The sequence below is a fragment of the Lepisosteus platostomus genome, chromosome 14, assembly GCF_059453375.1.
Source record: "Lepisosteus platostomus isolate fLepPlt1 chromosome 14, fLepPlt1.hap1, whole genome shotgun sequence".
NCBI classification, from domain to species: domain Eukaryota; kingdom Metazoa; phylum Chordata; class Actinopteri; order Semionotiformes; family Lepisosteidae; genus Lepisosteus; species Lepisosteus platostomus.
In genome coordinates, this window is record NC_142624.1 from 22,553,893 (window position 1) to 22,614,840 (window position 60,948).

The 60,948-nt window shown below is 35.4% G+C and overlaps 1 protein-coding gene across 1 annotated transcript; it reads right to left on the minus strand.

Moving 5' to 3' along the window:
• Positions 1 to 22,810: 22,810 nt before the first annotated feature.
• calcrla (calcitonin receptor-like a) lies at positions 22,811 to 58,264 on the minus strand. The gene is made up of 13 exons (XM_088605068.1): positions 58,054 to 58,264; positions 39,419 to 39,509; positions 37,266 to 37,419; positions 36,040 to 36,150; positions 35,315 to 35,427; positions 34,869 to 34,960; positions 34,324 to 34,450; positions 32,843 to 32,996; positions 31,787 to 31,847; positions 28,969 to 29,035; positions 28,333 to 28,551; positions 27,865 to 27,906; positions 22,811 to 26,094 (listed from the first exon to the last, which is right to left on the minus strand). The coding sequence occupies exons 2-13, from the start codon at positions 39,467 to 39,469 to the stop codon at positions 25,876 to 25,878; spliced, it is 1,410 nt and encodes a 469-aa protein (XP_088461194.1). The 5' UTR covers positions 39,470 to 39,509; positions 58,054 to 58,264; the 3' UTR covers positions 22,811 to 25,875.
• Positions 58,265 to 60,948: the final 2,684 nt, after the last annotated feature.

The following is a 60,948-nucleotide window of genomic DNA, read 5'->3' on the forward strand; positions in this document are numbered from 1 at the left end:
AAAACGTCTTTATGTTAGTCTCACAAGCACATTGTTTTTATTTTGAGATGAGAATAAGAATGATAATATGTAAAAATACAAATGAATGACTGGCAAATTTGTAAGTAGGTGTAGATGAGTATTATAGATTGATTACTGATTAGTACTGTTCTTGGAATTCTTTTTCTCCAGCATACTCAGATTTAAAGTGTAGTGTGGGATCTATGTACTTAGGCTAGCAATAACATAAATGGAGTCATGTACAAGATTGTACAGAGGATATCTGTGTTAAAATAGATTGGAACTGTTTCCCACACTCTTAAGAAGCTTGTAACATGGGTTGACAATTTTTCTTCTGTCAAGAAGGAATTTGAAATAAAGGAAAAAAGTTTACTTTACCAAATGTGAAGAAAAATTATTCTGAAAAATTACATCCTAATAACATTTTATGATGTGTCTTTGCATGAGCAGTAGTTTAAAGGTATATAAAATAAACAAAATTGTTGTGGAAAGTATGGCCCAGATTTAGTTTTTCTTTAAAAACGCGTAGTTTAATATTTTACAGCCAACTTGATCTGGCCTGGGGTGGTCAAGTGGTACAGTAGTAATACTCTTGTGCAGAAGAATATAATTGTAATGTGTGTTAACAGGGAGATGACATCTTGGTCATGGGAAATAATTTGCAATACTGTACCTTGAGTTCTGGGAAAGCTGCAGAGTAGTTTGAAAATTTATTAGGACAGTCCACTGCTACAGTAGTTCTTATTCGTTGTAATAACCTTAAATAATACACTATTGTGTAAAACTGCCTTTCGTTAGTATTATTTTTTTATATATGAAATTATTGTATGTTGAAATGTCCCTTCCCATTTTCTCTGTCAAATTCATGCTATACTGTTATACAGTGAATGCAGTATACTGCTGTACTTAATAAATTAATTAAATTAAATTAATGAGAATTTCAGTGCACAAGAACCATGGAACCAGAACTGAGCTGTAGTTTTCTGCTCTCTTACTCTGCATCTATTTACACCTCAAACATGCAGTATACACTAAAGCAGACATTTGTCTAAACTAATAAACCAATGCCTGGACCAAAAAATGGTGACTGTTCCATTGGAGTCAGTTTTTAATAATTTATTTCAATTCATAACATATTTTCTCTTATACAGTAGACTGTAAATAAAACACAGATGCATGCAGTTTAAATATGCTTTTAAACATGGTTCACATGAAACACAGAAAATAAAGTCTAAAAAATGTCTCTAATGTTTCAGTCAAATGTCTTGAGGCAAAAGGATATAATCACACACATTTTTCTATTGAAAGCTGTCAATAAAAATATCTTTTCAGATTGTCTGCTTAAATTTTGCACAAAAAAAAACCAAAACAAAACCATACATTGGGATACAGCCATTGTGAATTCTAAAGTAAATGTGCTATAAATGTAAATATAATTTGAGAGTATTAAGTTTTTTTGAAAGGAGGAGTTATTTACTATGTTACCAAAGACTGGTACAATTTAAAACCACAATTCTCTAATGAAATATTGATAAAGATCACAATCCCACCATCATAGTAAATATCATATCTTCTTCTTCTTAGTACCCTAAGCACTTGGGCATTCAGTGTTTTGTCAGTCTATCTCTGGACCTACACATTTTGTCCTTTGCTGAGCCGTAAATCATATACAGAAGTTAAGTGAAATCTACAAACCTTGCAGTGAAGGTAACTGCAATTCATGAAACAGAGGAAGAGGAAAATAAAATAGATAGAATACTAGATTAAAACTCCTGGGACATCATTACAACAGAAAAAAAGAATATTACAGGATATGTACTATATATCTGACTAACCCTGAGAGGGTAAGGCAGGATAGCCAATAATAGAGTAAATCTTATGTCTGACAGATATATTGGGTGCTGTTAGCACAGGCCCTCACGTGGCAAGTAGGATTAGTGAAAATTGTTACTAGCATTTAGAGCCAAAGTTCAGCAAGGTATTATTAGCAACAGGAAATGATACTGCACCCAGTACATGGGAATACAATTTTGATTAGCACATAAACTTGAGTTGCCATGGAAAAGAAGAGGACATCTTTTCTTAATGCAAAGGAATAAGATACTGAACGGACATTATTTTAGCATTCTCCACCTTGCAAATCAAATAGAAAACATTCCACTTAAGATGCAAATAATATTTTTGGGGAATATCTGAGGACCCATTATTATTGGTGAAAACTTTTGGGAGAGCTCCTTTCAATGATACTACACTTTATGGGTTTTGTATCTAAATGTCTATTAAAAATAATGATCGGGTCCTTTTTTTCAACTCAAAATCTCTTAAAGAGATTTAATTTAATTTTTACCAGTAATAAATATGGAGTATTTACTGTCATCTAGGATGTGGCTTGTAATCTCTAGATTGAAATCCCTTCCCTAATACATCAAAGGCTTCAGATCATTAAATTTGATCAAACAAAACTTGATGGGTACAGACCTCAATAACACACAATGATCTTGCAAAGAAAAAAAAATTGCTTACGTTATGTGTCGCAATGAGGAAATATCTCATCCGTTCTACAGCTTGAGCTAAAAACGTCCTATTGTTTATGGATAGACCCACAATCATGTTTTTATATAGTGAAAGAAAAAAATGGGGCACCAGGTTGTATTTTCTTATTATTTTTTGCATGTGATACTTACATTGTGTATTAATTTGAGGATGGTTGTTACATGTATGTACTGTATGTAATTCCACTGCTTCTAACTCAGGCATCTATTTTCACTCTCAGTTTTCACTCATTAAATAACTTAATCAGATTATTTTTTATTTTTTAAGATTTGCATTTATTTGAATAAGAAATGATTCTGTTAAGGAAAAAATGTGTGTGATAAGACATCCATTTCATTATATGGAAAGCCTGCTGTAATTAACTGAAGGATATTGGTTTTTGAAAATATGCCCTGGACAGCAAGAGGTTTTTTTTTTCTTTGTTTGAGTAAAATTCTCTGTAAGCCTAGAGGATTAATAAAAAAAAGTTTTGCAGACTAAATAAAGCCTTATTTGAATATTTATGAAAGACTCCCTTAGCAGTTAATACAAACGCTTCTAGATTATTTTTAAGTGTAAATCCTACCCACTGTAATGCTATGTTGCTGCTAAAATGTTATGCAGATGAACAGAATTAATGGATGTTTCAGGAACATTATGTGTTATTATAATTATTAAGTGCTGCATTCACTATTATTTCAGTAGCTAGGTCAAATTCTAAAAACAAACAATCCAAATAATGAGAAGAAAAAGCATATTTAATATTCTGACTTTAAAATTGTCTGGCTGAGGTAACAGCTGTACTGGTCAGAGCTCAGTACTATCACATCCTCCCAAATAATCCCTAAAACACTGATGCAGATTTCAAACACGTAGCTAAGAGCAAGATAATTGGCTTCAGTTTGTTTGAGCAGATTTGGATGTGCAGTGAATGAGAGGTATGTTTTTGTGTGATTCAAGCTTGACCTTGAGAAGAATGTACAGTATGGTGCGGGTGAGATGAAGATGAGTCATTAAACAGGTGGCAGCACTAGTGGGATTGGCTAGGTTGAGATTGGAACTCTGTTGTGGGCAACAGAAAATGCAGTGACCTGGAAGAGTAACCTAACTTTAAAACAAGAAGTGAACAGGAAAGTTTGAGGGCCACTACCACACCTGTTGGACGCCAATCGAGAACAGTGTTTAATGGCAGAGAGGGAACTCATCACTGTAGCAGTCTGATTAGGCCAAAGCACTAAGAATAGCATGAACTGTGAATGAGTAGGAATCCGAATCCAGTGCAGTCCAGCATTGTGCACTTGCACCAGCAGGGTGGAATGGCAGTCAGCAAATGGGCAGAGTGTGGGCGGTAAAGAAGGATTGAGAAATGTGGAGAGATTAAATAACTTATATAGGCCAGGGCCGTAGGCACAGTGTGTTGGATGTTTGAATATAAATGACGAGAAAGGGGGACGAAGGATAACAAGAAGAAAAAGAGGGGAAGGGAGTTTCTGGAAGACTTTACAACATAAAAATTGGAAAAATAAACACAGTGTGGTAGTACCACAGTCACTTGTTTTTGGTGGAGGGTTGAAATGCTATGAGGAAACATCTGAGTGCAAAACAAGTCTCTCCGCATGCTAGCATGCTAGAAAAGATGTACGCATCACGATGTTCATACAGGAAGCTTTCTTCTTATGCATAGGGAGTGCAAGATTAGAACTTGACCTCCTCCCAAATTTCTGCTTAGCTTAGCACCAACTAAAATTAATATTTTTGTTAGGTTAAGAAAAATGCTATATCATAAACATCAGTGATGTGTCTGAAGGCTGTCAGGATACCCTAAAGAGGAGATATGGATCCTGTGCAGCCGCAGGAGTAGGTGGGAGGCACGACAACAAACAGTCTGAAACAAGGAGCGAGTTCGTGGTCAGAGGGAGAAAGGAAGGTCGAAAACCAGGTCAAACACAGGTGGCAAACAATTAAAATCGAGAGGCGAGTTCGTGGTCGAACAGAATAAGGTAGGTAGAAATCCCGCAAAGACACAGGTGGCAAACTATCCGAGTAGAAAGGCGAGATCGTGGTCAAAGAGAGAAAGGGAGGTCAAAATCCAGGTCTTACACAGGTGGCAAACAATTTGAGACGAGAGGCGAGATCCGAAGTCCGATGGCAAAAGGATTAGTCAAAAATCCAGCAAGACACGGGTTGGAGAGGCTTAAACACTGCAGCCTGTCGCACAGTAGGGTGTCTGATGTTGAGTTAACATGTGAGGCAGCGCTTGTAATTATCGCCCTGCCGCTGGTACTGATTAGTTCTCTTGGGGCCTGGTCTGGGCCGGTTGGTGGTCGTGACAAAGGCAAATTATATTTTGACAAGAACACTTTGATAAAATAACATTTTTTGCACATACAGTTCACACGCTCTTTTCAGAACACAGGGTGTGCAAATACACAAACAAATGTGAACATTTACTCATTTGCATTACCTTCTTTCTGGTTTTTCAATACTAGTCTCTGCTTGGTTGTTTACTGATGATAAGAATTATGTTCATGTTTTGCATTATTCATCTACTACAGTATCAAAGCTTTATATGTATTATGTATATAAACAGTGGTAGTCTTTAATCAGAACATGGATGAAACCACTGGACATTCCTCCGCAATTACTGACTTAATTTGTACAGAGCATTTTTCAGACTTCCTCCCACTACTGGCTTGCAGATAACCATTTTCTCTTGCATGTGTAATTGTCATCAGAGCTGAAAATCTTGAATTTGGCCTCAGTGACACAAACACCCATTATGTTTATGCATGTGAAAAATATGTTGATAAACAGGGATGTGGGCAGGTGTCTTTCAAACTTGTGAAGACTGGGATTTGTTTGTCAGTTCTAACCATTAAGTATGCTACTGTGCTTATGAAAACTTTATTTTACCTGAAACAGTTATTATTTGTCAACAATACACATTGTTTGCAGCGTTGTATACTGTTGTTGTTTTTCTTTTTAATAATATTTTACTGTGAATGTTAATGATTTAGAGCAATGAAATTGATATCAAAAGACAGTGAAAAACACGTTAATCTCTAACCCTTAACAGAAACATGCATTGTTATAATTATGAAAGCAAAGTCCAGTATACATCCAGAAAAATAATAACTCCAATATTAATATAGTAATAGGACCTGCACTCAAATGCAAATTTTAAAGTAAAAGCGTCTGAATATGCTGCAAACAATCAACAATTGCTCTGCTTCCTCTTCCCCATTCTCTTCTGTGTGTATTTGCAGGGTCTGTAACCATACACAAGCTTTGATAAACACACAACTGATTATATCAAATTGAACAAGTTTGTAACAAAATAATTGATCAATTCCAACAGTGCAACTGACTGAAATATCCAGTTGTTTTCAAACCTAACTTTCAGTACATAAAATAAAGAAAATAAATATTATATATCTTGAATCATAGCACATGTTTTTTTTCATGAGTTTTTTTTTTCACAATGAAATGGAACATTACAATCTTAATGCAAAATTTCTTCCAGGATGTTTGCTTTGGAAACACAATTTGAATCTTTTTTGTGGCTTAAAGAATTGTTACATAAAAACAAAAGAACGGCTACTAACAGAGAAAGGCATTGAGCACACTTAGTTCTTTTGGTTGTTATATCTAATTGATCCGAGGAACCCATACACAACCTTTTTTAAAAAAATGTGTATACACTTTGTCATAGTTTGCTATGTTTCTGAAGAAGGCATGACCAAAAATGGATGGCACTGAACATTCAGTTCTTTTAACCTTTCAGAGTAGTTAGGTCCAAGAAAGTATCTGTTTACTTTTGGCTGGACTGCTTCCAGAGCAGCAATCTTTTTATAGCTTCCCAATATTGCCTAGAACATGAAAATGATGTGTCAATATGAACCTTTTGCACAGATAGCTTAATCAGATTCAGTTTCCCATCTCATATTTTTAGTTTATTTTTCCATTGACTGCATATAATATTAAGGTATTGTCCACATATATTAGATCAGTATTGAATTTTGTCAAAATCTTTTTGAATTTTGTATCATCCTCAAACTTAATTAATTCACTGCCCATCCCCAGAAATACTGCAGATTATTGGTGTACAGAGCCTAAAAGTAAACCACTTATAATTACAACAGATTCACAAAGTTCTTATATGGAAAATTGTTTGAACTGACAATTTATTGAATAGATGTGACATAGGTAAATTTGGAAATTCATTCTGCTGACGAGCTTGTCTTCAGCTGGGACACTGATGTGAAAGTCACAGGGTTAAAGTGTGTGTGGCCACCCTTGGAAACTACTGTATATATTTGAGATATATCTGCATGCTTTGCACCATGTTGTAGTTTCTGTCTTGTGGGATTTCTGTCCCTTTCCGCTTTTAGATAGACATGTATAATTAGATATGTTTAGTTTAGATAGACATGTATGCCAAATCTCATTTTTGCTCATCCCACAAATGGGTCTTTAGTCTGCTGAGTAGGGCATTAATGATCTTTGTGTTCTGGAGAAGGTCAAATACTGATGTTGCACTTTCACTCCCCTACATATAAATGCCCTCCTGCTGCACACAGTGCTGTGCTCATGTTTTCTAGCACTCTGCATTTAGTTGCAGACTGATGTGTTTTACATTTGGCATTGTTGGGACTTTACCTTAATCTCATTTGACTCCTACAAGCCAGGACTGGAGTCACTTTCTCACCTATTCAAACCTTAGACTATTGAAAACAAGTGGCTCTGCTGCTGCTATGCCACCTGCGTTTTTGTTTCAGTTCCCCTAATGTCATCAACCCTTCCAGGAACTCCGAACAACTGCAGTCATTTTATTTCCCCTTTCCCCTATTTTCCTTATCCTGCTCACTCATCTCACTTCTTCCCCTTTGTATCTGTTTCTAGTCAAGTGTCCAACCCTTCATGTCAATGGTCCAAGCCCATATTTGCTTACTGTTCTCATCTCTTTCTCCAGTCTTTCTTTAAGCTGTTCTCACACTTACATCACAGTCTACCTTGGATCTGATACTCCTTGCCCTCACTTTCCCTATTGCCCACAGTCCAGGCTGGTATGGCGATGAATATCCCTCCACACCTTTACCCCTTCCCTGGTTGTCGTCCTACTGGTGCAGTGTTGGTTGTTGACTTTTCCCCTTCCTAGAGTTTCCATCTGTTCATGTAGATTATATTTCTTTTTTGAGGCGGGGGGGTGTCTGTCTTGGAATATATTCATTCCATCTAGCAAATTCCAGCAAGCTGTGTCCTACATAGTGTCTTCTGCTGCCCACCACAGAGTTCTAATCTGAAGATTGCCGTTCCTGCTATTGCTGACACCTATTCTATATATATTGCCCAATACTGCTGTTGATACAGTAGGTTGATTTTTCAATGTTATATATAACTATAAGATACAGAATCAGAACGCAGTATTATGCCATAGAATCCTATTACCATACAGATAATCCAGTAGTTTAAGGCTGATTACTGTTTACATAACCTTTAATGTAAAGGAAGATAAGACTTTTTGTCCTATAATCTTTTTTTTTTTTAGTTTTGGTGGTTGGGTGTTAATTAGAAGCTTTCTAATTAATAGGTCTTGCCACTATTCTGGGTGATTTCTCAAAGTTCATTGTTAGTATCCCATGAATAATGTTTCTTGTTTCCTCAGAGTTTTATCATATGTGCTTCCATTAAAAAAGAAAAAAAAAACATCTGCTTTCTGTATGCTAAAACTATCCCCTACCTATTCATATAGACCACATTATAGCTGTTTTTGCTCAGCCTGAGGCATGTTTTTAGTTTCGTTCTTGGCAATCTTATTCTACTTCTCTCAAGCCATTTAATTTTTTTTAAATCATGACTGATAACCGTACAAGGATTTTGTTATAGAACATTAACAATATCCATTTTTAGATGGTTCTAATCTGATTTTTAATGTACAGTATTTGAGTTATACAATAAAGACAACACTCCTATCTGTTACCTTCCCTTTGTGACTGAAGAGGATTCACCCTTCTGGGCTTTCAATTATCTTTTCAGGGGGATGGTAAGTAAACAATTGCGACATTATATATTTACATTAAAATACTTTGCCTTGTCACAGAGATGTGTTTTTAAAATAAGCTACAGTTATAGGTATGTCAAACTGTATATTGCATTACTAAAACTTTAACAGCTTGCCTTATGCTTCTGAATGTGAACTGAATCCCTAAGCACATCATCATCTCTTTATTTTCAATTAAGTCAAAGTGTGTACCATGCATAGTTGAATAAGTATAAAGGATACATGATTTATCACAGGAGATAATGATACAGGAGAGACCCACCTAAGATCATTCATTGTGCCACAGTGCATTGCTGTTCATCACAAATAGCGGGGTGAAAGAAATAACAATTCAAACTATGCTTTCTAGCCATTTATGGAACAAAAGTACTCAGGTGGGTGATGCACTTCAGTGGTGGATTCAAGTCAGTCCCCTTCTATACTGTTTGTAAAGTGCTTTGGTATCTATTGGTATGAAAATGTGATCAAATACTTATGGTTGAATTACACTTTTTAAAATGTTTGCATTTGTTATAAAAGTAATAACTTTGTAATCTGTGCAAAAGAGAATAAAACAAAACATGCTTTTAAAATGCAAAAGGATTGCAGATATATGGTTTGGGAATTTACAGAAATTAATATTTACTCAAAATGTCACTGACAAGCTTTGGAAATCAGACCCCTGGGATCCAATTAACTTTGAGCAGACAAATGTGACTTGAAAATACAAATTTATGCAGTAAACACAGTAGTGTGACAAGAATTTGATTTCAGTTTCACAGGCAGTGATTAAAGCACCATTAATGATGAATTAAAATGATTCACATCTGCCCTGAAAAAAAATTAACACCTTCTTTTCTAGTTTGAAGTCCATTGATCAGGAGAAGAGCATATTCATACTAAAACATAGGGCACAAACGAATCTGGGAAGGCCAGGAAGGGAGCCCCCACCAGTGCTACTCACAGGCCCTGGAAGTCCACCTCACACTCCACGTCCCACACGAAACCCCGCCTGTTCTCCTGAGGTGGTGCAGTGGGGAGGCGAGGCCGGCGAAGTCCCAGACGAACCTGCGGTAGTAAGACGCCAACCCCAAGAAACTGTGGAGCTCAGCCATGGTGTGGGGCGTCGGCCAGTCGCACACCGCGGCGATGTTCCCCGGGTCTGTGGCTACCCCTTGTGGGCTGACCACATGCCCCAGGAAAGTCACCTCCTGCCTCAGGAGCTTGCATTTCCCGGGGTTAAGCTTCAACTCGGCCCACTGGATAACAGGTCAACACTAGCCGGAGGTTCGCCAAAGCCTACTTGAAATCCCGGGGATGCACAAGTAAATCGTCTAAATATACCACACACTTGCTCCGGTGGACCGATGCCAGCACTTGCTCCATCAACCGCTTAACGTTGCCAGAGCATTACACAGCCTGACTGTGAATTGCCAGAGCCCCTGCCTGATGAAGAAGGCTGTCTTTGGGCGAGCCTCGGGAGAGAGCTGGAACCTGCCAGTAACAGAGGTCGAGCGAGCTGAACCAGGTTGACCTAGAAACATAGTCCAAGGCATCGTCTCTCCGTGGCAGCAGATAGGAGTCCTTCTGGGTGACCTCGGTCAGCTTTTTGTAGTCAATACAAAACCTCCATGAGCTGTCCTTTTTCTGGACCAAAACAACTGGAGCGGACCATGACCATGGAGGACTCAATCACTCCTGCTGAGGCCATCTCCCAAACCTTCTACTCCACGGCTGCCCGCTTCTCGTAGGCCATCCGCCAGGGTGCACTGTTCCATCACCATCCTCAGGCACAGGCTGGTAGTCTCCCATCCTGGGTGATGGGCTGTCTCGATGCCAGCAAGGTGATGGGCTAGACAGTGTCAACCAGGGCCTGGCAGTGCCGGCCCTCAATGAGGCAGGGGAAATAAAACCCCCGGTCATGGTCATCTTTCCCACAGTAGCAGGCGGGGTGTAGCATTCCTCCGGGCTCTCCAGAGTGGGAGTAGCATCGTTCAAGGCCCCGATGTCTTTTGTGGGCTCCGGCTCCTGGCACTCCCGGGCGAAGTGCCCCCTCTCTCCATATCGGTAGCAGGTGACCAGTCATCGCCGCTCCGCCAGTGTCATGTGCTGGTCATCTCCTCCTCCCCGCCCAATTCTTCCAATGTGGCCTCCACCACCCAGCAGGGAGTGCCCTTCCTGCTGTGCCCACTGGTCTCCTCAAACACAGCATCGGCCTGCTCGGCCAGAGCCAAAGCACGGTCCCAGGAGCCCGGCACAGCCAGCATCACGTGGCGCTGCAGCTCCGTTGGTACCATGGCCTTGAGGTATGCCTAGAGCGCTATCTCCTGGTAGGCCACCTCTGGTAGGGTGGTGTAGCCCTGGGGGGTAGGCCACATGTGCAGCGTCTGGCCCCAGAGGCTGTCCCAGTAGGCATCGGTGTTGGGCCAGCTTCGCCCAAAGCAATCCAGGCGCCTCCCCACCTCTACCAAAATGCTTCCGGAGGGCCGAGGCCAACACAGCGTAACTGTAGTATTGGTCTCCATGGACATCCAGGAGAGCCTGGCAGGCTTTCCCTTCCAGAGCTGCAGCGAGGTGGCCTGCAATCTTCATCGGGAACCAGTCGTTCACCCAGGCCGCCATCTGGACCCAGGCCTCTGTTCTGTTGCCATGGTACCTCTCTGTTGTAGTGGCTTGGCCACACTGGTGCCGGCTGGTGCATGAACAGCCAGTTGATCCCCACTGGTCCGACGTCCCCTTCCCGCCACTTCAGTTCAAGTGACGTCGGAGACAGTCCCTCCTCCGCCGGGTAGCCCTGCAAAGGGCTGCGGCCACTGGTGACGCTGAGGAGCCGTTCCGGCTCTTGGCGGCTCTTGCTTGCTCCCAGGAGGCACTTAAAGGGGTCACTAATCTGCTGGGGAAACCGGCGCTTCTTTGCATCTAAGAGGTACTGTAGGTCTGTCCATCTTTCCCGCTCCTGACACCAATTGTAGAGCAACGGGTTCGGCAAGGATGGAGACAAGAATTCAGGCTCTTTTAGTACAAACAGTCGGCGCTTTATTTGTCGGATGGGTGTCCGGCTCAGCAGCAACCACACAAGAAATTAGACCAAACAAAACATGGTACAACACACAAGGGTCATTTTGGGTACAGATACGTAGGTATAGGATGGTAAGTGGGCACAGGTATAAAAGGGGTGCAATACTGGGGGATGGGTATCTTACAGTATGTGAGCAACCTCACACCATATACAACCGTTCTGGATGGTCAGCCGAATGGCTCCCAGCGCACTCTAGCCGGGCACTTCGACCGCAACACCAGGTGAGGGTGCCATGATACTATGTTCATTCTTGGTTGGTGATTTTTTTATTACTTTATAATTTTGGTGTATATAGGATGTTATTTATTTTATTAAAGTTTAATAAAAATGAAAGTCTGTTTCTGGAAGAATCTCATGACTATCAGACTAGTTTAACTGTTGTTTTCCTGGGGCTGCATGGTGGAGTAGTGGTTACTTCTCTCACTGCCCTGGGGCCTTGGATTCGATTTCTGAGGTGCAATCTGTGTGGCGTTTTTATCTTCTCCCTGTGTTTTTGTGGTTTTGCCTCAGGTGATTTGGTTTCTTTCCACTGCCCAAAGACATAATATGTCTGTGTGTGTCCTGTGATGGAATGGTATCCTGTCCATTGTACATGATACTTCCTTATGCCTGTTGCTTACTGGAACAGATTCCAGCTCCCCGTCTGCCCCAAACTGGATAAAGTTAATAGAAAATGGATGGATGGTGTTCTTCTATAGTGATCTTGAAATAGTGTGTTTATTTTATTTTATACCAACCCAGTTTTAAATGACAAAATGGTTCTGCATGCCTCAGTTCACAACAATAACACCTGTAGCACAAGAGAAGAATGAGGAAGAGCAGACATGCATTAAGGGGGTTTACAGTGATAGTTGGAGCAGTTTATTCTTCATTGATGTCACTGGAATTTACCCAGATGTTGCAGCAATATCTGTTTTACTGAGAGCACCAAGTTGACCAATCTCAACCCTACCCTTGGTCTTAATAATTCAACTGCTGTTTGGGGAATCCTGGTCAAAGTTTACTAGTGACAGCTGCTGACATAGTGCCATTGCTGGAAAGTTTAATCTGGATGTCAGAGCTCAGCTTGTGCTCAGAGAGTTTTTACTGGTGTAACCACTTTTGAGCTTCCAAATAGTGTACTATTTTTAATGCATGAACTAATATATGTTAATGCTATTTTGCAACTCAATATAATCTATAATAATGTTGGTAAATGTAGTTTATTTTCTAAATTTTCAGCAAATACAAATATTTTACATTAGGTACTACATATTCATTTATTCTGATGTCAAACATATATTGAAATATAAATAACAGTGCTGAACATTTAATATTTAGATAACAGATGTCAAAGCCTGTACTGGATGATGGGTTTTTAATGATTGCAAGCAAAAAGCAAGAAAAGTTTATCATTAAGGAATCAAGTATTTTTTTAGGTAAGCAAGTCGAGTTTTCTATTCATACTTGGCTAAGGACATAAAATGTAATGTTTACATGATGTGCAGAGTAAATATAGTAAATAGTACATAATCTCATTCACTTGGCAATATTGCCAGTAATTTGATTATTGTGTTACACTAGGCAATAGGCATTATTGCAAACTGTAACTGTCAAGTCATCCCTAAGGACCTGTGTTCTATTTCTCTTCCACAATGATTGTTTTTCATAGTTTCCCGGCAAAGGGTTGTTTAACAGTTGCACTCAATTAAACCTCACAGACACTGTCCCTCCATCCAATAAAAAATGGCCTCAGGACATACATATGGAGCGACAGTGCTCCTGTCCATATCACTTAGGAAAAACCAGATATCTCTGACAGCAGCAGAGTGTTTATTTCCGTTACTTCTACGACCAGCAGTTCCTTTTTCCGGTATGGAGCTAATAATGTTCGGTACACTGAAAGTAATGTAGAAGGAAATGAGGTGTCATGCCATTTAAAATTTACTATTAGGATTGAGGACTTTAATAATTTTGAGTTATATTAGTAATATATTATTTGTCAACCCATATAAAAATGTAATGCTAGTTCAAAGCCTTTGGAGTCCAGAATGCCTATAACAAATCCAGCAGTAATAATTGTTGATGGTAACAATCATTTCAGTATGATAGTTCACTTTGCTTTGCATGTGTGAAGTTATGATGAAAGATAATGATACTTTAATAACAACAACAACAAGAATAATACCATGATATTTTAATAACTCTGGCATACAGTACAACACCGGCTCAGGTAGTCAGACTGGAATTTCTTGCGGCAGTGCTGCATACTGCATACTATGTGCATCTCAGTTGTCTTCTGCTTTAGAGAGAGTTGAATGACTTTGTTATATTTATGAGACAGAAAACTGCACTTCATATGGCCTTTAAGTTTGCCATTGTGTATTTGTCAATGCCAGTGATGGTCTTGTGTCAAGAAAATTAAGGTCATATTTTAACTCGAAATTAGACATTATAAATCATTCAGGAAAGAAGATATACAGTAGGTACCTGTATACTGTATGTTTGATTTAAATCTGTGTCATGACAATTATCAAAGACAAAGCAATAATTTTAGAGCCTGTGAAGGATTCTATACCAACACCATTATCCAATAATATAAAAAAAGAAGGAGGGATTTTTGACAAGAAAAAATGATTATGTTATGGCGTAACAAACATTAGTGTGTTTCATTAGTGGATGTTCAGTAACTTTATGGCTTACATACAGTATATAGTACTTTTGTGGGTAAGCCTGAGAACCACAACACCATTTTTTAAATTCTAATCAGTGATGTCACAAGCCTAGTGTTACCAGTATGCACCTAGCGGGTGTTTGCTGAGAGTAGGCTTAGTTGATGATTAATTTAATGCATTTTGATTTCTAATTCAAAATCATATAATAAAACAATAGTATTACAGGCTACCAGCTCATAGCACATAATTGTGTATCTTTCTTGTTTACGTTTTATATAAACAAAACTGTTTATTATTTATGTAGTTTCCAACCTGTACAAAATCTTATACTTAAATTTAAAGGATTTTGCAACCCTCTCTAGGTAAATAGTTAAAAAGTCATAACTAATTTTACCCATAACATGTCCTCTGATTTCTTCAACAGATTTTTTTTTAAAAAGTAACCACAGTCACATTCCAAAACACAGTGGGTGGTCATACATAAACCTAAATGTGTTTTTGAAATCGTGCTATTTTTAAACACTGTGGATTTTTTTTTTGTCTCGATCATAAAACCATCATCAGTTTAAATATACAGTAGTTAAAATTCTTTTTTACATACAGGTTTCTGGTGATGGAAAATTACGGCAAGCAAAAGCCAATGATTATTTATAACTTTGAATGAACTTGTCCTTTTTAAATGTCAACAGAATTGATTGTGGAGTATATTCTGTGGCACTGTGGTTTTTGGAAATCAAACAGTTTGACAGAAAAGTAGTGTTGTCCTAGCCTTAAAGTTAAGTATATTGCATTGTCAGAAGAGATGGCAGGATTACAGACATGGTTTAAAGAAGCAGCAAATCTGCTGGCAATTGCTGTTGAGTTAGTGTTAAAATAGAGACGGCTTTACTTTTCTACAGTTCTGTCTGAAAAGCTTACTGGATTAGGAGGACATGACACATCTGCCAAATCCATGTAACAACATGGTACATCCAAGGAAACATCTGGAACAGCTGTTTCCTTGGATGTACGATTCTCCTTATTTTTTCACTCCCACAAATCTTTGAAATGATCCAGCTGCAAAAAAATTCAGGATACTGGTAATTTTTATGAGAAGTGATGCTGCATAAGAAAACAAAGCGCAGTTCTTTAATTCTCCCACCTGGACATGCTGAAGATTTAAAAAACCATTATCTCTTCAGACAGAATTTTCTGGTATCTTACACCCTAATACCTTTCAGTAATAATAATCTGTCTAATACATTACCCCTGTGAACTTGCAATGTGAAAGTACTGAATATAAACTCCACTCCTAATTTTCAAATAGGTGGTACTTTCAATTAAGAGAAGCAATTTATGAGAAAGATCTAGGAGTTTGTTAAGTTATCCCTTTGCTCATCTAGACAGTGTGGGTAAGTGATAAAAATGCCATAATGTTTTAAATACAGTTAGACAAGAAAGTATATATTATTATAAAATATTGTGGCTATTAGTTGGATCCTACAGTACTTGGAATATAGTTCTACTTTGTTCAATGTGTATGCTTTAAGATGGATTCTGGCAAGATGATAGCAATCAGTTTGATTTCTAGTCTGAAGAGATGTCATGTTCAAGAGATTGAGGTAACCAAATCTTATAAACCTGGGAAGAGAAGTTAGCATGGAGGCTTGATTTAGATGTTCTTAATCCTGAGAAGTATTGACCATAACAACCCAGGAAATTCCTTCAATATCAACAATAAAAGATTTTACAATATAGGTGGATGAAGAGCAGAAAAAAGACATACTTCTTTACACAGATGGTTGTGGGAGTTTACAACCATTTCCCTAATCATGCAGTAGAAAAGGACGCTTAGGGAAATATTAAGACACAACTTGTTTGAATTCTTGAATGATTAATGTACTAAATGAAACAACAAAAATGGACTGAATCCCTAGTCATTCCTCTCAATCATAGGTTTTCTAATGTTGTATTTAGCATGCTTCATACAGTTGTAACCTGAATTTGAATACAGTACCTCCAAATACCTGATCCACACAGTTCAAACAAGCACATAATCTAGTATACCAAAAGGCCACTGAATTGGCATGAGCTATTTTACCATAACAAACCAGGGGAATTTATTCACTGTAACAAGCTTACAGTATTACCCTGTCACCATCCTATTCATTGCAACTATCCCTAATTTCTAAATACAAAAGAGATAACAGTCTCTTCTACCACATTAAATATGCATAACCTTGTAATGGTATGTAAACTGTACTTGTTGAATTGGAAATTCTCACATGGGTTTATTATATACCATATTATTATCAAACAATACATTTATGTATCCCAATGTACAGTATATTATAACAGATGCAACATTTCTAAATTAAGACTCCATTCCTTTTCCTTTTCTTAACAATGATTTACAGTATGATTTCACTGATTTATGTTTTTTTAGACATTTTATAGTGTTGCTTCTGCTGATCACACAACTGTGTTCTTTAACAGCAGTTTTCAGAAAGCTTCATGCTTTTATAAAACAGCAATTTTATTGGACACATTTTTTTTTAAATTTGATGGTACAAGACAAAATACTTTAAAAGCACACGCTTTTTATGTTTTTCAATAATCACAGCCACATTTAAATAATTTATTGATCAGATTCTTTGTTTCCAGTTGCACTACTGTCAAATGGGTTATCTGTTAGTGGGGCCCTTAAGTTTTTCTACCAGTACATACAGTATACAAAGAAATGTGCAGTTCTGTATTCTTCTGTTTTGAAATAGTATTTTTGCAGACAAACGGGGTGTCAGAGTCACCACGCAACCATGCACTCGCTACCACATTCCAATGTGCACTGCTCTCCGTAATTAATCTATTATCCAACCACTTTCCTCTTTCCTCCCTACTTAAGCCTTTCAAACGCACCTCTCCATGCTCACAATTGAAGTTTACTCGCAGAGCTCTACTCTTCTCGTTGCTAGTTTTCTCAGCATTTCTCAACCTCTAGGATAATGAACCTTTGCCCTCCTTCTGACTATGGACCTGCCTTACAATTCGGATTTTGGTTACGGGATACTCCCTCTCTTCGACCCCTTACTCCAACTCTGCAAAGAGTCCTAATTTCTATCTACTTGTGCCATGACAGAGGCTCAGTATTCTGGGCAAAGATCCATTATCCTAGAGGTTGAAAAATGCTGAGAAAACTAGCGACGAGAAGAGTACAGCTCAATAGTGAGCATGGAGAGATGCGGTTGAAAGGCTTAAGTAGGGAGGAAAGTGGTTGGATAATAAATTAATTGCGGTGAACAATGCACGTTGGAATGTGGCGGCGAGTTTGTGGTTGCGTGGTGAATCTATCACGGGGCTTATATAATTCTGTTAGTCAGTTGGCTTAATTTGAATATTTTAATAATAGTCTTACCACTGTTATCACTGCAGTGTTGAGAGTTATTTTAATTAGGGTTAGGGTTATTTTAATTAGGTACATATCTGTTGAATTGTGAGTCTACATTTTTTCAGTTTCTTTTATTAATATCTATGATCTAAAACTTGTTTTGGTCACAATTAAATGAATAATTACACAAAAACAATCTAATACAATCTGCTTTTCATTGTGTATACACAATTTCTTTGGGAGTAGTTCTTCATTTCTTTGTTTTGTGGAGATCATGAAGGAATATATACAGTACAGTTCTAACTTTTCTAAAGTGAAAAGTTCCTGCAAATAGATAGAAATAGATAAGAAATTTATTTCGCATGTTGGCAAGGAATCCTTTATCTAAACTTGAGTAATCCCTGGCTGTTTACTCCTGGACTTTCACCAAACAAGCATGTCCAGTTTCTTTTTACTTTTAACAAAAACTGGTTTTAAACCTGTGGCTACAAAAGTCAATAGTGTGGATACTATCACAAGGACCTGCCCAAGTAGAGTGCCAATAACTGAAAAATATCAGATTTAACCTTATGGTACATTCTACAATCCCTTGGTTTTTATTTGCTCTATACCAGTAAGGCAAAACTCAGGATTAAGAAGAGGAAGGATGTTTATTCATTTTAGAATGGCAGCTGCAACAAGCAATTTGTGTAGAGTCAAATTAGAGGAGGACATATAGTTGCAAAAGATCTACTCGTAAAGTAAATGTTCCATCTGTTCGTTATTAGGACTTAGGAGTCTTCAGTATGATGCATGCCAAATAATAACCAAATAACCAAAAAGCTGATAATGATGCTTAGAGAAGTCAATGTCTTCCAACTAATTAGTTCTACTGATTCTTTAAAGAAGCAATGCATGTTTTCCAAATAGTATGAAAGCTGCAGCCAAAAGAAACAAAATCAATTAATATTAAGATAAGTAACAGGTGGTATCAAATTAATGTAGTGATTGGAATAGGTGTTTTATTAGGCAGTCTTGGTAAGTTTACATTTGTGCCCGTCAAATGGAAGTTACATATTGTTTTGCCATGTATACCGTATCAAACCGCTATGCTGTGGTTACTCTTTCATCAGTTCTTGCTTCAACTTCAAAAGGGCTATTAAATTAGTCTTTTCTCTTGTATTCATTAATTTTGAGCTACTGCTTTGGCAAGGTAATGCTTTCTCAACATTACAGAAGTGTTCAGGGAAAATACCACAAGTTATGAAACAATCATGGAGCAGAAAAATGGATTGTTTGCAATAAATCTGCCCTTTTGATTCAAATTGTCTTCCGAGTATTTACCTTATTTTTACAGATGTTATTACAAAGTGCAGTTTCCATGACAACTGTGACCCCAGAGACAAAAATACTGCTTCAGTTATATTTCTTTGCAGATTCAGTCTCCTTTTGTGACTACCTGTCCTCAGAATAGAGAGGTTTAAATCCCTATGAGAAAACTATACTAGAATGACCTCCTTGTTGTGCCTAAGGAAAAAGTGCATAGAGCCAGTAAAATCACAAAGGGGAGCTCTGTGTGAGTAATGGAGATAAAGTACTATATGTTTATCACTCACTTATATGCATTGCCATCAACACTTCAGGCATTACAGCCAATGCTTAGATATATATATCATATTGCTTAAATATTTTACTGTATCCCTGCTTTTATGGATGTAATCTGATGTAACCAAAGCATTGGTTGTTGTGAGGTGAACGTTGAAGGGTCTTGAAAATCTTAGAAAGGGTTAAGTAGATTGAGTAGGATTATTATAGACATAAAGTGGGTTAGAAGCAAACAATTGCATGTGCAACCCAAGTAAACTAGCAACACCCTGCTGTAGCTGATGCTCATTGTTTGGTCTCTTTTGAAAGGGTTAAGTCAGAGGGGTATGGAGGGAAACAGATCACATCAAAGAGGGAACATCAGAGAACATCTTATAACACTGCTAACATTATGGTCAGTTGTAGGAAACTAATATCACCTGACTTTGCAAGGCTTAGATAAGAGCACTTGGTGAAATGTTATAAAGCTCTTGATAGTAGGGTTAACCGGGATCAGTTTAGGCAAGATCCAAAGAGCAGTCTCCAGGGAGGTGGTAGACTCCTTGTAAAGTGTAGATTGAGAGAAGGAGGAGCAATGGTTAGCCCCCCCATGGGTTAGCACTATTTGTTAGGCTTAGGCTTTTGCTTTATGGGTAAAGGATAAGCCATCTTAGCGCTGTTGGGTTAGGAGCAAGGTTTCCCACAGAGAGCTTAGAGTAGTAGTGGCAGACCCATTTGTTGCTGTTTCAAGGCTCTGGTAAGATAACACTTACAGTAAGTGTCCTGGCCAAACAGGATTGATTAACCAGCTAATACAAAATATGACCCTGGGGAAAAAGATTAAAGTCAAGGAAGAGTGAGACAGGTTAGTTCCCTAACCCCACAAAGGGAGTTGGTTATGACTTTTTATGGTACGAATACTGGGGGGGATTTGTGGTTTCCCCATGAGGGGGTGGTTAAGATTTATTCTTTTTTTTACAAACCAAGATGAAGTTTGTTTTTTTTAAGGCGGGTGAACTTATTGTTATTGTTATTGAGGAAGAGACAATGCTCCCTAGTCATATATAAGAGGGAGTTGTTAAGGATCCTATAAGTGGGAATTTTGCAGAAGAAGGTTGGGGGTTCCCTCGGTGCGTAAGTTGAGTAGAAGGTGGTAGTATTGGAGAACTCCCTGTATTTGTTGCCTAGGAAATTAGAAACCCTGATCTCAGCAGTTCGCTGAGAATTTTCCCCAGGAGACAAAACTAACTACTGTAATGCTTAATAAGAATATGCCTCACAAAGTGTGGTATTCCTTTTAGTTTCTATTGTGTTGTTTCAAAGCTGCCCAAAATGACTACACGCAAATCACAGGCAATTGGATATGCCCAGCAATGACTGGATCAGATGTGTGTCCTATTCTAGACCAGATAAATAGAGGGCTGAGCAGAAATAAAGATGGTGATGACCAGGAAAAAAAGCTCAAACTTTAACTACATGTGTAAAAGTTGCTCTTGTTCAAGTACACACAAAGTAATATACCGTACTGTATCCCTTTTACCTAGTAGAATATACAGTGATATGTGATACTTTTGAGAAATCAAAAATATATTTTCTTGCAATGGCTTGTGCCTATAGATCTAGTAGATAATGAAGTAACATTTTGTCTCTCTTGGTCATTTAAAGGAATTGATGTATTAACTATTGAGCAAATATTGTGCTGTGCTGTAATAAATACCAGTTTAATTGAAACATTTTAAATCTACAATTATTCAAAAAAATATATACTATATACTGTATAATACAGAGATACTGTACTGGTATATAATATATATTTCTGCTAATTAAAGTAATTGTTGCAAAATTGTACATCAACAAAGAACAGTGCCCTGAATATTCTCAATTGAACAGGTCACTTTATAATTTGGCAACCCTTTCAACTCTATTTTCTAGAGCTTTTAACATAATGTACCATTTGGTGTAATATTCTTATGAAAAACATGTAAATAAGAATACTTTAATAATATTTTTTTTCATTTTCATTTCAGTTGTTCTGTGTCTAGTAAAATTGAAAGAACAACAACATTCGACTTAATTTCCCATTTCACTTTGGTTATGGCTTCTACACATAAAGATAATTATTTTGAGGTTTGTACTGTATGTCCTTTTTAAGGAAAGCCTTAACTTTTGTATTACACTTCTTTTTTAATTTCATAATTTGTATATCTGTAATGAATAAAATCCATTTGAAAAACTAAAGGAAGACAAAGGCTGCATTGAACTTTTGCTTGAATAATTTTAGAAGTTCAGTAGATGTTCATAGCAATGAAGTTAATTATATCTACTTCACTGGAGAATTTATTAACACTAGAAAGTTACAAATAAGAAGAGATTTGGCCCTTTTTAATGCTTTGTATTACACTATTTTTCCAAGCATCCAATCTAGTTCATTCTTAAAATATTACAGAAAAACTGCTTCAATGTTAGGTACGAGTAACTTGTAATTACAGACAAAAACTGGACCATCTGGAGCTCTTCTTGAGAAGACCATTAGTTCACTAGCGTAGTGAACATGGTTGTGTAGAAAATTGAGGGTTTATTGCATGATAACACTTTATGGAAGCTCCTGTTAATTATTGTGAAATTCTAAGTATGGTTACCAATGTGTGGCACTTTTTAATATAGGGGCAATATGTTAGTAATAACAAAAATGTCAAAACTGTGAAAATGGTAACTCATTGGAGTTTATCTAAAATGATACTAAAGCTTACACTTTTCCATCCATCTGCGTGTCGACAGTATCAGACCCTCAGGAAAAAAAAAAAACATGTACAGTAAATGTTTATATTCTGACAGGACTGTGATAATTAGCAAATAAATATATATATATATTCCCATCCATTTTCTAACCACTTTATCCAGTTCAGGTTTGCAGTTGTGCCGGAGCCTATCTCAGCAAGCAGGACACACCTTGGATGGGATGCTACGCCATCGCAGGGCAAACACAGACACAATCACACTCACACCCGAACCAATTTTCTAAGAAACCATTTAACAGACCAGTATGTCTTTGGAGTGTGGGAGGAAACAAGAGCATCCAGAGGAAACACACACAAAAGCAGGGAGAACATACAAACCCCACAAAGATATCAACCCAGGTCTAGAATGGAAGTCAAGGCCCCAGCACTATGAGGCAGCAATGCTAACCACTGCACGACTGTGCCACTCACTATAGTATTTATTTAAGTAAGTAAATAAAAAATCTCACTACAGTTTAATGCAACATACAGCTCATTTAGCATTTTGTAATATAAATCTTATCATGTGAAACATCCAAGAAAACACTTACAAAGAGTTTCAGTAAAGAGTCACTAATTTTACCTTGATTTTCATATCTTGGCTCTCCTTAGTCTAAGTCTGTTTCTAATTATATTTCCAGAAATGTCACTCTAATGCAAAGTAATGCATTTGTTTCTGGAACAATATCAGTCTTTCTAAACAAAATAATGTTTCATTGTATAAGTTCTGTCACATTTTTTTCCTCTTACTGAATCAACATTACCATACAGTAACTTCACATAATAATGAAAGAGACTGCATTAGATGAATAAGTTTGTTTATAATGATCTATAATTATATGATAACATACACACATCATTGCAACAATGCCCACATTTAGTGAAAAACACATTTTGCCACAAATTTATGTTAACATATGGATACAAAGATGTATAATTTACACTCATACAGCAGATTTCATCCGTAGAGAGACATGATTCCCAGTGATACATACAGTACAGTACACAACGATATCCAAAGAAACAAACAACCAGAAATGTTAAAATAATCAGGATTTTTGAGACTTCACTCAAATGAAAGGCAAGGTTAAGCAGATAGCCAAATTGTGTGTTAAATCCTTTGAAACATTCAACTGTATAAAGTTTTAGCTATTTGAAACTGTCCTGCAGTGATACATTTTGTTGCCAGGCTTTGACAGATACAGTAAATGTAATCTGCTAACCTTGAACTGAAAATATTTTCTTTTTGTAGATTTATTAAATGGGTAGTTAATGTATTTAAGTTTTAAATATTTTACATATTTACATATACTAAAAATAACACTGCTTTCAATAGCCTAATGTATATTTTGTATCAAATACTTTTAAGTCCTCATACAGATGGTGTACAAAATTAATAATGGGTTCTTGCTGGACTGGCAGCTGGAGTGAGGAGACCACTGGATGAAATAAGTTATTAGTGATAATATGACTGTATTACTACCTTTTTACTACTCTGTAATTTTTTCCTAAAAAAAACCCAACCTAATAAAATAATCTTGTTGGTTGTTGGATTTTCCAACTGAAACTTAATTCAATTGACAAAGAGGCCTTTGTAGTTTGTTTCAATTTGAATCTGTTGTGGAACAAAAACAACAGAACATCTCAGCCAAAAATCAGCCTAGTAATGATTTCCAGATTAATGTAGATTTGAGATTTGCTGGCAGCCAAAGGGGAGATCTGTTTGTATTATTACATTATAAAATAAATCCATATTTTCCGAATACTTCCAAACATCCTAAAGAAGTATAAAAATACATTCTGATCCATCCTTACATATACGTATATATAACCACACATACATATAAACAGATACACAAAACAATCTTTGATTCTAATGATGTACAAACATATTTACAACATTTATGTGTGAGCCACTTTCTTTTCCAGCATTTTGACATGAAACAACTTGAAATGTATGAAGAAACAAGATACATACAGTATGTGCCAGACATAAAAAGAAAGTCAGAGCAGAGGGGGCAATGGCCCTGTGGGAATGTTAGAAGATTAATTTTCAGTGGGAGATGATATAATTTTAAGGCAGTGTTAGAATGAAATGGGAGTATTATCTTCACACTGGGTGTCAAGTTACTTGTAGCAATAGACAACTTGTCAGTAACAGAATGCATTGGAAATTGAGCCAATTCTTCTGGATTTGGCCAGGACATTTTACTGTGTAGTAACACAGAGTGGTACTATATACTGTATTTAATTGGAGCCATATGACTTTATAATTTTTTTTTGTTTTGTTTTTAGCAGTCATGATCTTTCTTGGTAAATGCAACTTCTTTTTTAGACTAACACATCTCAGTTCAGCAAAACTATCATTTCCATAGACAAAAATATGCAAAATGCTGACAACCCATTAACTTTTCCACACCAATAATCTGTGTAGAAAGGTATCAAATTTTGGATTTAAACATAGGATGCTATTTGGTGATTGTTTTAACATATACATTAGAAGGTTATATATTGTTTAAGCTGTGTAATTTAATACAATGTTAACAGAACATATACAGTACAGTATGAGCTGTTTCCGAGATCTAAGGGGGAGAAAAATATAGGCTAAAACAGAATATTTGTTTCTCCTATGAGGTAATTACATTTTCAGATATTGTGATAATATAAGAGATTTTCATTAGCATTAGCCAGATTAACATATTAGCCAGTTAGCCCATGAATATTGATTAAATCAACACTGAAATGTTAACGGAATTTATCAGGCTATAGTATGCTTCTAAGAAGGTTAGCCTTCCTCTGATATTAAATTATAGTATGTATTTTTATTGAGAAGCAAACAGACTAAGACCTATTCATATTTTCATTGAATTGTCCATGCTTAGCATCTTAATTTGCTTTCCTTTCTTGTGTATAGTGAGCAACTAAACTTGAATAAGATTATCTTATATAAGTTTTAGATGTCACATTTACAGCATTTTAACTATACCTTTTAAAATTGTACATTTTAATTTTAATGATTGACATAATTCTAGTATGAAAATATGCAGTGTTATAATTAAAGTGTAAACTACATATTCGTATACACTAAAACATATGATCTTGTACTGTATATAAAGCCCCCAAGAAACCCACAATCAATGATGTCTTCATAGAGTCCTCAATCATCAGGATGTGTCATGAAATCAAATAATACTGATGCAGGTGACTTCCAGGAATATTCAAGTGTGATAACACAAATCCCGTAAAATTAAACAAATTTTCCACATTGGTACATGAGGCTTTCCTCAGTTTTTTTTCTCTTTACCAGGCCACAGTCCATTGTTATGATTGCATTGTGTTGAATACCATGTGGAAATCTGTGACTACCAGTCCATAGTTTGGCAGAAAGCATTTCATGTTGATATCCTCACATTTTTGGCACACCATTCAATGTGATCAAATAACAAAAGGATACTTTCAGTTTGGAATGACTTATTGTGCATGACTTCATTCTGCTCCAGTCCTTATGTGATGTGACTAGTTCAGTACTGTGCATTAAGACAGGGACAAAAATGTTTCCCTCCGATCCAGATTTAAGCAGTGAAGCAGCTTCCCGTACTTCATATTTCATGTAAATTCCAATTAAAAGTTCTTTTGGGAGCTCCTGATTAAAATTGCATGCAGATTCACCAAAATGATAGAAAGTAGCAGGCCATAGTTCAGTCTATAGCAAGAGATAAAAGCTTTGAGTTTTTATTTTTATTCAGATGCTGTATCATGGGAGAAGTTCAGGCTAGTCATACTCCATAGCTGTCTCATCTACAAATGATTAATTCTCTGGTCTTCAACAATCCTCACTGCTGTGGTCAATAGTACACAGGCAACCCTCAGGCATACAGGTTTTCAGATTTCAAAATCGTGGCTTTGACATCATGGCAGCCTTTTCCATTCAAACTTTCTGTATTACAGTCACTGCTGTAGGAGCCCTGGAAATCTGTTATTGATGATACTGTGTAGGAGGCAGATCTCAGGGTTTCTGAGTGGGAGAAGTTGCTTCCAAACTGCATACGATACTGATTCCAATGTCTTCTTAGTACCGCTTGCACCTACACAATAAATAATGAGTATGTTAGCACTATCTATACTATATCAGTTTTCTCTGCATTATTCATAGTTATGGTGCTTGAAAGTACACATTTCCACAAATTCCACAAAATCTGAAGAAACTGAAACAAAATATTGTTTAAAAGGAAACAATTTGATATTTATAGTGGATATCATATAGACATAGGACCTTAGCACTGTCCTAATTCACAGCAGATGCCTTAGAGTTGTACAATATATTTCCTTTGCTGCCAATGGACATCACCTATATAGCTAAGAAATACCTCAGGTCCCCTGGCAGATGCTGCCATCTCCGTGAAGTGCTCCTTTGAACATTGCTAATAATCTGTTTATGATTTTTCAGAACTACTGTACAATATGTACCCATTGTGGGAAAGCAATAAAAAGGCAAAAAGAATGTAAGATAATTCAGTTAAAAATGCAGAATTTAAGTTCAGGAATGTAAAGATAAAATTGTACAATGCGATAAAGTTGTATCTAGAAAACTGTTTACAATTTTGCTCAATGCATCCAGAGAAAAATGGCCAGAAACATTCCTGGGATTAAAGGCATGGCCTGCACTAAAAGGGCAAAAGAACAGAATCGTTATAGTCTTAAACAGGGAAGACTACAAGAAATTCTGATTAAAAAATACAGGCATTGAATATTTCAGGCACAAAGTGAAGACGTCCTATGAATCACTACAAAACACAAACCAAAGAACACACTTGTAAAAGGAAAAAATAATTAAAAGCTGAGAACAGGTGATCATTTATAAGTGAACAGGATGCACGGGATAAGCTCAATGATCACGGGATCAAGCCTGAGTCATGTTACTTTCCAATTGACTTAATAATAATAATAAACTTTATTTTATATAGCACCTTTAAAGGTGGCTTCTAAAAGTGCTTCACAGAATGAAAGGACTTGAGTGTCACTGAGGGTGGGATTAGTCACCCTCAGTCCCTCAGTCCCCAGTGCTTGCAGGCTTGCAGTGCTGCTAAGTGAGTGACACATGTCTCCTTCAATCTCATCTAGTACATGGGCTGTGCTGCCTGTGATGTATTAAAAGACAAGTGGAATCTAAGGTAGGAGGGTTGTAGGAGTGTGCCTGCACTTCCACACTCTCCCTTGTGTGTGGTCGCAGGACTGGTAGCTGTGAGACATGAAAAACAGCTGGCTATCAAAAATAAGATTGGTATAACAAAAACTATTTGACATTTCTAAATTAAAAAGAGTGTCATAAGCGTTTGGACTAAGCTATCCAGCCATGTTGATGAAGCAGGTACACTAGCATGGCTTCTTGCAATAATCTTTTGGATGAAACCCTCAGATTAATTAGCTACTAGCAGCCAAATAAACTAGATGATGTGCCAAATCGTCTCTCCTGTGTAATCTGTCTTTTGAAGAATGTCTGTGTTCAGATCATGTTTGTGCTCAGTGTTTGCAAAATAGCAAAACAACCTAAAACACAAAAGACTATTTAGCCAGGAATCTGCAATACAACAACGTGGCAATCTGCCAGTACTTGCTGAAGCTACCTACAGTATATTTTAATCTTTCTTTAAAATTAACAAGCTAGCCCCCACAAACAATCTTTATTTTTATGTTTAGGATAAAGGCTCTTATGAAAGGATACAGATAAAAGATGAGTGTTCTTTTATTTCATGAATGATTTTATAGACATACAGTATAAGAACCACATTTTGCCAGAAATAGCACCCATGTTTTATTTAATGGTTTTTCATGATCTTTTCATATAATAATCTTACCTCGCCATTGAAAAAACAGAATATGGTGGCCACCAGCAGCCCCTAGAAAGAAATCATACAAGAACAAATGTCACTTTCACTGAAGATTGCTAATTCCACATGTATTCATGTACATTGCGGTAATTAGTATCATGCAGTTATTTCTTTAAGTCTGCAATGAATCAGAAAACAAATAAGTACTTCTGCTATCTAATGTATTTAGCTGATTCAGCACTTCCTCAGGAATACAATCCACAGCACATCTAGAATTTCACTTTGTACACTGCAGGAAAGAAGTGTTCATTTTCTTCCAGTTTCCATAGCTCTTCACACTCTCGTTACCGCACTCATTTTTTTTAGGTTTTGCTGGCCTTCTATTTAAGAGAAACCTTGTGCAATCTAGACAGACTATTCTTTTCTGAAGAACATTATAAGATAAAAATAACATTAAAAACAATATTAAATAAAGAACAATACAGTATTCGTTACCTGATAATGTGTTAGAATATTCATCATATAGTCAAAGATTTCTGCTGCTACCTGGCCCTCTGGTTTATATGGAAACACTACATGCTCAATTCCCAAAAGTGGGATCAAAATAAGAGTGGCTCTAACAGCTTTCATATACAGACTGGATTCCACTTGGTGCGTGACTTTCAACTTTGTGATGAGAACGCGCACAATATTTAGCAGGAAAAACAGGTTTACCTAAAATAAGAAGAGCAAAATATAGATCATTAATAGCTAATTCATGTGCTATGTAAAGCAATGGGTTACATCTCTAAAGAGAGTCTCATCTTTGTAAATGTTGGGTGCTTTATGAGAAAACATACTATAGGTAACAGCAAATGTTTCAGAAAAAATGTGGATGAATCTTTTCAGGACTGTGGTGTTGCTAACAGAATAAATATACAGAAAAAGATATTTTAAATGAATTGTGTGAAGAATAAGTAAAACAAGTAGGCAGGTGTATTATTCAATTGCTTATTAATTAACTCTTTTTGTAGGGTACACTGCAACAATAAATGTGTTCTTCTTTCAAAGCTATGCACACAATGCACAATCCAACAATGTACTGAATCAGAGTTCCAGAAAGTGTTTTGAGAACCCTAATTAGGAGCTTACCAACAGAGCAGCGCAGATGGGACCATGGATAATGTAAAGCAGAGATGTTTTAGAACTGATCCAACAGCTGTACATTTGAGGACAGAAAGGATTGTATTACTTTTCATACATACAGGAAATGCTTTTAAAGATATATCACATCTATTGTACTGTACATAAATAATAATAATAATAATAATAATAATAATAATAATAATAAACTTTATTTTATATAGCGCCTTTAAAGGTGACTTCTCAGAGCGCTTTACAGGATGACAATAACAATAAATAAGAAGACTACAACAATAAATAAGAAGATTTCACAAGATAGGACACAATTATAATTACAGCAATACAACAATAACAATAGAGGAGACCGTGGAAGGTGGTATTAAGAAGAGCAGAGGGGTGAAGAATGGAACCAGTTAAGTAAAGGCTTTTCTGAAGAAGAAGGTTTTGAGTCTGGATTTGAAGGAGTTTAGAGAAGGTGACTCTCTGATATCCTTGGGCAAAGAGTTCCAGAGCTTGGGGGCATAGCAGGAGAAGGCCCTGTCGCCCATACAATGTAGACTGGCTTGGGGGACAGTAAGGAGGGCAGAATTTGAAGTGCGGAGGTTGTGAGATGGGGAGTAGGGCGATAAAAGTTCAGATAGGTATTGAGGTGCCAAGCCATGTAAAGCCTTATAGGTGAGCATGATGATTTTAAAGTCTACGCGGAATTTGACCGGAAGCCAGTGCAAGCACTCCAGGATAGGAGTAATGTGAACACTTGCACTAGACCTGCTCAGGATTCTGGCTGCTGAATTTTGGACATACTGCAGCTTGTTCAGAGTAGATTTAGATACCCCAGGGAGTAGAGCATTGCAGTAGTCAATTCGAGAGAATACAAATATGTTGATCAGCTTTTCAGCCACAGTTAATGATAGCATAGGGCGTAGTCTTGCGATATTTCTAAGGTGAAAAAAAGATGTTTTGACAGTATGCTGTACATGTGGGTCGAATGTTAAGCCAGAATCGAATATAACCCCAAGGTTTTTCAATTTTGATTGAAGCTCAAGTACAGAGCCATCTACAGACAGGGTTACAGGACTGGCTTTACGAAGTTGATGGGGGGTACCAATAAGCATGACTTCAGTCTTGTCACAGTTAAGATGAAAGAAGTTTTGAGTCATCCAAATTTTTATGTCAGAGATGCAATTAGATAGAATAGAGACAGCCACATCAGTGTCGGGTTTGGTATGGATGTATATTTGAGTATCATCAGCGAAAAAATGAAAGCTGAGGCCATGTGATCTTAAAAGCTGACCAAGTGGGAACATGTAAATGCTGAAGAGCAAGGGGCCCAGTATTGAGCCCTGGGGGACACCAGACTTGACACAACCAATTTCAGACCTGTACCCATTGAGAGAGACAAAGTGACAGCGATCAGTGAGGTAAGACTTAAACCATTTTAGGGCAGAGTCAGAGACTCCAAACACAGTCTCGAGACGAGAAAGTAAGATGTTATGGTCAACAGTGTCAAAGGCAGCACTGAGATCAAGAAGGATGAGTATGGAAAGAGAACCAGAATCAGAAGCTATTAGGAGATCGTTGGTGACTTTGACTAGGGCGGTTTCTGTGCTGTGAAGTTGGCGGAAGCCAGATTGGAGGGGTTCGAAAAGGTTGTTTGTCATGAGGTGGTTATGTAACTGAAGTGTGACAGCACGTTCTAGGATTTTAGAGAGAAAGGGTAAGTTGGAGATGGGGCGAAAGTTGTTAAGATTGTCGAGAGCCATGTTAGGCTTCTTTGGCACGGGGGTAATAGCAGCAGTTTTGAGGACCGTTGGTACAATGCTCAAGGATTCATGTATTATATTGAGGACAATGGGACAGAGAGAAGATAAACAGGACTGGAATAAAGTGGTGGGAATGGGATCTAAAATAGATGTGGTGGGTTTCATGCGCGTAACTAGTTTGTTTAGGGATGCTGAGTCAAGAAGAGAGAAGCTGGAGAGACGGGAACCAGAGAAGTTGGATGAGGAGGGAGGAGGTGTGGAAATTATATCCGTAGTGGAGAGAATGAGATGCCGGATGTTGTCAATCTTAGAACTAAAGAAATCTAAGAATGTGTTGCAAAGTTGTGATGAGGCAGGTAATGTGGTAGGGCAGTTTGGCTTGAGCAGTCTGTTGATGGTGGAGAAAAGATGTCTGGGGTTGTTTTGGTGATTTTCAATGATGTGAGAGAAGTGGGTGGATCTAGCAGACTCTATAGTGACCTTATAATCAGATAAGTAATCTCTCCAGGCCTGATAATGTACATTTAGGCCGGAAAGACGCCACCTACGCTCAAGTTTGCGAGAGGCTGCCTTCATGAATCGCAGATGGTCATTGTACCAGGGGGCAGGGCGAGAGAAGGAGATGGTTCGAGTTTTTAAATAAAAAGATGGTGAATACAAATCTATATTTTCTTGCCTCAAAAAAATATGGAAGGAGGACACTGAGGTCATTCATTGATGTCAGTAATGATGTTGGGTAATTGATAAGACACATACAGTACAATATATATCTCAAATCACAGTTGTAGATTATGGCATTTTTGAAGGCCTGTCTTTTTGGCCTGTCAAATTCACAGAACAGGTGATCCTGTTAATTCATTTTACAGAAAAAGTTTTATTGTGCATGCTATTTTGTTAAAATAAACATTGTACAGTATATTGATAAATGCATTAGTAAGCTTCTTGAAAACTGGGAAATTAAGTTAATCGATTCAGAAATGTCCTTGTAGTGAATTTGTACAAGTATGTACAGTGTTTTTATATTTGCTTCTGGCAAATGAAACAGGAAAAGGAAAATAACTTACTTATCATTATGGTAGTAACTGCGAGCTACTGCATGTATGGAGGCTGGAATCAATGGAAATCCTGGGGAAAGAAATATAAGATTAGCTTGTATCAGATAGAAAATATGTTTAAGGTAGTCTGTCCATTAAGCATTGCATTTCCACCCATTATTATGATTGTCATACTGTCATTATAATAATACTTATAATAATAAAAAGAGTTTGGCTTATATTATATATGGCTATGACACCCTTTTACCATTTGTTAATAAGTTTCTGACAAGAACATTTTAGAACAGGTTCAGCTGATGTTAAGTATTTGCACGTACAGTACATATAAGTGTCAGTTGGTATTCCCACAGTGTGTTGCCTCTGTTTCAGTGAGTCATGGCCTTGGTTAAAGAGTTATTATTAAATACACCCATTCAGTGCACCTTTTATAATGCAGGAAGCAGTATCTTTGCACAAGAAAACTTCACAAATTTCTGAATGTATTTTTACATTTTGTTACAGTGTGTAAGCTCTAACATTTTCAACAAGCATTTACAGTATTAGACTAAAATAGGTACATTGGTTAGTGCTATGTAATGTGTAATGTAAGGTAAAAATATTTAAATGTGAACATTTATTCTAATATTAGGACTGTTGTGTTTCTTTATGCAGGATACACATGTGTATACTATACATCTGCAGTCACCTTCTTCTTTATACATCTTCATGTATAAAAGGTTTTACATATACAATTATTATAATTATTACAATTATTATAATTTAGGAAAAAAGAGGAAAAGAGGTATTCACTAAACTATATATATAAATTGTGCAATATCATTTGCATTTTTATATAGAAAAAACTGTAATGACATCATCCAGCATAAGGAAATATTTTTCCTTATGTTGTACGATCCAGAAAGGAGTTTGCTATCTCAGTTAACCAACTAATTTTACATCAGAAAGCACTTATTGTATAACAACTTCTTAAGCAAGTCAGTAAATGTAAGGGAATGACATTTATATCAGAGGAAAGAAAAAACAGGTAATATCTGACTAAAAAGCCAAACAGAAGTCTTATCTTACCCCATCCAAGAAGATAGTACCACATCAAGTGTTGCTTCTCTGCAAACACTGCCACAACAATGAGAGTATGGAGGTATATTCCTTCACATAGCATCCAGAAGTAATTGCAGCCAAACAGATACAGCTGAATAAATTGGCACACTTTGCAGCTGAGCTAAAATGACAGTATTCTCAGATTAGGATGCTTCTTAAAGGTATAACAGGTCATCCAAAAAACTGACAGAATAACACTTGTATTCAACCCATATACTGTATTTGTCAGTAACCCATTAATGTAATATCCATTCAATATCAATAAGCCTATCCTGGTGAGGTCAATGGAAGGCCAGAGACTATTCTGCTATTCAGAAAAAAGAACAGGTTGTAACCTGTTTAACTCTCATATAAAAATACTAATTGAGAAAAGCATAGCTTCACTTCACTGGATATTATATTTGGTATTTAAATTTCAAGAATAAGTAGTGACAGCATAGTGGTGCAGTGTTTAGCATTGCTGCCTCGCAGTGATGGGGGCCTGGGGTTCAATTCCTGGGATGCTATCTGTGTGGAGTTTGTATGGTCTCCCCATTTCCGGTTTCCTCCCAAGCTTCAAAAACATACTGCAATGTTAATTGGCTGCTAATTAATTAATGTTAATTGGAAAACTGGCCCTGGTGTGAGCAACTGTGTTTGTGTCTGTCTGTGCCACATTAGACTTGTGTCCTGTCCAGGGTGTATCCTGCTCTGCACCTGTTGCTTGCTGGAATAGGGTCCAGATCCCCAGAATTGGAAGAATCAGCTATAAAATGGATGGATTGAATAGACAGACAATGTATTTTTCCTGTACTTATCCACTGACATATTACTCAATTTTTCTTCTTAATTTGAGAATTGACTCTACTTTGCCTCTCTCCAAAACCGGTAATTCTTAATTAACTTAATTAACTGCAGATATCCTTGTGCCTGAACATAAGAGATTTAAAACCTCTAAGGCATCCACGCATATGTATCATCCTGTGAGCCTACAGGCTCAGTTTAATATCCTGTTAGCCTACAGATCTTACAACACCAACATGAGTGCTCAATTTTAACATACAGAGCCTACAACACCAATATGAGTGCTCATTTTTAACATACAGAGCCTACAACACCAACAGGAGTGCTAAATTGTCAGAAAGAGAACAAATTAACTGAAACACTGCAAGGTCACAAGCACCTGTCAAGCCACAGGGGTCACTGCTGTACAGCAATCTGAGGATACTCAAAGCTTCACAAAGCTCTAGGACTCAGAGCTATCCAAGCTCAAGTGCTCTTGGCCAGTTTGGCACTATTCATTAGCTACAGATCGTCAATGAATTTTATCTGAAGACTTTTAGTATGTGACCTGCATGATTACCTTTAATGGTTGAGATCCTAAAATGTTGTTTTTAGCCATATGTTCTTGCTGAACATGCTTCATTTTTGTGGGAAGTAACCAAAACCAATATTACTAATTTACTCACAGGATTTCTTGATACAAGCTCCGTGTTGTTAGCCACTGCTGTAAACCAAATGACAGTGATGATCGAGTTTAAAACAAAGGAAAAGAACAGATTTTTGTGCAGAGTTATCCTTTGGCAACTTAGACTCCTAGTGAAACAGAAAGAAAGAAAATTAACTTGTAAATCATCAGAAATTTATTTGTGCACTTGATTATCCATTTATTTAAATTTCCTTGTATAGTATATCAAGACATAATAACATTTCTACTCTGTTGGAAAATAATGTAATGTATTTTTATCAATACTAAAGTCAATATCTTGTCACATTGTATTGCTTAAATTATTTTAAATTGTCTTCAATATAAAATGTTATATCATGCCCATCTAACATCAACACTGCATTACTGTTATTTTAAGAATAGATTTTAGGACTTTGGGGCTTACAAAAGCACAGGAGTACTTTACCAACTTTACCAAAACAGGATTTTGACACAGTACATATGAATATATTATATAAATAAAAATATTGCTTTATTAAAGTAATGATACAATTTTCAAATACTTACTTGAAATGAAAGAATATCCCCAATGAAATGAACAATGATGCTAATGACAATCCATGTCCAATTAGAGCCAAGTAGTATAAATTCAATGCTGTCTGCAGATAAATAAAACCATAAAAAACTGAAAATAAGCAGCTTCTGAATAACATACATATTAAAAAAAAGATTTATATCTTTATAACAATCAAAATGCTTGTAATAACTATTTTTCTGCTTTTCCGCAATCTGAAATCTGTTTTGGTTAAAAGCCACATGTAATACAGTATCTTACTGTAGATTTTAACCATTATGAAATGTTAAACTCTGTCGTAAAATAAGTCTCAAAGACCTTTGTTAGCCTCAATCATATGCTGTACTTTCAGAAGCAAAAATGACATTCTAAATGAACCACGTCTCTCTTTGTGTTTATAAGATCTGGGAATTGTAATTTTAAGAACTGAGAAACAAACCTGCACTCTCTCACTAGTGCGTTCATTGCACCTTGTGTAGTTTGTCCATGTCCTGTTGCTCTCTGGATGTAAAAACCAATTCCCATTGTGATCACAGATCTTCGTTACCATTTCTGAAGCAAAATAAATAAAAAAACAGTGACATTATTGTGGAGGGAGATAGCCGTCGCTGGTAGCGTGTTTTGTGTGGTAGTAAGATTTTTCTAGTTATCTTGTATCATAGGTAACAGCTAAAGAGGGATTTGTCCAGTATTTATAGATATAGCTTAATTACTGTATATCCTGATTGGTATCTAAGCAACCACTGGAATGAAGTTTGGAAACTAGCCCATCATTTCCAGTAAACTTATGACTTTTGTGATAACTACTCAATGCCCTCTCTGATCTTCAGCTTTTTAAAGCTAACACGGTTAGAAGGTCATATGCACAGTAAAAATGCTAATCAAGTAAACCCCCAGACTGCCTCTAGCACACTTAAAACAAAAACTGCAGCCCGATGCAGTGACGCAACTAAGGTCAGCCACAAAAAGCATGCCTGTAAAAAGCCTAGATTTTCCTGCTTTTGTGGTGTCTACTGTTTGTTTGGCCACATTTAAGAATAAAAAAATGGGAAAGCGAGAGATTATAGTCTTGCTTTCTGATTGATGAAAAGGCATGGATGACACAATGCAGCTATATAATGAGGTGACAAGGCTTTGCTTGGACACAGAGAATATGAAATGTACCTGAAGGGTCAAAGTCTTGGAAATAGTCAGGACAGTGCTGTTCTGAAGTGACTCCTGCAGGGGTGTCGTCCCAGCATAGCCATCCGTCCCATGTGCTTTTACATGTGGGTTCTGTGGTGGTAACACAAAACATTGTCGGGGAAGTGTCATGCAAAACAATCCAAACATCCTTAGCAGCAACTTTGAATTACATTGCAATATTTGCTTTCTTTTTATTGACTATTTTGAATGAGCTTCCTGATTTGTTCTAGTGTTTGTGGTCTTGCTGTTTTGAAAGGCTAGGACTTACAGTAAATGGAAGTAAGTCACTGACATAAACATGGGTGGATATTATGACATTTTGAACTATATCAGCCCCTTGTATAGGAAAGACTTCAAAACAGGGGTTCAAATAGTAAATAAATACTGCTGTTTGATACCTTTCACACTTCTTATTCAATAGCATGTATTAGATATAGCTTTCAGAGTCCAACATTTGTCCTATAATATTAATCCATATTGTCTGAAAAACATTATAGTACAACTAAAAGTATTGTCTATAAATTCCTACTTGTATCATTTGAAGTATTGCTTTATATAGGAGACTGTTTCCAATATAAAAAGTGAATTTCAACCTAAGAACTACAGTACAAAATATTTGCAACAAATAGCTGCTAATGCAGCACAGGAAAATTACCTTAAGGCCTTGTCATTGCCTATTAATAGTTACAAGGTTTTCTAAGAGACTAAATAGACTTACATAGCACATTTAAAATGAAAGCTGATATAAAAGTAATAGAAGAAAATTATGGTGTCAATCATTTATTTCAGCTCTGAAATGTAAGAAACAGATTAGCAAGTGATTAGAGTTCTTACTAGATAATTGTGTGTTCATATCCCAGGTGGGCACTGCTTTTTGTACCATTGAGAAAGTTAACTGAATTGTCCCAGTAAAATACCCACCTGTATGAATAGGTGCAAATGTACTGTAAGTCACTTTTGGTCAAATTAGCTTGCATAAAATGTCTACTAAAAAATGTTTGGATGAAAGTAAATTTCAAATAGAGAATTGTAAGCAAGTACTGCTGTGACCAGAAAATGCTTTTAATGCTAAACAAAATAATGCTTTTGCATTGATCTTGAAAGGCAAAAACTCCTAAGTGACTTATTGTCTTGGTATTGTCTTGGACTGTAGTGTAAATAATAGTCAGGGATTATGTTTAAAAAAATGTTCTTTGCAACATTACCATTTGTATTGCGAACATTATCTTTCATGATTTTCTGGTAACACTCAAACTGTGCCGTCACTATCTTATTCCTGGTGATTCCGAATGGGCTATACACGTGGTTCTCTTCATCTTCCTGAGTTTCATTAACATCTGTGTTTGCAAACACCAATAGCTGGTAAAAAAAAAAGATAAATATGGCAAGGTGATGTGAATTTTCATATCACTGTACAAAACATCACATTAAAAAAAAAAAATGAAGCATCTTCTTTACAAACTAAATGATGTCTGATTATACAGTATATGCTGCCGGACCTTGTTGTTTGTAGACCCACAGGAAACTGTAGCCACTGCACAGTGTGTAACCTGTCCATTAAAGGGAGTGGTAATGCATTAAAATGGTAATTAAGTTACAATACACATCACATATTACTTAATGGAGGTACTTTGATTGTGAATTTGATTCCCTTCTATTTTAACTTGACATAACATCATGGTTTCTAATATTATGGGTGATGCCAATTTAAACATTAGGTTTGATCATTAGGCTGCTGACTTAGCTGGGTAGAGCTCAGCTGGTATTCAAGGATGGTAGCAGTTGGGGTAGTGATAAAGAGGGCAGGGAAGCTAGGAAATCTGCAGAGTTAAGGGGGGACAGAGAGAGTGATGGGCAAAAAGAACAGTATGTGTTGAGTTAGAGAAAGGCTCTTAGAATCATATATTCATGCCTCCGTCTGTATGCAAACAACAGAACATTAGTTAGCTGGATAACAGCCACCTCTATCCCTATTGTACTGCTGTGTCTCAGTTTGCAAAAAAATTGGAAACTTAAGCCTGGCACTGTGCTGATGTTTATGGGTTAAATCTGCTGGCTAACTATTTAACCGTGCCTAGTATAAGCAACACAAGAATGTTTTAATACTCAATAGGTTTATGGATTGTTATTTTCTAAATACCCAAAGGTCAAAGTAACAGGACAATTTATCACATCCTGTTTAAGAACACAGGAAAGGGACAAAGTAGGGCTGTACTCCAAACCTCTCTTAATTACAGGAGATTTACATGATACTTGTGATTGCATAACTGATCAGACTATGTCGTTTCAAAATGTCCAATTCTTTGTGTGAATGTCATTAGCTCAAAGGTATAGCAAACAGAACAGCTTGTGCTTTGGTTTGTTAGACACTGAACATATTTGTTAAGATCTGTTATCTCATAAACTACATCAATCTCTATTAAGTCATTATAACGCGTAATCTTTTTGTAAAATTGGAAAATAAGGTTAAAACTCCACAAACTCCACAAAAACATTCAAACAATTTCTATCATATTGGATAATATTTCTATTTCTGTGTTATTAATTCAGTTCAAGTTAAACAAGTTATTTACATTCTTTCTTCTTTGCCAAGTACAAACTTGCATTATACTGTAAAAAGAGCAATAGCAAAACACAGTGTCTCTTGGTCAATAAGGCCCACTGGTATCCAGGATGAAGGAAAATAAGTCTTCTCCCCATAGAATGAGAGAAAGACGAGTTTAGATGGCATAGGTTGAGTTCCTGCTTTACATCCTGCTTCTTATCCTCAGCAGAAAGATGGGCAGATTCAGAAATGAAATAAAAGGGAGAGAGGAAACTCCACACCCCACAGCTGATGCTACGTCAGAGACAGATGTGTTTGTTACAGTAAGGGGTCCCTGGCCAAATAGGATCAGTCATACTGCTTTGTGATTAATGAAGACAGAGTGTGAAGAGTTAGTGAGAAGCTCTAGTGAATGGGATGAGTGTGTGTGAGTAAAGCCAAAGAAAGACCAGAAAAGAAGGAATGGGATTGTGCAGTCTTCCCAGAGAGGGGACTAATGCCCAACAGTTAGGATCCTGAAGGGATCTAAAAGAACAGAACAGACCACTAAAAATGTAAGAAACTCAGGTTGTATGCTGGAAGGGTCGGCAATGCTGGATCCTGGCCTTTCTAAACATAACTTACAGTATATTTATGTAGTTTGCTCATACACTTGAGTTTAATATGGAATACAGGCAGTTTTTGAAATATGGTTGTGTTGTAAGAATCACTCAACCCAAGTTCCTGAACTAGAAGTGGTACAAATGTTCTTGTTTCTATTATTGTTTATATTATTGAATTAAAATGTTAAGAAAAAAAAAGAATAAACATTACCTGTGTGACAGAGCTTATAAATGACAGATAAACCAGCAAACATCTGCCCATCTTTGGTCCAGTACTGAACCAACAATTAAGAAATATTGATCTGAAATAAAAAAGCAACAACAATAAATAAGCTTACAGACATACAATGCACAATTCTTACAACATGAGTAAAGAAGATCTAACTTTGAGAAATGTGTTTGTGGTTCTGAAACAGAAGTTATAAAGGCTACTTATTTAATTTTATTATATTGCATCTTAATCATGTATTCAGAAACAGCAGAAGGTAAAATAAAAAAATAAACATTATGAATAAAATATTTAGCAATTATTTTTAACTTTTATTGTATAAGAGCAACAAATGACTTTTTACTTTTTTTTGTTTCCAACTAAAAGACATTTGGCAATCTATTATCACATTCTTATGACATCATTTACCCCCTGTAATGGTTTTAGCAAAGCTTTTTTTACCTCTTGCAAAGACTTTCCTTCTTCTTAGTGAAAAAAATCCAAACAAAATATAGCAATATTATTTCACAATAGCCTAATGAATTTTAACATTTTTTTAACTTTAATCTGGATAAGAAATATAATACTCTAGAGTTGAAATATTTCATACTGTATATGATGCATGAATTCTCCAGGAATACTGAAACCAGTGAGCACTTTGGGACACAAAACCATTTGGCCAAAAACAATCACTGTTTTTGTCATGAAATTTAATCAGACTACATGAAAAACACAAGGAGGCTTACACTAAAAAGGACTTATGAGCAAATTAAAAACACAAATCAAGCTTTAGTTGTAAGAGGTTACAAGGATTTAAATGAAAAGAAAAATGTGTTGAAATTGTATGCCCTTGAGGTTTATTTGTTTCTATGAGCAGGTGAATAAGATTCATTTTTCACAAATTACCAATATACACTATGTAGGAAGAGTCAGTAGGGAAAGTTTGGTATGCCTGCATAAACCATGCCTTATATAGTATAAAGGATACTTTCACTATCTGTTTTATATAAGTTATTTAATTAACATATGATTTTACATTACAGAGGCCATGCATGTTCAGCTGGAAGAAAAATAAATATGCACACTGGGTATTTGAATGTTACTATTAACGTCACAGGAGATGGCACAGTACAATAAGTTTTTGTTTTTTTTTTCTAACTAATCCATGTTGTAAATCATTGTAACCTCTTATTATTCCTTAATAGGCAAGTGTTGTGGGATGTTTTTTCTGCTTTCCTACACATTGTTTTCTGGCCCTTCTAGGTCTACTGGTGGTTGCCTAGGCAATCTCTAGTCACCTTCAGCTAACAGTGCTCAAAAGCTTAAACACATGAGGAATACAGCCTCTGATATTAAAATCAAAATTCTTCTGGGCAAATGGAATGGAGAAGACTAAAACAGATCATTCAGTGTTCTTTTTAAAAATTGTTTTATTAATTTTCACAACAGAAACAAATACAACAAATGTTCATTCTAAGTTTTGTGTCCAACAAACACCTAAAACTTTAATTCTAAAACATTAACACTAATTATCTTTTAGATACTTTAATAATAATATAATTTAACTTGAATGGCATGGTGGTGTGGCTAGGTTAATTAATGTCTATAAACTGTTTATGTGTTTGGATGTATGTATGGATACAGATATACAATTTGGCTTAAATATCATAATGTGTTTTACACAGATCAGCTGCATGTGCATTTGTGAATTGTGAGCAACCAGCATTGCAGTAGACTAAAATTAAACCTAACGGATCAAATTACATTTAGAAAATTAACAAAACAATAACTAAATTCTGGAAGAATATACAACATAACACATTTTACTACTTTGCCTAATCTGTTTTGTTTAAAATATCCCTTTTGTTCTTTTCTTGTTTTTGCAAAATGTTTTGGAGTTGGTTGCTTGTGTATAACTATTGTAGTTTTAGAAAAAAGACATTCCAATCACAACCAGTCATCTCATTCATTCTGTGAGACAAATGACCACCTTGCCCAACTGACATTGCGTAAGCAGAGATCATTAAAGCATTGCTACAAGCCAGGGGGTATGGAGTATTTTTTTCCAAATTTGATGAATCATTTTACTAAAATGGAAAGATTTCAAATAATTTATTGTAGAAACGTTTACCAAGAGACAGAAAAAAGACTTTTAAAAAGATATTAGAAAGATGCAAGTAATACTGTCACACTTTGTTAGGATATATAGTAAATGAATACATATTTTCAAGGAAAAAAAATAAAACAAAATAAATGTATGCTATTATTTATACATTAAATTAAGATTTGCCAACTGTACCCCGGCTCTCACTGGTGGGTTTTATGGGCTCAATAGGATTGTTTAGACAGGTCCACACATTTGTAACCCTTCTTAGATCTGCATATATCTGTTTGCACTCTCCTTTATCCTGTCCACACATTGAGCCATTGTTCTTTAGATTCATCTATCCATTTTCTAACCACTTCTTCCAGTTAAGGTTTGTATGGAAACTGGAGTTTACCCTGGCAAGCAAGATGCAAGGCAGGGTACACCCTGGAGCAGATTCCAGTCCATTGGGGGGCACTCACAGACACACACATATTCACACCAGTGCCAATGTTTACCAGAAGCCAATTTAACCTACCAGTATGTTTTGTACCATGAGAAGAAACCCGCACAAACATGGGGAGAACATACTAACACCATGCAGAAAGCACACTTGGTCTGGAATCGAATCCAGGGACCCAGCACTGTGAGTCAGTAAGGCTAACTATTGTACCACCATGCCACACTATTCATTGGATACTGTACAAAATTCCAGCATGTACCAGACACAGAGATTAGTGGGTCCTTATCATTGGCATCCAATCCCAAACCTCTTACAGGTTGCACTGAGCAATTTGTACTTCATTGTCTTGGGAATTCCAGTCACAGCAAGAAATATACAACTGCAAGATTACTGGGTTCAAACTGAATTTGGCGTGAATGTTTTTGGTCATTGTGGCAATTAAGAGACCCAGATATGAGCACTAGTGCTGAGCCACCTTAGTGGGTAACTGTAGCCATTTGAAGACATAATGTACCTTAACAACACAGAAATTCCTGTGTTGGTATACAATAGCTGGTATATAATGTATTTAAAACAAGAAAATTAAATACGATTTTTCTTTCTATTGTATCTAAAGAATATGCAAAGAATCCCTTAAAGAAAATGTAACAGCTAAATGATAACTTAGTCAATTCTTATTATATTGAAAATTAAATCAACAAAATTAGACTATGTGTACACAAATATATATTATGTACAGTATATGTAACAAACCATTTATAAAAATCATGTAACTAAAGACTAGATGTTAGAGTACTTCATAGATTTACATGGCATAAATAATCCTTCCAAATTCAAATGTTAAAAATCACAGAAAAGAAATGTAACTGGGGTTGCCCTTTACAACCTCTTTTTAATTGTAAAATATTTAAAACACACCCACTGAAAAAGGAATTAAAAGTATTACACAAATTATACAAAATTATTAAGTAAACCAAAAGAAAATGCAAGGTATAGAAGTTTATTTTCAGATTTCCTTTCACCCAAAGGTTGTTTTTTGGCCAATGCCATTATTTATCTCTGCTATCTGAGAAATCATTACCAGATAAAGAGATTCATGACACTGAATTAATCATTACACTACTGGTTGTGATCACATTGCCTACTACACAGTTTAAACCTTCCTTTATTGGCATTCCTAAACCACCTGTTGTTATTGCCATGTATCACCAGCTACTGTAAGATTAACAACGAGGAAGAGAAAGAAAAATCAGTCCCGTATTGGATAATTAGTACACAAGTAACCATAACAAAGGGCTATCACCACTGCTGTTTTGTATCTGTAAGATGATCATTTGTCTAATATTATAACTTGGCTAAGGGCAGAAAAGGAAGGCACAAAATTAAAGTTATTACCATACTATTTATTAAGCTCATTTAAACTCATAAACTGACATTTTCATGCATTTTTCCTTTTTTTAATTATTTGAGTTTTCCCCAGAGAAATAGTTACAAAAGAATGTTTTTTATATATGAATGTACAGTACCGTTATACTGTATATGTGCATGTAAAACATACACATTGTACATATTTTTTCATTCTTTTTAGGTTGTGACATTTAATTTGAATGCATCTTAGCTGAGGCAAGGGCATTCGACAGGAATGCTAAATGGCTCAGATTATTTCTTGTATTTACAGTAGTTCTACTTGATTACATCAAGATGATTACCCTGAGGATAACAGTACATAAAAGCATGGTGCTTCAGTGAATTGAACAGTTTTCACTACGATGTACACCAAAAAAAGCCAGTTCACAATGTCATCCCTTAACAGCATATTAAAACATATTTAAAAAATCTAAATTAAGAACAGGTCATAACCTATTCTTGTCATTGCGTTTTGCCTCAAGTTCAACCCAATGACAACTGCAAACCCAAAAAAAGAGAAGCATGGAAGTTTATTTAAACCTAAAATTTCCTTTTCTTTATTAAATTTCCTTATGAAAACTTATGAAACACAGCTAAAATTGGCATACTGTAAATAGATGTGAGTACTTGTGAAATCAGCAGTTTACTCTTTTTCGTTATCAGGTCTATTGTCTGAACTGGGTGTGTTATAAACATCCAACAGCACAAACAGGATGTTTGCTTTCTGTCATTTTCCAGTTCCCTTGTAGCAATTAGAAATGTGTACATATTTCTATTCTATATATTTCTACAAGTACATACATTTTCTATATATATATTTCTATTCTAAGATAGAGTCTAAGACTTGATTATTTAATAATGCATCCGTACAGTGCATTGTAGGTGTTCTACTATAAAGAGTGTAAATATTGCAAAGCATAGTAAGATACATTTATTTCAAATGCTATAAATACTGTAGTAGAATATAAAAAATAAAGTATTGTTTGGTTATTTCAAAACCAACCAAGAATGTTTAAAAAAATTATATTTAATACAAATCTAAGCATAAAAATAATCTAAAATATAGCACTATTGTCATAGAAATAAAGACTAGAGATATTTGTTTTCTGTGCCACTATTAACAGCTTTATTTATAGCTAGATTATTTATACTGTAGGTACATTATTAACAGATGCCATTAACATTACAGCTGGTGTAGATGTTTAAGTGCTTTAATTTGTAGCTGATATGATTTACATCAGTAACACTGCCTTTCATTAAAACACTAATTTTGAGGTTGTTCATATTCATATTTTAAAGCAAATTCACATGATTGCATAAAAAGAAATTCTACAGTGTGTAACAGTGTGTCTTCATAAAATCCATGTGTTATTCTTTTTGTTGATGTCTGAGCAGCTGATCAAACTGAAGCCTTAATATATAAAACCTATAACATTTTATAGGTTTAATATATTAAACATGGTAGATGTTAACTGGGAATCCAATACAATAGAGCCTTCTTAAGGTGTAAGGATACCCAATGTTGTACATATTCATATTCCTCTTTTTTATTATCAGGTCTATTGTCTTCACTGGGTGTGTTATAAATATCCAACAGCACAAACAGGATGTTTGCTTTCTGTCATTTTCCATTTCCCTTGTACATACAGTACTATAGGTTTAATATATTAAACATGGTAGATGTTAAATGGGAATCCTATACTATAGAGCCTTCTTCAGGTGTAAGGATACCCAATGCATATCATGAACCAGAGGACACAAGTGGAGACGATCTGGAAGTGAATTTAAAGCTGATAACAGGAGGGCAGTAATTTTTTACAAAAGGTTCTGGAACTGCTGAAGAAGCTACCCAGACATCTAGTTGAAACTGAAACCCTAGCTTCTTTCAAGAAACAATGGTATGAGTTCATTGGATAAGTTAGCTACTAACTTCCAAGCTGATTAATTGGGTTGAATTAGCTTCCTCTCATTTCTATCCATTTTAATATTCTTAATGTATGTTTACTGTATATACAGTTCTGTACAAAAATGAAAAAAGAGAGAAAACAGTGAATATTTGACTGTGCTAATAATTTAAGAATTGTGATCTGTAAGGCTTTCAGTGGCCTACGGCCATCACGTTACAAGATTTTACTCTAAAAATTGTATGAATATGAATATTTATTGAGATTAACTGGATTAAACATTCTATTTTTCAAAATGTTAACAATGCCAGAATTGATAAGATAAATGCTGTGATAAAACCTTTGTTCAGTTGCATTTTTTTTAGGTAAAAGCCACAGTAAAACTTCTGTGAATCCCAGAACAGACCATACGGAATATAAGATACAGCACACATATTCCCTTACAAGCGAACAAATAATTATACAATAGGTTTGGTGAACACTTATTATCTTAAGTGATGTGAACAAACAAACTATGATTCCACAGAACATGGGAAATGTTTGAAAAATACTTGGGAACTGTCAATTATTGCAACACCATGTACACCAACAAATAGACTTCTAAATTAAAATGTTTTCTGCATTTTCTCGAAAACGTCCAAGTTATCTGTTCTTTAGGTTTGGTTCTCATAAATAAATACCGTACTAAATGTACACTAATTCATATTAAGAAGGTAAAACACAGCAATTTATACTATTCAATTTAATTATTTATTTACAATATATGCTAGATGGACTTTCATAGTTTTTAAGTAAAATGTTTTCAGTTTTTCCCCAAGTGGTACAATATTTAAAAGTTAATACCAATGGTCTACTGGTCTCAATGACAAATCCAGATGGTTATGTTTTGTTTCTAAACAAACTCCACACCCTACAGTTCTTCACCCACTGATCTCTAGACTACAACTCTGACTTTGTGTTGCTAAATAAAAAGCCCTGTGCTGAAGTAAAATGAGTGTTCCATACAGATGTATGTATTTAAAGGAGATGACTATAGCAGTTTGTGAAAAGATTCTAATGAGCTGTCTTTGATTGTTTCATCATCCAGTCTGCATTTAAAATACTCTGCCTTTGTGAGTTTCACAGCTGGGGCTCTTTCTCTGCTTGACTCTAACTAATGATGTTTTCAAAATAAATGCTTCAGAACAGGCTCGGAAAGATAATTAGAAAATGGCTGAACAATGAAGTCATGTTCCCTCCGTCCAGTGATTCCTTCTTTCAATGTTTTTATTCTGTTTAAATATATGATCTTTGTATAATTATCATCCTGAATAAGAGGGTAAGATGAAATTCTCAAACTGCATTTTTCTTAAATTCACATTACAGTAATTATAAAATATTGTTTGTTGAGTTACTATTTAGAGATAGTTATTATGAATGATGAATGTACATAGTTAAAAAAAACAGAAAATATTTTAAATAACCACTAATAACCACTTTCCAGAATGTCAGATTTTCAGGGTGCCAAGATGTTATTACAAGAAGGCATTTGTAGCATTAAAAAGGATTTGATTTCCTTGTAATTTCAGCTTGATTTCATGGAATAAAACAATAAGAAACTGATTTTAAGTTTACACAGTTTTGTTTACACTGTGATGTTATTACACTGTTATTGTTATTGTGTTACTGTCTATTGTCTTATCTTCTGTTCTATTTACATACTGCACCTGAGTGACTAATGAGAAACACTTTTTACTATACTATGCACCTGTGTAAGTATAATGACAAATAAAGTTGAATGAATTATCTGTCTAAATTAGTGATAAGTGTAAGTATTCTACTAAATGGAATTGTTATGATGCTTAAAACAAACAACTATTTTATTTTACATTCGAATTAAAATATTACTTGCAGTGCCAGAAAAAAAAGAATATAACTTTACTTTACTTTGTTGTCTTCTCTAATATACTTAATATTGTAAAGAGCTGGTATTAATGTTGTAAAAATACTGTAAATATTGTCTTTGAATATGAACTTTTGTGGTTTCCAAAGCTTGAGCAATGAGTTTTTCAGGGTATGTGCAATCAATTTAAAGGTTAAAAATGCAAAGGTACATCTTCACCTCTAGAAACTGGTTGCTTGGATTGATAACTTTAATTGATAGTTTTAATGTACAAATCTTTATAAGCAATATTCAAAATTATTTGACATTTCTGTTTGTTACGACCCCAAGAGTACGACACTGGGACGTAACACTGTTGATTTGGGGTGTTTATTTTGTTTTGGCAGAGAACACAATTAAATAGTTTACTGTCAACCAGAATCTTCAGTGTATCACCAAACAAGCTGATACAGATAAACTAAGATTTGGATTTGCTGACCAGTCCTGCCCCATGATAATTACTGAAAGAAGAGAGAATAAAATTAACATAAAGTTTTACATCAAATTTATGTACTGTATAGCTCCTAAAGTTTTATGAAAGCCAAAAATTAAAACACTCCTTTCATTCCTAAGCCCTAAAATGACAGCAACCACATTAATTTTGGTTGAATTAACAAACAAGGCAGAAGAAGTAGGAAAATAGCATTAAACTGAAATGCCAAAAAACGTTCAATGAAGAAAATGGACTTAAAAATAACACTGTCAGTGGGATTAAGCTTTGAGCTCTGCTTTAGTAAATGGTCTTAAACACTACACTAAAAGTCCATCTCTTCTACAGTAGATGTCGTCACTACCACCTTAATCATTCTGAAAATAATTCGCTTGTCAAAATCTAATTGCACCTGCATAAGATAATGATCTAAGGATATATGATCACATCCTGATCACCTTAGGTGTTTATACAGAGACAAAATGTTTGCACACAAAGCAAAATTTGACAAAGAATCTTTCTCCACATCCTGAAATTATGCCTTGGTCTTCCCAAACATGTTAACATCCCTATAGTTCTCAGTGTTTTCTGCACCTACCTGTAAGTTTCAGGTACCTTTTAAACCATAGAATGAGATGGGGGGTTTTCCCCTACCCCCAGTTATTATTTTAATATACAATTCAAATAATAATCCTAAAATGATATAATAATATTTTAGAAATAATTCTAAAAAGGGAATGAAAGCACAAATTCATTTTTTCCTGATCTATCATTTCCAGATAAATTATTTTCCCATTTATTCCTAAAAGTAGCACAGCATTTAATGCTTAGCTGTTTCGAATTAAACATGAAAAATAAAAACACACCAAAAGTATTAAGTCCTTCTGTAGTACAAAGCAATATATTAAAAAGAACATAATAGAAGCTCACCAAAAAGGTACAATTTAAAATGAGTTCAAGTAGGTAGTTGCATCATGTGTAGGTTGCAAATGAACAAGTAAAGGTTTATAAAAGAGACACAATACTTCGGCTGTGGTGTCAAGGAATAAACCTTTACTTCTTCCATTGAGAACTTTAAAGCTTTGCAGGAAAACACATTTCCACATTGCAGTGTGGAACACCAAACCATCACCAAAGTGCCAAAACAATTTGTGTGTTTGTGCTGTTAGGATTGTACCTTCAGCATAAAATATAATAATGCAGATGAGGAATTATTTAAAATGTTTCACGGCATGCAATTCATTATCTCTTAAATATGCTAATTTATCGAACTGTTCTTAGCCTTTGTCGATAAAGAGCTTTAATGTTTTTTTTTCCTTCAGCATTTGATGGGACTGTAATGAATCTCAGCTGTTGTTTCTGGTCATTTTTCATTCATTAGATTGCAGGGGCATTTCCAAAGCATATGTTAACTTTTTGTGTACTGTATATTCTAATTGCTGTGTGTTTTAAAATGATCTTTGACAGCATTCTAGTTGAGACCAAGTGTGCAAACAAAGAATATCTGATGGCCTGCTTCTTAATTTAACCCGTGTGTACTGAAACAGGTAATGTTAGCTCTGAAGCAAATGTGCTGGAAACATTGAAGACATTGAAGCCAAATAATTGTAATTAGTATACAGAAAACATAGTCTTTAAGATATTTGTTTGTGGTTGAAAAGTAATAATTACATTAGAATGTTCATATAGATATATAAATAAAGCACATCTGGCTTTAGAAGCTGGCCCAAGAACAGATTATATGATAAAAACCCCTTTGACAGCTTAAATGTTTCCCATGGGTTCTTTCATCAGTACACCCCACTTCTGATCCTCTGTACCTGCCTAATTGTCAGCCCATGTGTCAGCTGAGATCATAAACCTACTAGGCTCTGATGTGTTAGCTGCTCACTGAACTATCATACATCTACTTCTGAAACAAAAATAACCCTGAGGACCGTATCAGCTTCAGGGCTGTTTTTAGATGACAACAAAAAAATAAATGAGCAGGCATATCATAGGCAATGAACTTAGCTCTTATGGCTCTAGTCAAACACCAGACAAGTTGTTTCAATTGTAGTTCATAAAGTATATTTTGAAAACATACACACAGTATCAAATATACATTTAGCTCAATAATAGTAATACACATGCAAATCTTCTTTGTATCCTTTTCATTTCTTAAAATAATAATTATTATAGTGCATGAAGAGCCACATATGGCAAATATGTAAGCCTTTTCTCTTGTAAAGACCTGCAACATTCACCAAATCTGCTGCTTTGTTGTATCATAATACAGAGGTGCTTCAACTCTGTGCAATTAAAGGAAACCTAAACTACAAAACTATTAAACTACAAATTCTATTAAAATGCTGCTTGCATCAAAGAGAAGGGGGAATACAATCACAGAACATGACATTAGATCCAAAACTACAAAACATGTTCACACACTCATAAAGGTCTAAAAAGGACACTCTAAATTTGTTTGTAATTTTGTCCAAGCAAGTTGTTTATTTTTGCAAAATGGTTGAAAAATATTATTTGTGACATATACAGTAGAATAAACTTAGCATTGTGCATACATGAGGATGAGTATGTTCAGTTCTCTATATACAGTATAGGGTACTTCTATCCATTAATTTTGTCAAGATCAAGACATCAAGAAGTTCTGCAGGGTGTTCTGCAGATAATTCCCACACTGCACTTTCTAGATTACCCTTTTTATCTGCTAATAACAGCTTTTATTGTTTATCCAGCTGGCCATGTTAATAAAAATGCAATGTAAGGCTAATTTCATTTTGTAAAAGCACCTTGTTGAAAAAATAACACAGCTGAAGTATGATAACTTATTGTCCTTCCTTTTAAACCCAGGGTGGAGTAACTATAATATATACATTCCCAGAGACCCCTCTTAAAAAGCACCAGGAGGAGCGACTCTACAAAATCTATATCAGGAAACAAATGTCTAGTGGAGACAGTTTGTTTAATACATATCAGCCTTAAACACCCATGGACATCATTTCCATTTTTTATACATCCTACACAAAGCACTTTATTATCAATGCCTCTTGAAAATACATCATCGAGAGCTCACAATTCATCCACACCTACAGGAATATGTGAATACCTGTCTTGTTTATTAGACTGGCCTAATTTCAACATTGGTATTAAAATTCAAATTGTTAAACCAAAGCATACTATCCCCCTAAAAGGTAAAAATGAATATTTTCCCTATGTCAGATTTGACAAAACAAAAGTTCACATGGTTTTCAAAATAATGAGTAAGAGTTATCTTTTGTAGCACAATGTTTTGTATTTGTACTTTTGGGAATTTCGTTTTCAATTAGGAAAACAAGCTGATGAAAAGTGTAAACAAGAGATTTAGTGTTTATGATTCAGTTGTGTGTATGTCAAGTGCCCCAGCGACTTGTACTGTATATTTGCGTTTTTAATTAATTTTCTGTGTGTGAAATTATTAATGACATCTCAGAGATGGGGCTCAAATACTGGATGTGATACAGAAACCCATTATCTGTGAATTTGATTAAACAGCATACCTGTAGCTGACAATCAGTCAGAAATCTTAAGATGCCAATCAAGTAACTCCAATGAAGTGAGTATGAAGGATAATTATGTCACCTACAATACAGGCGAAATCAGAGTTCCCTATCTTTGTGCTTCAAGGACATCAGTTCAGAAGGTTTTGCAGATCAACAACAACTCAAAATCTGAAGAGGTGGATTAGACTGGGGCAAGGGAACTTTCCAGCAAAGGTCTAAATCTATAAAGGCTGCTGTAATGTTATCCTCTATGTACTTTACAGATATGGAAATCTCTAATCTAAATTAGTAATATCTTCCTTTAATTCCTCAATACATACATTAGGTCTAACATTAAATTCATTAAACTTTTTTAAGTTTTTTAGACTATGACACTCTCTCTAGGCATAAAAACTAAAACAGAAGCAAAATGGTATAATCCGTTTCAAATAAAGCTGATTAAATATAACAGAAATAACTGAAAAAGCCTGAAAGTTCACTTGTGTGTTTTGTATAGAGAATAAACAAAGATACATGAATTATGTCAACACTATTATTGATGTGCTCTGGCCATTTCAAAATGCAAGAAAGCAAAACTGTCTGAACACATTTACCACTTTTCAATATAATGTTAGTAATTACTGTATAGGCAGCTCCTTCACACCTTATTAGGGGTGTTCTCACATTCTCAAACAAGAATTAAATGATGGTCCTTCTTTCCAACGTTGTTAACCAGAAATAGTAAATTAATAATCACATACAAATAATTCATAAGAACTGCTTAATCTTAAAAATCACCATAATCCTGTAAACTGTTTCTTGTGAAACAGACAGATGGATTAAAAAAAAACACTACTTGAGCACTACAAAATGTTTAAATAGCTTTGAGAGTAATTTTAGTAATGCTACTGGATTTTGGCTTGTTACACCCACATAATATTTTTGTTTTATGATGATTCCACAGTATAAAACCTTTTAGACTGTAGCACAGCACAAAAGTCTTTCAACAAATAAACATTAAAGTTACACAGGGGTGGCACTGTGGCACAGTGGTTAGTATTGTTGTCTTGCAGAGCTGGGACCCTGGGTCCAAAGACATGCCGGTAGGTTAATTGTTCTAGAAAATTGGCCCTGGTGTGAGTGCGTGCAGGTTTGTGTCTGTGTGTCCCATCCCGTGTATCTGCCTTGAGCCATTTGCTTGCCGGAATAGGCTCCTACTCTCCTGCGACCTTGTATTGGATAAATCAGTTAGAAAATGGATGGAAAGTTTCAAAGCAAATGTACTCTACAATTCCCTTTTTTAAAAACAAGTACATAGGAAGTATACCAATCAAACTAAAAATCCATTGTATTGTAAGCAAAATTGTTTTCTACATTAATACATTGATGATTCTAACTGATTCCAAATATCTCTACTTGGATTCTTAAGAGGAAAGAAAACTTTTGATTCCCTTTTAAATACATCATTAGATCCGGTGTTACAGCAGGCTGTTATAAAAGGACTCCTTATATGATTCTCCTTACAAGTAAAATGCTCATTTATTACGTTTTACAGCATAATCCAGGCTATAAGAACAGTCTATTGAGGTATAGCGTGGTACACTTCTTTAAATGGCATTGTATAATCTGAATCTGGCTTAGAATTGGAGTTTGGGTTAGCGTTTGTGTACATGAGGATTGTGCCCAGTGTTTCTAATTAAAAAATAAAGATCTCGGCAGAGGAAAGAAGCGGTTCCATGTGTATCTTATTTATTTTTCTTAGTCTTGTACTGCACTCAGAACTAATTACAATAAGGCATGTTGCTGAACAAAGCCACAAAAGCAGTGCTGGAGCAGTGATCATGGTGATGATGGATGCAAAAGACTGAATGTCTGTCGAGCTTTTTAAACATTCAGATTTAATAACAAGAAAAAACCTGACGAAAGAAAAAACAAATACACGAGGAAATGGTGTTACGTTTCTCAGGTCTGCATATTGTCTGTAATAATATGCTTTTATGCATAGCGTTGAAATAGGGAGACATTTAATAAAACCAAACACATACAGTAGGGACATGAATATATACAGTACAGTACATAATATTTTAACAAAGCAATACTAAAAGACAGATATAATCCCTAATGTGATTCTATAGCCTATAGTATAGGTTATATAAACAGTTACAAATGTGGAAAATTGCAAACACTGCTCTCAACTCTCACTGTAACCTAAAGGGGGTGTTCATTCTAAGATACGTAAATATGTATGTGTCACTGGTCAAAGTCTATGTCACACTGTTGATCCCTAATAAGGGCTGAACAGCTGTGCGCGTCTGCTTACTTTGACTACGCAAAAATGTGGAATAAAAAATCATAAGACACTTCTATCTGCTTGAGTGAGTTGCTAATTAATATTCATATGCCCGTAATTCATCGCAACTCTTAACTGCCAACCTAACTTTGAAGGATATCCATTATTAGACAGATAGACACTATTTATAGTTTAGATATGTTAACTATAAGCATTAAAAAATGGGACTAAATGATTTTTGATTATGTTTCTTAACTCTAAATGCAGTTTTTATTACAAACTTTAGCATAGTTCACTAGAGGAAGCACCTCCAAATTGTACTTGCCTTGTGTGGTAGATCATAGTTATCTATTATTGAAATAATTCCTGTAAGTCATATAGATAGTAAACAGGGGGTATAGAAACTATATCTTCTTACAATACAATAGGTGGATGCTACATTGGTGGTGGTGGAGGGGAGTCCCCATTACCTGTAAAGTGCTTTGAGTGGAGTGTCCAGAAAAAGCGCTATATAATTATAAGCAATTATTATTATTATTGTTAATACTAGAAATTTATTATAATAATATGAACTGTGAACATGTCCAAATAGTGCTCTTGGGTGATAATAAAAAGTTATCATTTAAGCAAAGACCCCTTCCCAAATGTCAAAATATATTTGCCTTTACTTATACCAGTTACGTGTATCTTTTTTTTGGTTTCGATGTACTGATCAGTTAAGTTTATCAGATGTTTTAGACTCATTAAACAGGAAATCGTTTTGTGAAATCTTGCAGCATTCGTGTTTTCTATCATTCGGACATCATGACACAAACAGAAGCATTCCTGAAAAAATATGTAATGCAAGCATTGCGTACCTGCAGTATTTTCAGGTACTGTACTGTGCAACCAAATCTTACATCACATTACACAATGCATCGCTGTAGTACTTTTTGCATTTAATTACATAATAAACCATAACAAGTGAATGCATTTTAAATCAAGATTGCAGATTATACTGATAATACCAAATTTACCATTGACCAATCATGGCAATAATCCCCCTCTATGAATTGGCTACATTACTCTGCTCTCCTCCCCACTGACAGCTGATGTGTGGTGAGCATTCTGGCGCACTTTGGCTGCTGTCGCATCCAGGTGGATGCTGCACACTGGTGGTGGTGGAGGAGAGTCCCCATTACCTGTAAAGCGCTTTGAGTGGAGTGTCCAGAAAAGAGCTACAGTATATAAGTGTAAGCAATTATTATTATTAATTATTTAAAAAAGATTAGCAAACACTTTAGATGCAGCAAATGAAATTCAAAAGGGTAGAGACAAGACAGGGCAAACACTTTACATGTAGACAAGTGCAGAGTATTACAGTATTACAGCATACTGTACTGTAAAGTAGGTAGCAGAAACATAAACTATAGACACATTATGGGAAATGCTGGAAAGGTTTCTTACGGAAAATACTTCTTCAATGAAAATGTTTACATTGACACATCCCTTACACTCCCTAGACAATCAGGGAAAGCAATAAAAAGTCAAAAGAATCTTTAGCGTACTGTATGTATATAATATATAAGCATTTAGCTGGATGTTAAAATTATACAATCCACTAGTAAGACCTCATTTAGAATACTGTGTACAATTTTGGCCACCACATCACATAAAAGGAATGTCCCACATTGACAGGCTATAACCACTCACCCTTTTTAATAATGCATAGAAGACTACAAGGGAACCTGATCCAAGTATTCAAAATGTATTCAAGGCATTGACTAAGTCAACCCAGTCGACATCTTGAGAATCAACAGCGAAACACGAACCAGAGGACACAAGTGGAAACTAGTGTATGTGGAAGTGCATTTAAATCAACTTTGAACAGAATGCACTTCTTTATTTAAAGGATTATGGACATACTGTACTGTACACCCAAAACCCTATTTTTTTTTCAAGAAATGGCTGGAAGAGATACTTAATCAATTAGAGACTAACTACCAGAAAGGTCAGATGGGCCAAATGGCTTTCACTCTTATATTATTATTTTTTAGTCAAATGGATATCAATGTGAGAGTCACCTGCCTGCCACAGTACAATTTTAACGAACAGGGATAGCACATTCAAAAGGGTGGTCACTGTATGTGATTTAAGAAACACAAACCATTGGACAGAACAGTACAGTTTTAAAGGAATAATTTACCATGACTTGGTAAATAAGATTTAAAGTAGACAACACAGACAAAATGCAACAGCAGCTCACTGAATTATAGAAATTCATTTTTTTGAAAAAAGGACTATCACCACAGCATTGTACAAATACCCCATCCAGTCAAGATCAAAAAGACACATTATTCTATTCATATTCTGTAAGAAAAAAGCTCTTATGAGAAATTATTCCACAAACCCCAATGCCAGAAGTTGAAAAAACTAAAAGATTTTAATGAGTCCTTGCTGAGAAACATTTGTTTAAACTTGCAGATTGGCTCAGATATTCTCTTAGCTGTAAGACATCCTGGTCCACATTCCAAAACATACTGTAACTGTGCATTTCAACATCACAGTAAAATTGTCTGCTGTAATACTAGTAACCTAGTATTACATAAACAGAGCCTCTGGTGCTCTGTTTATGAAAGACAGCAGTGATATTGTATTTGGAGGAAAACAAGATATGATTGAAATCAATAGAAATACTGAAATTAAAAATCTAACAATGTGATAGTATGGCATAGAAGAACTGGAGTTCACATTGCTCCATCTTCTCAACCATATTATGTTATGGAAGAAGAGCTTGAATCTGTCAGAAATATATAAAGTTAAGACTAACTAAAAGCCGGTCCTGCCAAGCAACGGGCACAAAGCAGGATACACCTGGGGATGCCAGTTCACCACATGGCATACACACACTCAAGCCTAGGCTAATTTGCCTAAAAGCCAGTTATCCTACCAAGATGTCTTTGGACTGTGGGAGGAAATCCAGTCAAACATAGTGACAACATACAAACTCCACACAGATAACACCCCAGGTCCAGAATTGAACCTAGGGCCCCAGCGTTGCTAGGCTGAAATACTAACTACTGCACCACTGTGCCACCCATGTCTAGATAATAAATAGAATAATTACATTTTAGCCTATGTGATTCATAAGAAATCAACTGTATCACCAGGTCAGAAACAATAACAGGTATAGTTTTTGTATGTAAGGCTGCTGAAGCATTCATTCTTCACAAATGTGCATTTGTTAAAAGTAAAAGTTTAAAAAAAATCAAGTAATGTGTAATACATTTACAACTTCTATAAATGGTGGAAGTATTTTTTTTTTCAAATCATTTATAGTGCATTACAATTGAATTGCTAGATTCAATTTAAAAAATCAAGAAAAATGTTCTACAAAGTATAAACAAGTATTTATACTCTGGAATCTAACAGAGGGCTGAACAGGAAATATATGAAGAAAACTTGTTTCTCAAGAAAGGTCCCTGTCTTTACCACTGCTGCAGACAAAATAATAATTTTGTTATTCTCTACAATAATTAGAATTTTAAAGTAATTCCTTAAAACATCAAAGTATTATGCCATTAAAATATTATTTTATTTTACATTTACTGAGCCAAACTATTTTCTCCAAGTAAATATACAGATTGAAAAGCATGAGTATTAAAAAGAAAATGATTCTATTCTTAGTTATCATTTTATATTCTTAGTTATCATTTCTTATTCTTTGGCTGACCTGCCATTGACTTGCCAGTTTACATTCATATTCACATACAGTACATAGCTTTAGCCTTGCTGTCAAAATTAGGCTACATGCCTTGAGATCAAAGTACCACAATTAAACTGATATTAACCACTTAACTCTCCTGCAGCAGAAGGACTTGTAGTACAGATGTAAGGGTTTTCAATTAAGCTGCTGCTCAGATATTAATTAACAAGAATTACTATCCTACTTCAGAGGTAAATCATTTGCATCTTTTCATCCCCATAACCAATGTCATTGTTGATAATATTTTTTCCAAAACATAATGCAATTTTAATGCCCACTGTCATTAAAATATGTGTATTTATAGTGATAAAACCTCGTTTTGATAAGAATATGTTAAATTTAATCATAAGGTCAAATACCCTTTAGGCGCAATCAGACATTTATAATACACTTCTGCCTTAAACCATACGGTACACATTAATTGATACGGTTATGGTATTAATCAACAGTATTGTAAATTTGCAGTGGGTTGTTTTAGTTAATTTAAAGACAAATGTTTCGAATAACAGCATAACTTTGTTTCCATTGGTCTATTCATTGAATCGTTTTAAGTCCCGGCGGCGAAATATGATCATCAGTTCAGTACATTGCACTTTAACTTTCTAACTGCTGTTATCAGTTTAATCCAGAGGATGTTCTCACATGAAAATAAGTATAAAATGGAAAAAGACTTCATTAAGGTTGCATAAAAAATAGATAATCAGTAATGAAAATAAGCATTTTATAACATAAAAAACAAGTAGAGCTTGTACAGAGTGGTGCTACATTTGTTCTCCCAGCCATTCACTTAGCTAAAGCAGTAATGCTAACTGTCCCCTTATGCAAGTTTCGCATGCTGAGGAAAGAAGAAAACATAATTCAAGATGCATCTTACCTAACAAAATGGGAATCCAAGTAAAAAAGATTTGAAAGTGTGCTGTTCAATCAGCGTTTTCCCAGGGCTTTACTGTAAACGAAATGCAAAGTAATCTGATCCTTCTTTCTGAGGCTAAAGCAGGCTTTGGAACGCTGATACAATAATGTTGCGAATGCAAGCCGAGCCTGGTCTTAAGTGATATGTGAGTAGAGTTGGAACTGCTGTCAGATTGTAAGTGATCAGCTACAGTGGCTTCCTGTTACATCATAAAAGACCCCGCCTGCATTTGGGAAATAAATTTAGCCGCGATCACCCCCTTAAACACTCACAACGGCGTCCGTTCAAGTGGTGAACCCACACGTCGTGTCTAAACCCACGACATAACTGCTTCACATCTTCCACCCACGCTAAACTCTATAATGGTCATTTCTACATTAAAAAAATAGAACACAAACTTTTATGAAAGTATATTAAAACTGTATATTCTAGTTAGGAAAATCATTATTTTCCATATTAACAGCTTTCAGTTATAATCCCTTAATTATTCATGTATCAAACTATTTGATAAAGTAATAATAAACTATCAAAAATTATGATTACAGAAGATCATGAAGACAAAAAAATCAGAACATGGGAGGGATGCAAATGTATAATATCACAGGAAACTGGTGTACAACAGTGCTGCTATACCTGGGCATGTTCAATAGTTTAAAACTTTGTAAGATTCAAATACAGCTTGAAAGATTACACCAAAAGCTGACAAAGGATAACAGACAATATTGAATAATACAAAGAACACACTCTATTTAAAACTAAGAGCAGGAGGCACTTCTTTAAACTAAGGGTTGTGGGTGTATGGCACATGCTACCTAGGCTGAAGTCGATACTTTCGCCTCCCCTCAAAAATAGCTCCTTGGATAAAAAAACTACTAAATACCTGGACTCCTCTAATCTGTAACATTTACAGTATGTCTGCCAAAGCTAATAAACTACTTGAAAAATGACATTTTACTGGAACCAGATTGCAACAAAAATGAGTAATAAATGACTTTCCTGTAAAACAAGCTGTTTGAGTCTTTGTGACAGCATTCTTTGGTCAGGTGAAATGATGATAGACCTTTTTTTGCAACAAAGGGGCAATGTTATATAACAATAAACACAGTATTTTTTAGAAAAAGTATTTCCGCCTATAATGATGATCATTACCAATATGATTTTGCTTAAGCCGAAGATGCTTCATTTCATGATCATTTAAGTGCAGTCAAACATCCAAAGAAATATCCATTTGCTTATAGGCTGACCTGTTATCACTGCAAAACACGTTCTAATCATAATCCTTAACACAGAGTAACACATCAGCTGATTTGTCTTTTGAAGAAATATGATATAACTGTGTTGACCCTCTCAATTTCTGGTCATGGATCTGATCGAGATACTATGGGACTCTGATGAAGCATCAGCTCTCAATATTTCAGAACTAAGAAATTTCACCAAACTATGGTTGATTGAAAGGATCTAAAAAACATTTATAAACAGAAATAGGTATAAAACAAAATACTGCAAATATTTGCACATTTCATATGTTTTACACATTGTTTATACACTGTAGCTTTCATAAGAAATGTATATTTTCATTACAAAACCAAATAAATCACTGTGATACAAGATTTTCCTGAGTTTGATATTAATCTATATATGTACAGTGTCTATATATGCATATACTTTATACATTACAGTACAGTATATCCCTGCACTGAAAATGTTCTTGGACACTAAATTCCTATCTTATTCTGTTGCAGAATTCACAGTGTACATCTTCTTGATAATAACATATTATAAAATAATTGAGAGCATTTTTATTAACTTACCTACAATTGAAGCAAAACTAACTAGACAACAGACTTAATAATAGCCTTTCAATTAAGTGGACCACAGAAAGTTAGTTATAACAATACTGCCCTCTTGTGCTTTCATAGAAAATTTTAGTACCTAGTAAAATGGGCATCTTTGCCATTTTAAAGAAAATTAAGCAATACCATACACAATAATAGATAAATGCACTCCTATCCACAAAGCACTTCTAAGTAAAGTTTACACAATGATGACACTAAGATATATGTGTACTGTATATATAATATGGGTATGATATGGGTAAATGTAATAATTATTATCATTATATTGTTTTCTAATATAGCATACGTAGAACAAATAAAAATGCAATAATATTGCAGACAAAAATAATAATATCACAGTTTAAAAAAATCTTTCTCAGATGTGTTTTCCTGTACTTATGATTTATTGGCTAATTGTTGTTCAGTATACTTGTAATAAAAGTTTTTCAGTTTTGTGTATAAACGGATGTAATAACAAAACAAATATTCATATGTATGTCTTTATATTCTAGAGCACATATCACTTCATTTTTCTTTTATTATTCATCTATTATATATACCATCCATTAAACTCTTTGCAAATTCTGATGAACAAGAATTATGCTGTTGTTGTGAGTTAATAAATAAAAAAACTTTTTTATTCTAACACACCAATACTTCAGCTGCTGAAAAGTCTACATAATGGGACATTTTGACTCTTTTAAGGTGAAAGATAAGACAAGTTTAAATTTAAACTGCTTTTATACTGTTCTATTTAAAGTTTGATGTTCAATGTGCAAGCTGTAAATGAATCAATTTAAGAATTAGAAGCTGATGCGTGGAAAAGAAGTAACAGATTGAAAAATGCTCAAATGTTATATGGTCAGTTCTTAACTGAAGTTTGGGAGGGATAACAAGAAACAAACCAATTTCACTCAGCTGTTCTAAATTCTAATCATTACCACCATATCAACTATATATTGTATATAAATATATCAAAAGAAAACACCCATTTTTATATATGTAATATATACTGATGGAA

Coding starts and splice junctions, on each gene's coding strand:
- calcrla (XM_088605068.1), bottom strand. CDS start 39,469: ATGGGCAGATGTTTGCTGGTTTATCTGTCATTTATAAGCTCTGTCACA. Junction 35,428..36,039: donor CCAAGACTTTGACCCTTCAG/GTACATTTCATA, acceptor ATTTTGCTTCAG/AAATGGTAACGAAGATCTGT. Junction 34,961..35,314: donor GCACTAGTGAGAGAGTGCAG/GTTTGTTTCTCA, acceptor ATTTATCTGCAG/ACAGCATTGAATTTATACTA.